Source organism: Eptesicus fuscus, chromosome 2 (assembly GCF_027574615.1).
Source record: "Eptesicus fuscus isolate TK198812 chromosome 2, DD_ASM_mEF_20220401, whole genome shotgun sequence".
Classification (NCBI taxonomy): Eukaryota; Metazoa; Chordata; class Mammalia; order Chiroptera; family Vespertilionidae; genus Eptesicus; species Eptesicus fuscus.
This window is the reverse complement of record NC_072474.1, coordinates 3,551,337-3,623,425: the sequence shown is the minus strand read 5'-3', so window position 1 is coordinate 3,623,425 and position 72,089 is coordinate 3,551,337. Positions and strand designations below refer to the sequence as shown.

Here is a 72,089-nt window from a genome sequence, read left to right as displayed (position 1 = left end):
CAGACCATGTGAAAACAAGCCATGGACTAGAGGGGGTCTACATTGCTGTTAAGATGGATGGCTTAAAAGCAGATCTGATCTTGTCACTCTCCTGCTGGGAAATCTTCAATGGCTCCCCATTACCTATAGGATAAAGAACTAATTCTTGGCTCTCATTCATGATCCTCCACATTCTGGCCCCAACTTTTCTTGCTAGCCTCATGTCCTTCCATTCCTCTTCATGCTGTAACCACAGAGATGAGTATTCAAAGCCACTGACACTTTATACACAAATAAACTTTGATTTAGTTTCTGTTATACCCTCCATCTTCAATATTTTAGAAGGTTCTTACCCATGTCTCAAATTTTCACTCACGTGTCCCTTTCCTCCATAGGACCTTCCCAAATCTCTCTAGGAGAATCAATTGAGACTATGATATGTGTTGTCTTGTATTATATTTATTTGATTAAGTCTATATTTCCTTTTAGAAGACTGTGAACTCCTTGGCTACTGCAAAATGGGAACCATATTTTCTCTTCTTGGTTCAACCAATGCTCAGTGCAAGTGCCTAGTACGCAACCGACATTGAGTAACTGCTTTCTTGAATTGAATTGAAGTCCAGTGAGAAGCAGACTAGCTAAACTATATCATAGAAATTCAGCCAAATTATACTGTGGAAAAGGCTTTTAAAGGCTCTCGAGTAACATAAGCCCCTCTGTTTCTATGATAAAAAACAAGGCCCAGAGAAGGGAAGTTATTTGCCTGGAGTCACCCAGCAATTCAGCGATAAGGCATATTTAGAGTCTGAGTCTCCAGCCCCCTACCCAGAGGCTCTTATGTGCACACCTCAATGTCTTTCTACAATCTCTTCCAATATAAACACTATACGATTTCAGGCCATTTTGCCACAGCCAGATTTCTTAGCCATCTCTTTGCCTAAGCTGAGCCAAACATCCCAATGACCAGCAGCCTGGTTCTCTTCTCTCCCTCCCGCTCTTGAGCTCCCTAGAATGGGTCAATCACCTCGGGAGCAGCGGGGGGAATTCGCTAGAACCACTGGGCACCGCTGGCTGCAGGAATGGAGTGTAAGATTCAGATGGACACCACTGGAGCTGGAGGTTGGACCCCGGCTCAGGTTTGAATCCCACAGTTTGATTTATTGCACCAGGTACTTGTTCCACATGTTTTTCCTATGCCTGGGGACACCCCAGGCTGACTGCGCTTCTCTCTTTCGTGTGTGTGTGTGTGTGTGTGTGTTGTGAGAGAGAGAGAGAGAGAGAGAGAGAGAGAGAGAGAGAGAGAGAGAGAGAGAGAGAGAGAGAGAGAGAGAGATTTCTGAGTCAGTTGCAGGATCAAGGTCCTTACAGAAGGCTAAATAATTGAAGAAGATTGTGAGGTTTCACTAAGGCTTACTGATTATTTTTATGCAGGTGCACACATATGGCCAGCATCAACCTTTGTGGCTTTCAGCTGAGTCCTTATTATGTTCCAGGCACCTAATTCCTTTAAGCCTCACAACAATGCCATGGGGGAGGTGGGATTGCTCTGTGTCAAGGATGAGAGAACCAAGGCTTGGAGAGGTTACATAATGTGCCTAAGGCTCCTGATTAGTGGTGGTAGAGCCTAGACCCAAAGTCTAGCCCTTGTTTCTGCCACACCAGCCCTTGCATGCTCCCCTCTTTGGGAAATACATCCTTTGGACAGGCATCAGGCTTTAGCGATGACAGACATGTGGCCTCCACCTTCTTGAGCTTCATTCATGTTTGTCGGTGCCATTTGCCCACCAGCCTCATGGATAGCTTTACTAAAACTAATCAAACTCCAAGCTATTTTCTTGGCCCACTTTTTGTTTTCTATTGATTCTCTGACTTCTCAAGCTTAGGAATTAGCTTTACAATGTCTCTCGTTTAGCAGCAGAAGAAATTAAGGTCCTCAGAGGTCAAGCAACGTGCCCAAGATCAGCTAGCTAGTGGATGACTGAGCTGAGGCTCCCTTCTCAGCACAAGCTCTTTCTGTCCTGGGTTGCCTTCATATGACAAGCTCTCTTTCTCCATGAAAATGCTGAAATATATCTCGTTACTTCCACTTCAGCTGTAGGGAGTGGGTCTCCTCATCTCAGGTTGTGTTTACATCTTTGTAATGCTCTCTGCTCTCCATGAGTGGAAATAGTGCAGTAGATTAGGAATAGGAAATGCAGCTTCTTTCCATGGTGTCTATGATGCTGGCTTTCAGGGTCTGGAGTCTTTACCCAAGCCATCTCGGGCATAAGCACAAGCACGAATCTGGAAGGGGAGTTAGCTCTCTCTTAATGCAGCCTTCCTCATCTTATAGATGAGACATTGAGACCAAGAAGATAGACGTGACTAACCCAAGCATACTTAGAGAATACAGTTAATGTAAGCTTAGAAATTGCTATCTTTGCTGCAAGGTGTGACTGCAGTCGTAAAGAGCAATTTGCCTTTTTCTGTATGTCCCAAGTGGAAGAATGAGAACCGTGGGACCTCATGAACAGGGAAGCAGATACCAATTCATTTGAGGAAGTGCATCTTAATGCTCAGTGTTGTCTGAATTGTGAGAAGATTATCTTAGAGGTAGTGAGCTCCCCATGGCAGGAGATGGCCAAGTGGAGGCTGCATAAATTCCCCAATGGAGTGTGGAGAAGGCATCAGAGTGAAGGGGGTTCAATGACTTAAATGCCTAACCCAAACAGCCCATGACTCCTGCCTTTCCATCTAGGAGCGTGGGAGCAGGAGAGAGGAGGGACAGGGACTTCAATGATAAAAAGCCTTTGCCCAAAGAGATTTCATTGTTGGCCATCAACCAAAGATTTTGCAGGATATTCTCCAAAATGTAGGCCTGAGCCTTATAATTTAACCTTCACCCCCAAGAGGGTGTCTAACTAGATGAAAGGCCACAGCACTTGGAAGATGTTATGGAACCTCCTTCTGGGGAAATGAGCCCAGGAAATGGGGGTGCATTGTCCCAGACACTCAGCTGGAATTGATGGGGCAGATGAAAGCCCAGGAAATGGCCCACACTCAATTCTGGGCAGTACCCTGTACATCAAGTTGGACCAGGAGCTTTGGACCTCAGCATCCAGTGGCCCTTGAAGGGTGGGGTCCAGGGAGGTCTCTTCTAGTAGGTGAAGATCTGGACACCTACACTGGCCCTGCCTCCCACTTGCTGTATCTGTGGGTAAGTCACTTGCATCTCTGAGTGGGTTTTGCATTCCTGCAATGGTCATAGTGAGGCCTCCTTCTGGGGTGTGGGCACTCCCCGAGAGCAGGTATATGATGTTCCTAACACAGAGCTGGGGGAGGAAGTGGTTTGAATCCCACATCTTGATTCACTGAGTGGGGTAGTCAGTTTTCGAAGTTTATTCCTCAGCTTGGGGACAGCCCAGACTGAATGCGGTTTCCTTTCTTCGAGTGTGTGTGCAAGCAGGCGTGCATGTGAGTTAACTGTCTTGCACTGGCCCCGAGGAGGCCAGGGGTCCCTCTCAGACCTGGCCAACATGCTGTGCTCTGGGGCCCAGACCGACATTGGATACCACAGTGAGTGCTAACAGGGTACATCTCTCATATGGTGAGGGTATTGCCCCTGGAAAACTATATAAAGATGAAAATCACAGAAAATAAAACAAAATGAAGTAAGCAATAGTCTTCTCTTAATTTTAGTTTTGTCTCCCACAGATTTCCTTAAATCATTTTTTTAAATCCTCACTGGAGGATATTTTTTCCATTGATTATTTTTAAAGAGAGTGGAGGGGAGGAAGGAGAGAGAGAGAAACATCCATGTAAGAGAGACACATCGATTGGTTGCCTTCTGCACATGGTCAGGATTCAACCTACAACTGAGGTACATGCCTTTGACTGGGAACCAAACCCATGACCCTTTGGTCTGTTGGCTGGTGCTCTAACCACTGAGCAACCAGCAAGGGCAGATTTTTCTTAAATCTTTGATGCCTGATGTTACCTCTATGTCTGGTGTACATCCTGATCTAATTTAATATCAAACCAGCTAGTTGGTTATTTTCTTTAATTATCCTAGGTCTTCTCAGAGAGCCTCCTCACCTCTATATTGTCAGCCCCCAGAAAGATTTGCGAATGACTGAGAGCCACTGCTCGAAAGGGAGGATTGTTCTTCAGGAGGTGAAAGACTTGGCATCTAGACGGGGCTCTCCATCAACCCACCTTCACAAGTGGCCTCACCTCTCTGGGCCTCAGTTTCCCGGTTCTACTTGGACAACAACAGTGCCTGCCCCATCCTACCTCACAGGTTGAGGGGGTGAAACGCCAACTCAATGTTCCCGTTGACTCTTACATGAGTGAATTACACAATGAGCGGGTACAGACTCTGTGAGTGTTATGCTATAGGCTATGGCCCCCAGAGATGGCAGGATGAACCCGCTGTCCCATGAGCTCACAGTCTGCTCTTGTTTCTGGAAGTGGACTTCAATTCTGTGTGCCTTCCATGCACAGTTGGCATAAAACTGGCTTGTCTGTAATTTTTTGCTGGTGGAGTTCTTGCCGTGCTCGCCTCTCCTCCTCACAGTGCTCTTAGCCTCCCCCCCCCCCCACATGCTCATCTGCAGGACTGTAAAGCGGGAGGGCCCTCCACACACCCTCTTATCCACACGGCAGCTAAGGCCCATGGTGCTCAGAGCGTGAGTCACTCACCAATTCTACACAGCAAGATGGTGGCCAATGGGAGAGCAGGTCTCCCGCTGGCATTCTTTTTAACCTCTTACCAAGGTTTGAATGTACACTTATTTTTAACACATGGGGCATATGGTATAAAGATTTCATACTGAAAAATGATATTCATTAAACAAAGGACAAGGAAGAATTTGCATTGTTTTGGCTACATTATTTGAAATAAAACATGCAGGTTTTGTCACTGAAAAAATTTAAATTGTGTTTCTTCGTCAGAAACTTCACATGAACCTAGGACTTTTTCTCACCTTGATTAGAAATAAAACACAACAACAACCAAATAAACCCAGAAAAAATAGACTGGAAGTTCCTTGGCTGCTGACACAGTAAGGACTGTTCCACGTGTTGCTGTGAGGTGACATCTAGTGAGAGATTAACTGTCTTACTTTATGCAGGCCACCAACTTGTTGACTTGTGATGCTATAAGTGGGTAGCTAGGAGGGGACCAACTGCAGAGACCAGAGAGTATGTGCAACAGGGGGGCCATGTGTGCACACAGTGGAGTTCGCTTCTTTCCCAGCAATGCATTGCAAAGCAGGGAGAGTGGGGACACTCAGGGCTTGAGATGCTCCGAGCTGTCACCGTGTCACTAAGGGCCAGGAGGAATGCCTGGCCTGGCACTGGAATTTCACTACCTGCCAGGGCTCAGCAATAGTGAGGTAGGGCATTTTAGGGTGGGCCCTTCCCAGTCTCTGTGGCCACACCCAGAGGAGCCAGTGTTCAGAGAGTAACTCCATGTCATCCACGGTGGGTGCAGGTGAGAGCAGGACCAACATGACAGGACTGGCCTTCCTGCCCTTCATCCCAAGGAGATATGGTTCTGGCACCTGCTTTCTCCCCAAGACCCATCTCCTTGCATTCTCACACAGCGATCACCAACTGGAAACCTGTGGGCCTTATGTGGGCTGCAGGCAGGTTTTCTCTGACCAGAAGTTTTTCAATAATTGCAATAGGTGCCAGCATCAAAGAAGCCTGGCCTTTCCTGAGAACTCGGGAACTCTGGCCACACTGGGCGCGGTTTCTGCATGGCCACCATGGCTGGCGCTAGTTGAGTCCCTGCCACCCTTTAGCCAGAAGCATGTTTGCCTTAGGCCCCATGCAGCTGGCCTCACTCACTTTCATCACACGCCTGGCCCCATGGCATTTGCGTTAGTGATCCCTGCCCACATCTGTGTATATGTTATAGATGAGGAAGCTGAAGGCCTGGTTTAAAAGTCATGGAAAAACAAACAAAAGGAGTCATGGAAACTGCCCTGGCCAGGGTGGCTCAGTTGGTTGGAGTGTTGTTCTGTACAATGGGGTGTGTAGGGGAGGCAACAGCTGAATGTGTTTTTGTTTCTCTCTCTCTCTCTCTCTCTCTCTCTCTCTCTCTCTCTCTCTCTCTCTTCCTCCCTCCCTCTCTCTAAAATCAATTTTAAAAAAAGTCATGGAAACTGAATCTGTGAGCGTGCTTCCCCTTCCCCCACCCCCTTTTCAAGCAGCTCTGAGCTCCTTTGGCGAAAAAGAGCTGGGCCAACAGGCGAGGTGATGCTGAGATGTGGGCCCTCACCACACCCCATGGTGGACTTACCTCCCACCCTCAACAGCCACGGCCTTTTCCAGATTAAAGATTTCAGGCAGGCTGGGGCATATTGCCCACCCAGGGTCTGGGATGTATTTCCTCCTTCAAGTCATTACAAGCTTGACATCCCCAGCAACTTGGATCTTGGAAGGTGGAGCTGCCTTTCCTGACAGCCCGGGGGCTCAGACACCAGCTTTCCTCTGTTCCCTTTCCATACGCCCCACTGTAGCCTTTGGTCTGGGTGCAGCTTGTCAACATTAAATAAGCACTTCTCGCAATTCACTCATAACAATTCTTTAGATCTTGGAAGCCAGGCTGTGGAGCTCTGCACATGTATAGATCTCATTTTCACACAACAGGCTGCGGAGCAGATGGGGCCGCACACCAACCTCCAGCGTTTAGCTATGAGTTAAGACGTGGGAAACTAGGTGGCTTTTAACCAGCCCATACTGCTGCCAGCATTCAACCTTAGAGAATTTTCACAGGAGGGAAAAAAACCCCTAAAAACCCAACAACAACAACACACACACACACACAAAACCACAGTTTTTTTTGCTCCCCCCAAACCAGATGGCAGATGGTATGGAACCAATAAAACACAGATTCAAACATTTGTTTATTTAACTTTGAATGTAATATGGCTTTGTGGTCCCCTGCAAGGAAACACCAACCTTCCAACCAAAGAAATGACAGATTAGAGTCAAACCTCAGGGCAGCAGTTGGGAGGGATGTTCCTGGGAAAGCTCTGTAGAGAGGGGCCAGGGACTATTCTGGCTGGACCCCGCGCCTCCTGGCTTGTTTGCCTCTCTGGGTGCGAGCCTAGGAGGTCTCCGTGAGCGCTGACTGACGCTTGGTTTCTGTGGCTGTCTTTGGTCGAGGTTCAGTCCAAAAGGCAGCCAGCCACACAAGGAATGTTTCTGCGTCATTTCTGAAACAGCTGCGGAAGATGTTGCTCTGGGCCACCAGTGTGAAAGACCATGAGAAAAAGGCTGACCTCTCTCTCTTTGGCTGGTGTCGGCTGCTTTGGGTGTGTGATATCAGAGAACGAGAGCTCTGTGATGCAATGTGGCTCCTTTTCTGCTTTGACTGCCGAGAGACCCAGAGCTAAATTATATGCTCAGTTGAAATAACTATCTACATTAGTTAAGATTCTTTTGGTTACAAGTGGCAGAAATCCAACTCAAACTACTTTAAATAAAAAGATAATTGATCAGGTCAAGTAAGTGCAGAAGGCTTCAGAGACAGCTGGATTCAGGAGTTCCATGTTACCAGGGCTCCTTCCTAGATCTCATATAGGCTTTCTCCACAAGCAGCCACTGCACCCCAAACTGCTCCAAACTCACAGTAGAAAGAGAATCTTCCACCAGATCTGTCAGCAAAGTTCTATTGGAGGTCCTCACTGATCCTTCTTGCTATATACACTCATTTCTGAACTGATCATAGTTGCCAGAAACTTGGGGTACTCTAATTGACCATGATGGGGCCATGTGACTATCCCACAGGTGGGAAGAGGGGCAAGATTAGCCCTATCCTAAGCAGATGGAATATATTATTTATAGGAAATGTATTGGGAGCAGGAAAGTTAACTATGAGAGTAGATGCCTACCTTAGCCTGGGATTCTGTCATAGCTTTCTTCCTCACTCCCCTAACTCATTTTATGTCTCTTTCATTGTGTTAGTAGATACATGTTTTTCATAGTAAATGGTCTAAAAATTATTGAAAGCAGAAGTGAAGCCCAGTTCTCCACTGAATGAATGAATGGAAGAACAACTGAAAGACTGAGTTTACTCTAAAAGATAGAGTTCCTTAGCAAAATAGCCCATCACCGCCTCAGAGCGCCAGAACCGGAGGAAGCTGCAGTGCTCTGACTATTCATGACATGGGCTGTAGATGAGCTCATGGAGGCCCAGAGGGGAGCTGCCCAAAATCTGACAGCAAGTTATCTGCAGAGCCTGTGACCCGGACCCTAATGTTAGGCCCAGGGCACTGTCTGTTTTCTGTCTAAATGTGGCTCCTCATCTTCCTTTGTGTCTCTCTTGCAGGCCTGACCCCACTTTCACTCTTCAGACCCTTATTCTGGAGTCTTGCTATGAGTTAGTTGGCAAAAATTTCTGCCAATGTTTCAACTGATAAGAGCAAAACTGAATTTCTCCAGGATTATTAGGGTCTTTCAGAACCCAAAGAATGCATCTTTAAGAATGATCTCTGTGTCAGTTTGTTAATTGCTAAGTAACAAATTAGCACAAATGTAGCAACTTAACACACACATTTATTATCTTAACAGCTTTCGTGGTCAGGAGACCAGGCAAGACCTAGATGCATCCTATGCATAAGATCTCACAAAACAATAGTCGAGGTCTTGGCTGGGCTACATTCTCATCAGGAAACTCAAGTAGGGAAAGATCTACTTCCAAGGTCACTCAGGTTGCGGCCAAATTAATTTTCTTGTGACTGAATTACTGAGGACCTGTGCTTTGCTAGATGTGAGATGCATATGCCCTGAGGTCCTAAAAGCTGCTGCCCACAGTTTCTTGGCAGGTGAGCTTCCGCAACATGGCTTCTACCTTCATCAAGCTGGCGAGGAGACTCACTCCAATCTGCACATGGAGTTTTATATAAAGTGACGTAATCATGAAACTGATAGGCTACGACCCTTGCCATGTCATGTCACTTAATCATGGGAGTGACAGTCTATCACGTGTACTATAGTCTGTGGGTTAGAAGAAAGTCACAGGTTCTGCCAGGAGTGGGAATTATTAGGGCGACCTCAGGGTCTTCCTCCACAGTCTCTCGCACCTCCGTGAATATACAACAGGAGGCTGCCACTCCATGCCAGGTAGACAACCAAGAGGGGATGATGAGCCTGGGGGCAGATAATGGCCCTCTAGTAAGGTACCTGCTGAAGGCTGCATGTTTGAAGGGCCTGGGCTTCACGGAGAGTAGAGTCTTCCCTTGGGCTGGGAACGCAGGGCAGGGGTCAGAGCAGATTTCCCAAAGGAGCTGACCCCGGCACAGCCTTGATGAATGAGTAGGAAGTTGACAAGAAGACAAACAAGGTGTTAGAGAAGGCCAAGACCTAGAGGCAGGGGTGAGGCAGGTTTGGGGAGGCACAAATAACCCTGTGCAATTGATACAAATACATTGGGGTGCCGGGGGTGAGTCCACAGCTCTGAGGGACTTAGAAGCCAGGCTTAGAAGTGTGTCTTCCTTCTGTGATCCACAGGGGCCACCATGAGGCCATAATAGGGGAACTGGGGCAGTGGCATGATGAGCTTGGAGATCCAGGGATGAGGGACCCAGAGCTGGAATCTGAGCAAAGCTGTGGGCAGGAGACAGGCCTGGCTTGTCTGTGCTAGGGAAAGCCCCACTCCCCCACAGAAGGGCCCGGGAAGGCAGACTTCTTAGAGCCTTTCAGGCAGTCAGTCTGTCAGAATGATGAGTTCTTCAGCCTAGCAGCTGAACGAAAGAAGAAAAAGTCCCAACAAGCCCCGTTTCACTGCCCTTGACCTTGCAGTAGAGCTCTAAGTGCAAAATCTGTCATCTATTAATCTGCTAGAAGTTGACAAAAGGGACTTTGATCAGAGGTTGTTTCCCCCCCTCCTTAAGTTTCCTGATGACACATAATAGCCCATTTCAGCCAGAGGGCCGGAAGCACGGCCATCATTCTTGTGCTCACTTCAACCCCAGTGGCCTCCCCGACCCGGGGCTTTCTCCCGCCCCGATATTAATTGGGCTGTAAGTGGTTACATGTGTTCCTTTTTATGTGTCAGTTGGAGTCTGTTATTTGAACTTCACAGCTATTTGGAACACAGGAGTGCTCTGGCCCATGTTGGGAAATGGGGCCGTGCGGAACATGTCATACTCACTCCTACCCCTGACTTCTTTCTTCCTCTCTCCCTTGAGGTTTTGATGCCTTTCACCCTTACCCCACTCCCACCCCATCTCCCTCCTCCTTGGTGGACTCCCCTAACTTTGAAGCCCAGCTCTTTGAACCTTGGAAGTTCACAGCCAGGAAAACCATAGAGACCCCTCAAACTGTAGCTTCTTGTTTAAATAAATTGAAGCCCAGAGTGGGATATGTTTTTTTTTTTTTTTTTAAATGAAAATAACATTTGTTGAGGATCTATTATATTCATGTGTTCTCCCATTTCACCCTCAAAGTAACTCTGTGAGTTAGGAATCACTGCCATTTTTCGGATGGGGAACTGAGACTCTGGGAGGCAAAGTGGAGAGAGCTCTAGGGCCAAATTGCCTGGATGCTATCCTGCCTCTGACACACTCCAGCTGTGTGATCTTGGGCAAGTAGCTTAGCTTCTCTGTGCCTCATATTGCTTGTCAATAAACAGGTTTAGTAATCTTACCTACTTCGAAGGGTTGTTCTAAGGATTAAATTACAACAATTAATTTAACATTTTATGGAAAGCACTTGGTAAATGTCAGCTGCTATCCTACAAGGCAATGTAGCACAGTGCAGTTAGAACACTGACTAATCTGGCATGGGACATACTTGGTTTGAATCTGAATTACATCAGTTAACTGTGTGAACTTGGCAAAGTCACTTATCTTCTCAGTGACTGTTCCCCTATCTACAAAATGGGGATATCCTTGATGGTTGGGGAGTCCTTCGGTGAAATGGTTTGTTCTCCACATGACTATCTTGTAGTGAATTTCAGCAACTGCAAGCCTCATTCAGCCCCACAGAGATTTTCAACTGATCTTATTGACCCATTTTAAATATAAATGGGCTTCAAAAATTGTAAGTAATACTATTAGAGATATGAGAAGATATTGCATGCATAAAACAAAAACAATGTCATAAAAGTGGGCAACCAAACTCAGAATAAAATAGAGCTATTGAAAACTGAAATTAACAGAGCAAAAGTTTCTTTTAAATAACACAACATTTGGAACATGAGGATACCTCTCAGAAAGTAAAATAAAAGAATAAGAAGATTGAAAATTGTAAAAAAAAAAAAAAAAAGGAAAGAAAATTGAAAATTGTAAAAAAAAAAAAAAAAAAAAAAGAAAAGAAAATTGAACATCCAAAGTGGAAGAACTCCAAAAGAAAAAAACACAGGGTAGGCAACAATATTTAAGGAAATAACACAAAAATAAAATTCTCAGAACTGAGATCATGAGTTTCCTTATCTGAATCCACCACATGCTCACACAGAAAATGAGAAAAAGACACACATCAAGGCAAATGATTGTGAAATTTCAGAATATTATGAATAAAAGAAGATACTAAAAGCTTCCAGATAGGAAAAATCAAAATCAAAAACCAAACAAAAGTGTGCCAGGTGTAATGGAATAAGGTATGGTATGGCATTGGATTTCTCAACAACACTTCTAGAAGCAGATTTATACCATAGAATTCTATACCCAGCCAAACTATTCATTAAGTGTGGGCTTCTTAGCAGCAACATTGAAAACTAGAAGCAAAGTAGCATCGTCTTCTAATTCTGAGGAAAAATGATTTGCAATGTAGAATTTATGCCCAGCCAAACAACAATTTATCAGGGGCTCTGAAGACATTTTAAAAATCAAATTTCTCCCAAATTTGTCTTTTGCCCTCCCTGTCTTGGGATGCTACTGGCAGGAATGTTATGCTGAAATGATGGAGTCAACCAAGAAAGGGGCAGATGTGTGATCCAAGAAGCAGTTGATTCAGCGGAGGAGAAAATGAAGGAATCCCTAAGATTGTGCAGAGAGATGCCAGGATTGCAACCATGACCCCACATAATGCTTCATCTCTTCCTGTCCATCGAGGATCCACCTTCCTGTGGCTGGCACTGTAGATCCCCTGACAGCTGAGTGACTTTTATTCAAGCCCCATCTGGCTTCCTGGGCTAAGTCACCCCCTCTGCGGCTCCTGTGCCAGCCTCCTCCCACTCCCTCCACAGGACAATGGAGATTTCTGGAGCCCTCCAGGCCCCGCAGGAACTTAGGAAGACTCTGGTACTGACAACTGTTGTCTGGGTTTGAATACCCCACCCCAGTTACTTCATCTTTTCAACAGGATAATAATAGCACCAATGTCACAACGTCATAAGGTCATTGTAAGGATTAAATGAGTGTGTGTTTACAAAGCACTTAGAATGGCATCTGGCACATAGTAGTGCAATATTGGTATGCGTGAAATCAAATACATTATTTAACAATGTGAAAGTAAACTTGCAGTAGCTTGGAAATACATTGGTTTAAAATTCAGCCACAGTTGAAGTGAATTTGCCAGTTCCTATTGTCCTATATACCTAGACACTCCCAAATGTTGTACTAGAGGCTTTTCAACTTGCAATGCTATACAAGTCTGACCACATCCGTTCCTGCTGAGTGCACTTCAGCAACTCCCCATGGCTCCGAGCAAGGAGCTAGAGGCCTGTCCTCAGCCCACTAGGCTTGCTCTACTGTTCTGTCCCTTCACACCCATCCTCCAGCTCCTCATGAACTCTGCTCTCTTCTGCCTCAGGACCTTCAGCCATGCTGTTCCCTCTGCCTGGACTACTCTTCCTGCCACCAAGCCTCCTTCCTTTAGCTGGTTCCCACTCACCCCTTGATTCTCAGCTAGGTCATCTTTTATATATTTTTTTTCTTTTCATCATTTCTTCAAAGAAGCCTTTCCTGGACCCAAAGGACACATTCTCATGGCCCTGGGTTAGTATGACATCTTTGTGTCATCCATTCATTCAACATAAACTTATTGAGTGCCTGTTACATGTCAGGCACAGTTTCTGGCCTTGATACAGCGATGAACCCAACAGAACCTTCCACCCTGGGCAGGTGTACATCTAAAAGTTATTTGATGTCTTTAGCTTCCTAATTATCAGCCCTACAAGGGCAGGAATCCTGTGTGATTTGCTCACCACTAGATTCCCAGTGTCTAGTGTGAACCTGGCAGAAAACAGGCTTTATTGCGCATTTGCTGAAGAGTAAGCCACAGGAACCATGTTGTCTTCTCTGCGAGAGTGACGCGGGGGCTGGGCATCACCCCTTCTAAGCTCCGAAGGATCTCCTCGTAACTGGCAGGAAATGGAGGTGCTGACAGCAGTTTAGCAAGAGGTTTGCAAAAAGAGAAGCCCCACCCAGGCGGAAGGTGGCTGTGGTCTCCTGTGAACATTGCTGCCTGGCTCCTCCTCTAGGCCCCTGTTCATCTGGCCTGTTTGTAACCAGGCCAGCACCCAGAGGACCAGGGGCTGAAGGGAGAGGGGGTGGGACAGCCACCCAGAGGAACAGGGGCTGACAGGGAGAGAGGGAGGGGCACTTGTGAGGGGGGAACCCCGTGACTAATCTGGAGAAATCGTTCTGGCCCTGGCGGTTTACCCCGGGCTTGTTTGTGTCTAATTTCCTCAGGCAAATCGACCCCTTCATTTCACTCTGAGGTTTCGGGTTTCCCCCAGAGCTCCTGGGGAGACGTGCCGGGATGTTTTGTATAACTGTGGGAAGTCTTGGAGTTGGAAGTTGGGGAGTGAAGGTGAGACTGGGTGGGGGACACTCAGCTGAGTCTTCCTCTGAAGGGCTTTGGCATAGTCCTCATGACTTACCTGTTTCTCCCCACCTAACAGTCACACCACAGGAGACAGAGGACTTAGCATTTCACTTCCCCAGGGTGGGGAGCGGAACAAGACTTGAGAAGAACACAAGTGATCAAACAGATGAGGAGTAGTGGGCACCATCTTCTGGACTGAAGCCGGGCACAGCGCCTGTCGCGGTGTGTGCATGCCCAGATGCTAAGTGAGCTGGAGGAACTTGGGATCTTGAAGCAGATTTTCTGGGTTTGGGCCCAGCTCTATCACTCTGTCCCATAAACAATGCCCCCCCCCCTTTTTTTTTCATGTGTCCACTCTGTGCTGGGCTCCAGCAGGACAGACACAAAGGAGTTTATTACTGCACATTTGTCCTTGAAAAAGGTGCTTACTGTCCTTAATTGACATTTCCCTATCTGACAGTCATCCCTACCTGCCTCAGAGGGTCATGAGGCTCACACAGGACAGTGCTCTGCACATGACAAATGGCTGTGGCACATGTAGTGAAATAACTAGTCTCCTAAACCATCTTTAATTAACCAACTTGCCAGCATGCTGGAGGATCTCCAGGTCCAGGACACACCAAACCCTCGAAGCTAGCAGGTACTCTTCAATTTTCCCAGGCACATCTGTTCCCATCAACTGAGCAGTGTGTGCTTACCAAGTGTTGTTTGTGTTTTTTCTCAACTTGTACCTATTCCTCTTATTAAATAATGCAATTATTATTGCATAATGCAATGAAATATGAGTTTGAAAAATAGAGTTGTTTCTTTGAGAGCTAAGTTTAGTGTTTGCTAAACAACTTTTGGGGGAATTTAATGTACATGACATAACTATAAAGGTTAGAGAAAAAAGAAACTGTGAAAACTGGGCCTTTGGCATCCAGTTCTGTGTTCTCACCCTGCTTTAAAAACAACGACAACAAAACACCAGAGGCTAGAAATTGTCAATGACACTTTGTGGGTGTGGTTATTTGGGGAAGATAACAAAAAATGCTAACCCAAATGATTCTGCACTTTCTACGATGCTTTGGCCAAGTGAACCTGATAAAGCTGGATCTCATCAGATTCTAGAGGGCTTGCCATGTTCCTTTACTGCCTCTCAGTGAACTGAAAAGGGAGAGGGACAGTGCTTATTCAAGCCACACAATTAAGGAAAGAGCCTCAAAGTTTGGAGAAGCTTGCTGGTCATTGGGCCAAGGTTTTCCCTGGAGTGGACATGTCCACCACAGCCCCATTGCCTAGTGGCCACCCAGGGTCTCGATAAATGTCCCCAGTGACTCCACACCACTGAGACAAGAGCCTGGCTCGTTTTGAGTTGGATTCTGGTAAGCATGCTTGACTCACTTCCATCTCCCCTTTCTGTGTTCCTGGAAGTGTCCTCCTTCACTTCCAAGTGAAAAGGCTCTATTACTCACCTTTAGTTAAGAAGAAAGCAGGTTCAGAAAGATGCTAACGTTGTGGCATGAATTAGCTCAATATAGTCTCAAGGTATCAATTTTTCCAGCAGGATGGGGTCTTCTTATCCCTTCAGATGGTCCTTCATTCTTTCCTAGGTTCTTCCTACCTCTCCGAACCCCAGGATTCAGCCCCCTTTTCCAAAAGATCTACCCTAGGCCCCCTAGGTCCCATTTCTGCAGATCTATGGCAGAATTCCATCTGACTCCTGCTTCAGGTTTACGGGGGCGGGGGGCCGGGGGCGGTGTGTGTGTGTAATACTGTACCTTGGATCAAGACAAATTCTAATTCTTGTACTTTATAACTCTTAGACATTGGACTATAACTTACCTTTCCTAAAAGCTGTAATTTTCTTATTTGTATAATGGAATTAAGGTATCTCACTGATGGTTCATTCATTCCACAGTCTTTTTAGCACCTACAATGTGCCAAGCATGGTGCTGCAAGGTGCTGGGGATACAGGAATGGAAAGACCAAAGACCTTCTGGAATAACCACAGAAATGCAGCTTTGCTGCTTGATTGATGGGCTAGCACAGGGGTTGACAAACTTGTCCTGTAAAGGGCCAGATAATAAATATTTTAGGCTTTGCTCTGCCATAGTAGCACAAAAGCAGCCATAAACAATAAAACTTCACAGAAATAGGCAGTGGGCCAGATTTGACCTGTGGGCAGTAGTCTGCCTACTTCTGCACTAAAGTGTAAATACTTTTGGACAGGAGGCCAGTTCTAGATCACTCCAAGAAGGTCTTCCAAATTGTCTACTTGTGGACTCATCCTTGATTGTCTGTGCTGGGCTCCAGCACAGAGTTCTTCTGGAGGGTCTGCCCACATCTTTCTCACTCTCCATGAAGTTATCATACTTTTTGCTTTTGTGGAGCTGGATACATCATATCCCAAGCTAGCTGAATGAGCCTTCCCAGCTTGCTTCCCTAATGGCAGAGTGTCATTTCAACAGCATCCTATGGTTCTTTGTAACAGATGCCACAGACATATCAGAGGCAGCAGATCAGGCACGACTAGGGAGGTGAAGGGGAGCAAAGTCTCGCCTCCTCTCTGAGCTTCAGTTTGCCTCTCTTAAAATGAAAGGGTTGGATTAGTGGTTTCCCAAACTTGAACACTTATTGAATCAATCAGGTGCTTGTTAAAATGTAGATTCCTAGGCCACTACTTTGGAGACATCATGTCAAACTCTAGGGGTGAGTGGATCCTGGACTTGTTAACTAGTGGCCCAGATGATTCTGAAGGAGAAACTCCAAGGAGCACAGCGTTAGACCTCGTCAGCTCTGACTCTCAGCGGTGTCCACAGAGTAAAGGAAGCCTGTCTGCCTGCGTTGGGTTGAGCTGGGCTGTGGTGGGACAGAGAATGGTAGCGGTGGGATCACTATCTCGTCTGCAGGGACGTGGCAGGATGTGGTTGACCTGAACTTCCTGTGAATGGGGCAACCAGAGACCAGGGGGAGAGATTCACCCCCAGTAGCAGGCTCGGCCCACATGACTAGAATGTGCTCAGTGGGTACTGGGAAATGAGAGTATGGCCCCACCTCCTCTCTCTGATCTTAGGCAGGTCATCTTGCCTCTTGCTGACCCTCATTTTCCTCATATATAAAATGAGGATGATGAAGGGTCACTTGCAAGGACACATGAGGAACAAAAAATGTAACATTTATAAAATATATGTCTCAATCAATGGTAGGAAATTCTCTTTCAATGGCCTGAGTTTTCCCTGAAAAGATCCAGGGGCTGGGTTTACCAATGACTGTAGAATGGGGTGCTAATGTACCTGTGCTTCCCTACCCCCTTTCTCAGGACTCTCTTGAAGGCTGATACGGACCAAGGCAAAAAATGTCCAAAACCATCCTTGTTAATCAGGGAGGTTGCTGACTTTTATAATGTCCTAGCTTTTCATTTTTTTTTTTTAATCTGAGGAAGTAAGAAAACAGGATCTCTGAAAGACATTATTGTTCAACACAACCTTCTCCCTTTGCTTTCTTTTCCTCTGAGCTGATTAAGACATAGTCATGTAGCTAACTGGGTGCCCTAGTCCTGTGCTAGGTGCAGGACAGGGGCTTCAGAACTATGCCACTGGGGCCCTGACTATGAGCGCCTCACAGTCCAGCTTGGAAGACAACACATGTATGTGTGCATGGGAAGTTAACTAGCAATGTGATGATGATGGTGATGGCAATGGTGATGGTGCTGGAAACTATGGAGAGAATGAAGATGATGATAGTACTGATTGTTTTTAACATGCAGACAATTGTACAACTTACATATCATGTTTCTGATCATTATCTAATTTGATATATAAATTTATCAAAACTCAAACCCCCTGTTTTAGCAATGAAGAGACTGAGAGTAATAACTTCTTTGAGATCAAGTAGGAAGAAAGTAGCTGAGTTAGACTCCACTTCTTTCTTTTGGCTCCAAGAGTATGATTGTCCCCCAAACACTATAACTTTCTTCCTTTAAATTGCAACAGAACATTGCCAAATGCACATTATTATTAGACTAGAGGCCCGGTGCATGAATTCGTGCATGGGTGGGGTCCAGCCAGCCCCCAGATCGGGCCGATCGGGCTGGGCTGGCCAGGGGGAGGGGCTGCGGGCAGTTGGTGGGCCAGCCCTGCCCTTGATCAGGGTGTGTATAGTGGTCAAACTCCTGGTCCAACTTCGGTCGAGGGGACAATTTGCATATTAGCCTTTTATTATATAGGATAGTAACGTGAGTAATTACCACATGGGAAGTGAATGTTAAAAGGGCTCAAAGAGCAGCAGGTCAGGAGACTGGTGGCTGCAGGGATCAGAAGGGGCTTAGTGCAGAAGAAGTAAATGAGTTGAGCCCAGTAGGCTGCACAGTATTGGATATGTGGGTAGTGGAGATAGGAGAAGAAGTGGCATTCTTGGAGAGAGGAAATGGGTAGGCAAGAGAGGAAGTGAGAGAGTTTAAGATGGGTCAGGAAACTGCTAGCCCCTATTCTGCTCCAAATGGGGCTACATACAGTGGATCTGCTGGAGAAAAGGAGTTGGGGATAGTTTCTTTCAAAGCCCTAGAGCATTTCTCTTCATTTTGTTGTAGGTGGGAGGGTCCCCACCATTTTCTCTTTGACATCCTTGTCCCCTTTAACCCCAAGTCTGTTGACAAGCAAATCAAGGAGTAATCTAATCAAAAGGCTCTCTGCAGTCCTAGCCCAGAGTCTGTTACTTCCGACTTTTTTCTTTTAAAAATGTCAGGGTGCTTCTGAAACAGGAACAGCATTGAGGCAACAGCAGCTCTGACTCACAAAGGGCACATCAAAGAACAGCAGCGATAAGAAGCTGGCAGTAGTTGTGCGTGTGAACAGAGTGTTCCTGACACTCTTTGAGGCTTGGGGGCCCCTTTGGGCAGCCTCATTGTGGAAGAAAGCATGTGGTTTTCAGAAATTGGGTGACTCACCACATAGGCAGGGTTTCGGAACAGAGACAGAGTCCTGGTCTGCTGTGACTCTCCACCAAGAGCCCAGACCTAGGTCTCTGGGTCATGGCACACCTCAGGTCTCCAGTGAGCTCAGAGTCATATGTCATCTATCCAAGCATCTCCATTTATTCATCCATCCATCATCCATCCATCCATCCCCCCATCCAGCAATTCACCTATTTGCTCAACAAATATTATGAGCACTTACTTTGTGCAGGTCCTGTGCTGGTGCAAATAATATAGTGGTGACCAAGACAGACATGGTCCCTGTCCTCATGAGTCTTATACTCATGAGGCATAGTTACATGGTAAAGGCATAATTACATGGGTAACTGGACTGCTATGTGATAAGTGCTTAAAGGAAAATACAGGGTACTCTGAGGGCAGGCATGTAATAGGAGAGTCTGCCCTGGTCTGGGAAGATGGTCAATGAAAGCAGGGGCTAATGCTAAAAGATGGGTGAGACTAATTACTTTTAGCACCATCTGCCCCATCTCAATGAGGGATGGTAAGAGGGTAAAACTCACCCTTGTTCTTCCAATCTCTCTTACTTTCTCTCTGTACACACACACACACACACACACACACACACACACACACACACTCCATGATGAGTTAATGGAACAATTATAAACTTTGGGGTCTCATAGACATGAGTTCAAATCCAATATTCTCAACTTACTATCTCGGTGGCTTTGAATAAATTACTTATCTTTTCTGATCCTCAGTGTCTTCCACCATAAAGTGGGGACAACAATAACGGCCTTTAAGAGATAGTTTAGAATGTAGACTGAAATAATTTATATCAACTTTCTGGCCTATAGTAAACCCTCAACAACCCTGGTCATATTTTTAATCTTTTATCTCCTGTTTGAAACTGTGTACAGATCTCACAGTAGTTTTGTTTTCTAGAGATGGCCCGAGCACCCAGCCTCTAATCTGGACTTTCTGCTCCCAGCACATGGATAGCTGCCTGCCATGGGGAGAGATAGCTGCTATCCAGCTAAGAGCCGAAACTGACCCAAATCAACCAAAGTTAACTGCAGTTTACCATCTAAATCTTCTTTGGGTGTTGCAAGCCTTCAATAGCCTTCAGCGTTCCTGAATAGTTACAGGATACAGATTCTGCTGGTGCATTTGCTGTCTCAGTGTGGGTGACAGATTCCTGGTTCTTTCTACTCCACCATCTTCCCAAAATCCTTCTTCTGTAATACACTTAAACAATAGGATCGTATGTGCTGTTTTTCATTTAATTATTCAATAGTGATTTGTGTCTTCTACTTTTGATGGCTGAGTGATTTTTTTCACTGTTATGACTGTACTGTAACTTATTTAACTAGTTCCCTATTGCTGTACATTTGACCCTATTTCCACTTTTTCATCACTATAAACCACATTGCAATAATATATATATTTCACTACACACACATACGTAATAGGTTTATATGTATCTCTGCTTCCTTGTCTGATCATTAGGAAAGAATTTGAGGTGCACTTTGAAGAGAAGGGGACAGTGAGTACACAAAAGAGAGAGGGCTTTCTAGGCAGAGAGAGCAGCTGAAAGTGCATCTCATGTTCAGGAAATGTTGAGAACTATGACACTCTCCAGACTTAGCTTTCTTTCCAATCTTCCCGACCACTCCAGCACATGTGCAATATGGGTCATGCCTCCCAGGCTCCTCCTCATGGGCCAGCCAGTTCCCCCAGCATCCTGGGCTACACCCTATGCAACTAGCAACACAGACCAATTTCTCTAAAGACCTAGGCAGCCATAAAACCCAGGGCATGTTTTAAGAACAATCTCCTTATGTCTTAAAACAGTGCCCAGTCAAAGGAAACATAGTCCATATGTGTCTAATTCACTTGTGTAACAAAATACAAAGCTTGGAGATCTTCCTTTCCCCTTTCTTTGTTTTAATTTAAAAGGAGCTATTTGATGCCCCGAAACCCTTTGAGGTTTTTTATTTCCCTCAAAGACCTAACAATAAAAGATTCTGAGAGGCAGAGCTATTGGTAGTTCTGGGTGAAAAACCCAAGAACTAAACAGAATCAGTTCGATAGAAGTTGAGGCTCTAAGAATTTTGGAAGTGGTTCAGGCCTGGGCTCCAGTTTAGTGGTCTGAGAGGGGACAAGTGGCAAGTAGAGGCTGTCTCTGTGCTGTGATTTATAGGGCGCCAAGCCAGCAGTCGCCTCCTTTCCTACAATGCTGGAAACTCCCTATTACAACTTTAGGTGAAGACCAATAAAGGGTACCTCTACCCTCCCCCCTCACTGACCCATCATGTTGTGCTCGGGAACACAAGGAACTATAGCACTATTTCTCAAGCAGGAATAATTTTGACCTTCAGGGGATATTTAGCAAAGTCTGGAGGCATTTTTTTTTATATGTATTTTATTGATTTTTTACAGAGAGGAAGGGAGAGGGATAGATAGCCAGAAACATCGATGAGAGAGAAACATCGATCAGCTGCCTCTTGCACACCCCCTGCTGGGGATGTGCCCGCAACCCAGGTACATGCCCTTGACCGGAATCGAACCTGGGACCCTTGAGTCCGCAGGCCGACGCTCTATCCACTGAGCCACACCGGCCAGGGCTGGAGGCATTTTTAGTTGTCACGCCTGGAGTGGGTGTTGTTACTGGCATCTGCAGGGTGGAGTCTAGGATGCTGCTAAACATCCTACAGTGCATAGAACAGCCAGCCTCCTAACAAATAATTATCCAGCCATAAATATCAATTGTGCCAAGGTTCAGAAACTCTGGTTCCATTTGGAACATCTCCAGAAATAGCTATGTTACTCCATGGTAAATAATTTAAAACAGATTTAATATTAGAACAAGTACACCTATTAAGGTATAGTGAGATAGGACAGGTGTGCCCCCCTCCCCAACCCTACTCTTCCTCCCATATCCCCAACACATACCCTCTTTCTGGGACTTAAGACACACTAAAACCTTATTGGAAGCCAAGCTGAGCAGGAATAAGGAAGAGGCCATTTGCAATCTATCTCACAGCAAGCCTAAGGGCACATTGGAGGTAGACCAGCAGGTTGCTCCTGGAGAAGCCAGAGAAATGGAATGGCTGAGCCAGGGAAGAGGGACAGCACTGTGTGTGTGAAGGAAAGGAGCCATGTGGGCTGAGAGGTGAGAATTAGGTGAAAGGCATGGAGAGGCTGTGTGTGGGGTGAGAATAAGCTCTGTCACTGACTGGAGCAGAGGGCTTGTAAGAGATAGGGCGAACAAAGGGATCTAACTGGGGCGATGGGTAATGGATAGACCATGGTTTAAAAGTAAATATCTGTTCTCCTGAAAGGCTGAGAATTACTCCATAAACAATCTGGAGAACTTGTGGGATGCTATGGGGGATGGGAGCAGAGAGAACCATCCACACTGAGTAGGATGAAAGATTACTCAGGGAGTAACCCTTTCTCTGTCTTCAACCCCAGATCTCCTGGGTGCAGCCTGCCTGCCTGCCTGGCCACTTTGATGCCTTGGGCTGGTCCAGCTTGTCAGGCTCCTTTCCCTGCTCTCAGCCCCCAGCCAGTCTTCAGGGTCCTCATTGTTAAACACCACTCTTATGCTGCACTCCCCTCCTCAAGAACCACCAGTGGCTCCCTATGGCTTATGCCATTACATCCAAATGCCTTTCTGTGGCTTCCTATTCCCATTGTTATTTCAATGAGTGTTTCTGCATTTTTAATTACATGTTGAGATTGAAAACATAACACATGAGCATGAACATGACCAAATAACCCAACAGTACAAAAATATATACAATGACTATTAACTCGAACTCAGACCCTCAAATACCCCAGTCTACCTCCCCAGGGACACCAGAAATGTGCTATATACACAGGATGTACATATTTTTTTTATTATAAAAATAAGACATTATATACTTTGCTCTTCATTGCTTTATTGCTTATAACATACCTTGAGATCTCTCCTGTTTACCATAGTATTGCATCATGTGATGGGCCCTGATTGATTGAATCAGACCTCAACTGAAGACTTAGCTTCTAATCTTTTGCTAAGGTAAGCAACACCAAAATAAACACCCTATACACCTCCTTTTGTTCCTGAGCAATGCACAAGTATATGTGAGAACAAATTCCTAGAGGCAGAATGGCCATATCAAAGGGCATGTGCATGTTCCATTCTAATAGATATGACAAACCACTCTGCAGGGTGGGGTAAAGCTGCTTCCCTCCTGTCTAGTCACCCTCTGTTCTCATGAAACATTGTGATCTTTGTCAATCTGGTAAGTGAAAATAGCTCTTGTTTTATTTTGCATTTCTTTGATTATGATTGAGGCTGGGTAACTTTTCATCTTTCCTCTGTTTCAAAGTCATCTGTATTCCCTTTCTTTCGAACTGGTTGCTTTCAAGCCCTTCGAGAATTTCTCTATAAGGGTATGGAATAAATATTTATTGACATCCAGTTATGTACCAGATAAGTCAGTGATGGCCTCTGCCCACCCTCCCTTATCCACTCACACACCCCAGCTCCAATCCTTGTGCATGCATGTGCTCGGGGAATGAGTATATCTCATTTTGTTTATATCAACCTTTAATTTCTAAAACAACTAATTATAAAAATAACACATAATCTTAGTAGAACACACAGAAAAAAGTAAACAAGAAAAAGTCAAAATCTCATGTGATTCCAGTCACACTCAGATAAACAGTTTGGGGTACTTCCTTTAATATTGTACTCTGCATGTAAGTGCCCTGCTATAAAACTGAGATCATACTGTACATATAGTTTGTTTTTTGTCACTTCCCTTTAATACTATGTTATCACAAATTCTAAAATTATTCAAAAACCTCATTTTTGTTGGCCAAAAATTCTTTCATATGAATGTTCCAAAAATTTTTAACCCACCCCTTGTTCATGGATTTTGTTCCTCCCTCCTTCTTTTCAACTTTATACACAAATGCTTATTTTTATCTCTTAACATTTCTTCCAAGTGGATTCCTAGAAGGACAATTGCTAAGTCGAAGGTTGAATGTTTTTATGGTTCTTGATTTGGTGGCTTGGCTAGTTTGGAACATATTCCACCTCCTTCTTGTATGTGTAGATATTGGACAGTTAATAACTCAGCCTCCCTGACAGCATGGGTTCTAGATGTAATTTTGGCTCTGCTGATGCGATGACATCCGTGATGTGACTCAAGCTGAGTGGTGTGGGGGGCGGGCAGGGGGCAGAGAGTGCCCATTCTACCAGCACGGATCAGGGCAGAGATGGCCTGGGCCCAGAGCCATGAGCTAGGGTGGTCACTCCTGTTCTGGAGCCTTCTGATCAAGCTGAAGCAGCAGTGTCATTGGCAGCCAGTACTGGAAGCCCAGCCTAGGTTGTGTTACTTTCACTTCCTGATGATTCTGCAAACTTCCTTTTCTCCTCAATGAATCCCTTTCTACTTAAACTAGTTAAGTGGATTCTGTTGTCTACAACTGAAAACATTGACCAACAAAATCCCTGTTTGTCAAAATGTTCTCTAGGAAGGTCGTAGCAATTTATGGCCCCAGTAAGTCTTTGGAGAATGTGATGCTAGAGCATTTCAGGGAAGCCCGATTCTCTCTTTGAGGGAATAATGCTCTGGGAAGGTACCCCTAAGGAGGAACATTAGAACTGAGATTCTGGCCTGGGCTAGGGCTGCTGCTAGTGCTTGGTTTCAGAACACTTAACATGTGCCAGAAATTGGGTCATGTTCTTTTTTATATATTACTCTTCCCATTCTTACAATAATTTTATGAGATGTGGTATGATACCCATTTCACAGAGGAAGAAACTGAGGCCCAGGGAGGTTATTTAACTTGCCCAATGCCACACAACTAATTCACAGAGAAGATGGGAACAAACCCAGATTGGCTAAACCTCAAAATTCACATTTGGCTCATGGCCATGAGTCTCCCTTGCTAGTCCATTTCTGTTCCCAGGGTTCTCTGTCTTTCAGTAGAAACTCACTTCTGCCTCTGGCTACCTCTCTGAGCTCATTGACAGTGGGCACTTTGCTGCTGTTTCCTTCCATCAGGATCTCCAGGTCCCCTCCACGTCTCCTAAGTCTTAGATGCCCTGTGAATATTCACTGAACGGACTGAGAATGAGTCAACCAGCTACCTGTATGTACTCAAGTCAGCCTCAGACTTTCTGGCTTGAGGATTGTTACAGGGGTGGTATGAATAATTGATGCCGGCCCGGCACCTCCTCCAGTGTGCCCAGGCATGGTGCTGAACACTTCACATGTGAGAGCTCAACTACTTCAAACTGCCCCAGGAGGGAGGATTACAATCTTTCACAAGTTCAGAGAATTAGGTACTTTGGCCAAATTGATAAAATGCTGAAGTCCAGACTTCAGGTAAATGCTGAAACCCAGCTCTGTTTGATTCAAGAGCCCACAGCTCCAATGGGACCACATTCCACACAGAATAGGGAAAAATAGGTGCCACAGAGACAGCTCATGGACACCCCCTTGCCCCAAAGGCAATCAATATGGACAACCCCAGCGACAGGTGCATCAAATCACATGTCCTGATGAGCTACCCAAAGTGCATGACCTGAGTCTAATCATGAGGAAACGCCATCAGACAAGGTCGAAGGGAGGAACATTCTACACAATAACTGCATGTACTCATCACAGATGTCACGGTCATGAAGGATAGAAAAGTGCAGGAGCTATTCCAGACTAAAGAGACCTGACAACCAAATGCAAGGCCTGATCCCCGATTGGATCTTGAACCAGAGAAAAAAATTTGCTCTAAAGGGACAATTGGAAAAGTTTTAATGTAGACTGTACACTAGATAATAGTATTACATCCTTGTTATGTTTCCTAAGTTGGTTGATGCAGCTGAATAAGAAAATATCCTTGTGTTTAGAAAATACATGCTGCCATAGCTAAAGGGAAAGGGAATAGTTACAACAATAGAAACAGTGATATCTATAAATAGAGAAAAAGCATAGTGGCAAAATGTTAAATGATGAATCTAGGTGAAAAGTATATAGGAGTTTGCTATCCTGGTCTTACGATATGTACTTAGGTTTGAAAAACTACACAATGAAATTTGGAAACAAATACTGATCTTTCCTGGAACCAACGCTTTAAGCTACAGAGAAGAGGAGAAGAAAGGCGATTTCCACATTCTGAGGACCTGTGACATGTCAGACACTCACTGACATGTTTGATGTCCACAGGGCTCCTGAGAGTAGTTCTGCTTATGCCCGTTTGACAGATGAAGAAACCGATGCTCAGAAACCTGAAGTAACCAGAGTAGGGCATAGCAGTTAGTGGCCGGGAAAGCTTTTAAGTCCACAGCTGTCTGATGCCTAAGTCCACAAACTACACCACTTCTGGGTAGAGAGCAGTGGAGGAAGGGCGGGGGTGAGGATGACAACCTAGACTCCTGGTCCCACGCTGGACCCCAAAGTTGCTGAGGGGCAGAGATCCCAGCCAGTGGAGGCCATTTTGAGAGGATGACCAGTGAGGGGGAGAATGCTGGGAGAAGGTTCCAGGCTTCCCATGCCCACAGCTCCAGGGCACAGGTCCCATTGTAACCCAGGCTTCTTCTAATGGTACTGCCTGAAGGAAGGCAGAAGGCCTATGTCTGAGCAGGCACAGCTCAGAGTAACTTACTCTGGCTCTCTTGGGGAGATGACAAAGTTGGGCAGCTAGGTCTGAATCCCACTGCCACCTGCCTTTCATGGGCAAAGCCTGCTTTTGCTCACTGAAGCAGTAACTAGTAAAATGACATGATAAATAATGTGTGGTTTAGCACCCACCCTGTCACTGTGAAAGTTATATTTCAATATCTTAATCTTTTGAAACAAGTATCACTGTCCCCATTTTATAGAAGTGGAAACCAAGGTTCAAGAAGCTTAAGCAAATTGCTCAAGGTCACACTTCTCAGGAAAGGCAGAGTTGACCTTCATAAGCAGGTCTGAGAGACACCAAAGCCTGCCCTGACCCCAGACCCCATCACAGGGCAAGGGCCCTTGGAGATCAGCATATGCCTCTTGTTTGGCAGTGTAGGGAGCTGAGCTCTGCAGGGCAGTATAGCAACACACAAAATGCTCACTGCCTGGGAGTGGACCAGTTGGGGCCAGTGGACAGATCTCTGGACTCTAGTTCAGTGTTCCCCTTGAGAAGTAGAAGGTGCTGTGCAGATCCTGGACTTTGGGACCAGGTGGGGCCACCCTAGGCCACTGTATGATTTAGATGACAGTGTTTTTTATAGTGATCTCATGCCACTTCACCTACATTCTCAGAGTCTCCTGCATCCTCAGCTCTGTCACTATCCCCCACCCAAGTGTACTCTACCTTCATATTGCCTTCTGGATACTCAGAGATGTCTGCAGTGGTGACCAGTTTCACAGTAACCCCTGCCCCGCAGCTATCTGGGAGAAGGGTCTGCTAAATGAATTGACAAAGAGTCAACAACTATACCCTTATGTAGCATCCCGTTACTTAATAAGCATCTTCAGGAGATCATGACACCTTACTTCCAGTGAATAAAGCTTTAATGGTAGAAGTGGGCTTCTATGGAGAAATGTTGAGATGGAACCAATAGACAGGAGACTCATTATATAGTCTCAAAAATCACAGTATCATAAACCTCAAGTGACCTAGTGTAATCTCATTTCTCAACCTGAAAGTGTCCCCACCAGTGGTCATCTGGCTTGATTACTTCTAGTGTCAGGGAGCTCATACCTAATGAGGCAATCTATTTTATCTTGGGCAGCTGCTCAAGAGCTTTGTTGTGTAAAGCTAGCATGATACATTTTTCCCCAGGACTCCAGCTGGTCTATCCGAGGGCGGCTGGTTAGGGTTGACTATGTTCCAGCTAGAACAGGTGTGCATTTCTTCCTGTGACAGCAAAGAATCTGTCACTCACCCTCACACCCGAGGTCAAACATTTATCACCTCTACATGGCAGTGGCAGTTAGCCTGCCTTACTTTTCCACCTCGGAAGAATCTGATTATAGCAGGCCCTTTCTGGGGTTACATGTCACAGAGTTCTCTGAGATCAGGCTGTATTTAAAGGCTCTGTGCCGGGACTGTCCCCAACCACACTCCACTAGCCTTGGTTGGCCTTATTGCTCTATCTTTTGGAAGCATGTAAGTTAAGCCTCTGAGTCTCAGTTGAATGTTAAATGCCATGAATGGTGGTGACAAAGGTGTGTGACATGGCCCCACCCTACAGTGGCATATAACACTGTCTGGAATGTACTATGCCTGTGAAAAAACACACCGAACCAACCATGAATAAGGTAAAGTCATATAACCCAACTCAGTAACTGCCTTTCTCTGGTTCCAGATGTGTGTCATGCTCTATATTGGAGTAAATGGCATTATATAAAATAGAATTTGCTACATCAAGATTTGGTTTAGGCAAGGCATTCTGGAATAGGTGATGTATATGAGGGAAGATGTCATTGGTATAATCAAAGAATATTTTCTGGAGGAGGTAGCCTTCAGGTTGGTGTTAAAGAATAATTAAAAGTAGATCTGCAGAGTGAAGTGGTTCAATGCTGTAACTAAAGGCCAAAATGACAATAGCTCAAATATAGTAAAAGTTTATTTTTCCCTCATCTACAATAATAAAAAGCATAATATGCTAATTAGATTGGACAGCTGAACAACCTTCCAGACAAAGCCGTGGCAGTGGGGCAAGGCAGAGGAGGCTGCCATGGTGGGTGGGGGCTGAGGCAAAGGTGGTTAGGAGTGATCAGGCAGGCAGGCAGAGGGGTTAGGGACAATCAGGCAGGCAGGCAGAGTGGTTAAGGGAATCAGGCAGGCAGGCCAGCAGTTAGGGGCAATCAGGCAGGTAGGGAGAGGGGTTAGGGGTGATGAGGCAGGAAGGCAGAGGTGGTTAGGGGCAATCAGGCAGTCAGGCAAGCTGTTAGGGGTGATCAGGCAGGCAGGCAAGCAGTTAGGGGTGATCAGGCAGGCAGGCAGATGAGCGGTTAGGAGCCAGTGGTCTGGATTGCGAGAGGGATGTCCAACTGCCGGTTTAGGCTCGATCCCACAGCGGGATTGGGCCTAAATGGGCAGTTGGACATCCCCCGAGGGGTCCCGGATTGCGAGAGGTTGCAGCCAGGCTGAGGGACCCACCTCCACATGCACAAATTTTATGCACCGGGCTTCTAGTATAACAATAATAACTTAAGAACAATGGAACTACAGCCTCCCCAACCATGAGCACCTAAATAGTTTGTCCAGGGGGAGACAAAGTGGCGCGAATACATGGACAAGCCCTGTGCCTTCTCACAGAGCAGATAGAAGGAACAGCTGAATCGAATAATGTCCACCAGAATTGGTGAATTAAACACAGCTGGTGAGGCAATCCATGGATGGAAAGGTCAGATATTGCCTAGAGAAAGGAGAGAGAGAGAGAGAGAGAGAGAGAGAGAGAGAGAGAGAGAGAGCTACATAACCAGGCACCCAGAGAGGAGAGATCATGGGGAGACAAAGAAACAGCCCGCATACGAAAGAAGAAGAATCACCAGAAAAGGAAGTAAATGAAATGGAGGCAAGCAATATGTCAAAGAAAGAATTCACATAAATGGTCATAAGGTTGCTGTAAAGGATGGAAGACAAATTCAACAATATGTGTAAGAACCAAGAGGAAATGTAGAAAAATCAAGAAGAAATGAAAAATGGCATTGCTGCAATAAAGAACTCAATAGAAAGCATCAACAGTAGACTAGAAGAAGAAGAGGACCACATCAGTGAGCTAGAAGACAAGGTAGGAAAAAATACCCAAGCAGAGCAGCATCAAGAAAAAAAAAAAACTTCAAAAACAGGAGGAGAGCCAAAGAGAGCTTTGGGACAACATGAAACGAAGCAACACTTGCATAATAGGGGTGCCAGAAGGAGAGGAAACTGAGCAAGGACTAAAAAACCTGTCTGAAGGAATAATGACAGAAAACTTCCCTAATATAGGGAAGAAAAAACTCACACAAGTCCCACAAGCTCACAGAGTCCAAAACAAGTTGAACCCCCAAAGACCAATACTTTATAATTAAATTGTCAAACACCAATGACAAAGTAGGAATCTTAAAGGCTGCCAGAGAGAGACAGAAAGTTACCTACAAAGAATCCCCCATCAGACTAGCAACTGATTTATCAACAGAAACACATCAGGCCAGAAAGGAATGGAATGAACTATACAAAGTCATGAAAAGCAAGGGACTGAATCCAAGAATACTATACCCAGCAAGGCTATCAATCAAAATTGAGGGTGAAATCATGAGCTTCACAGACAAAGAAGGACTAGGGAGTTATTTCCACCAAACCAGCAATGCAAAAAATGCTTAAAGGATCTGCTGTAAAAAGAAGAAATAAGAAGGGAAGAAGGAATAACAGGCATAAAGAATAAAAATGGAAACAAACAAATACCTATCAATAATAACTTTAAATGTAAATGGAATAATGCCCCAATCAAAAGGCATAGGGTAGCTGAGTGGATAAGAAAACATAACCCATATATCTGCTGTCTACAGGAAACCCACCTCAGAACAAAGGACTCACACAAACTGATGATGAAGGGATGGAAAAAGGTTTTTCAGGCGAAAGGAAATGAAAAAAAAGCTGGGGTAGCAATACTTATATCTGACAAATTAGACCTCAAAGTGAAGGCCATAACAAGAGATAAGGAAGGTCACTTCATAATACTAAAGGGAGCAATCTAACAAGAAGGTATAACTCTGGTAAACATATATGCACCCAATACAGGAGCACCCAAATATATAAAAAAACTTCTAAAGGATATCAAGGAAGAGATTGACAGCAATACAGTCATAGTAGGGGACTTTAATACCCCACTAACACCACTGGACAAATCCTCTAAACAAAATATCAGCAAAGAAACATCAATCCTAAATGACATACTAGATCAGATGGAATTAATTGACATCTTCAGAACATTTCACCCCAAAGCCACAGAATATATATTCTTCTCAAGTGCATATGGGTCATTTTCAAAGATAGACCACATATTGGGACACAGGCACAGGCTCTTCAAATTCAAGAAGATAGAAATCATATCAAGCATCTTCTCAGATCACAATGGCATAAAACAAGAAATCAACTACAATAAAAGCAATAAAAACAATAAAACACCTGCAGGCTAAATAGCATGCTATTAAACAATGATTGGGTTACCAAAGAGATCAAAGAAGAAATAAAATGCATCATGGCAATACATGACAATGAAAACACAACAATCCAAAATCTATGGGACACAGTGAAAGCAGTCTTGTGAGAGAAGTTCATAGCTCTACAGGTTTATCACAAAAAGAAAAAGAAAAAATGGTAATAAATTATCTAACCTCACAAATCAAAGAGTTAGAAAGAGAGCAATAAGAAAAGCCCAGCGTAAGCAGAAGGAAGGAAATAATAAAGATCAGAGTAGAGATAAACGACATAGAGACCAAAAAACAATACAAATGATCAACAAAACCAAGAGCTGGTTCTTTGAAAGCATAAACAAGATTGATGAACCTCTAGCCAGGCTCACCAAGAAGCAAGAGAGAGGACCCAAATAAACAAAATCAGAAATGAAAGAGGTAGAGTAACACCTGATCCCACAAAATACAAATGATTATGAAAAAATACTATGAACAACTCTATTCCAACAAAATGGACAACCTAGATGAAATGGACATAGTCTTAGAAAAATATAAGCTCCCAAAACTCAATCAAGAATAAAAAAACCTGAATACGCCAATAACTACTGAAGAAATTGAAGCAGTGATCAAAAATCTTCCAGCAAACAAAAGCCCTGGTCTGGATGGCTTTACAGGGAAGTTCTACCAAGCATCCAAAGAAGAACTAAAAACCTATCCTCCTCAGACTATTCCAAAAAATTCAAGAGGAAGGCACACTTCCAAGCTCTTTCTATGAAGTCAGCGTTACCCTAATCCCAAAACCAGATAAAGACACCACAGAAAAAGAGAACTACAGGCCAATATCCTTGATGAACATTGATGCTAAAATCCTCAACAAAATTCTATCAAATCGGATTCAGCATTACATTAGAAAGATCATACACCATGACCAACTGGGATTTATTCCGGGGATGCAAGGATGGTACAATATTCGAAAATCAGTAAATGTGATACATCACATAAACAAACTGAGAGACAAAAATCACATAATCATATCAATCGATGCAGAAAAAGCATTTGACAAAATCCAACACCCTTTCTTGATAAAAACTCTCAGCAAAGTGGGAATAGAGGGATCATACATCAACATAATAAAAGTCTTATATCACAGACCTACAGCCAACATCATACTCAATGGACAAAAACTAAAACCATTTCCCCTAAGAACAGGAAAAAGACAGGGATGCCCACTTTCACCACTTCTGTTCGATATAGTATTGGAAGTGCTAGCCATAGCAATCAGACAAGAAGAGGAAATAGAAAGCATCCAAATTGGAAAAGAAGAAGTAAAACTGTCTTTATTCACAGATGAAATCATAGTATACATAGAAAACCCAAAGACTCCATCAAGAAACTACTAGACCTAATAAATGAATTTGGCAATGTAGCAGGATACAAAATTAACATGCAGAAATCTATGGCCTTTTTATACACCAATACAACAATTCCATTTACCACTGCACCCAAAAAATTAAGATACCTAGGAATAAACTTAACTAAGGACATAAAATACCTGTACTCAGAAAACTACAGGACATTGAAAAAAGAGATAGAGGAAGACATAAACGAATGGAAGAACATACCATGTTTATGGATTGGTAGAATCAACATCATTAAAATGTCCATACTACCCAAAGCAATCTACAGATTCAATGCAATCCCCATTAAAATACCAATGGCATATTTCAAAGATCTAGAAGAAACTCTCCAAAAATTCATCTGGAATAAAAAAGACCTTGAATAGCCACAGCTATCCTGAGAAAGAAGAACAAAGTTGGAGGGATCACATTACCAAGTACCAAGCTATATTACCAAGCCACGGTTCTCAAAACTGCCTGGTCCTGGCACAAGAACAGACATATAGACTAATGGAACAGAACAGAGAACCCAGAAATCGACCCAAGCCATTATGCTCAATTAATATTTGACAAAGGAGGCAAGAGAATACAATGGAGTCAAAACAGTCTTTTTAATAAATGGAGCTGGGAAATTTGGTCAGATACATGCAAAAAAAAGAAACTAGATCACCAACTTACACCATACATAAAAACAAACTCAAAATGGCTACAGGACTTGAATATAAGACAGGAAACCATAAAAATCCTACAAGACTCCATAGGCAGCAAATTATCAGACATATGTTGTAGCAGACACAGACACAGCTCCTAGGGCAATGGGGATTAAGGAGAAAATAAACAAATGGGACTACATCAAAATAAAAAGCTTCTGCACAGCAAGAGAAACCATCAACAAAACAACAAGGAAGCCCACTGCATGGAAGAACATATTTACCAATGATATTTCAGATAAGGGTTTAATCTCCAAAATTTATAGAGAACTCATACAACTTAACAAAAGGAAGATAAACAATCCAATCAAAAAATGGGCAAAGGATATAAATAGACACTTTTTGAAAGTGGACATACAGAAGGCCCAGAGACCTATGAAAACATGCTCAAAGTCACTAATCATCTGAGAGATGCAAATCAAAGTGACAATGAGGCACCATATCACACCTCTCAGAATGGCTATCATCAACAAATCAACAAATGACAAGTGCTGGCGAGGATGTGGAGAAAAAGGAACCCTCGTGCACTGCTGGTGGGAATGCAGACTGGTGCAGCCACTGTGGAGAACAGTATGGCATTTCCTCAACAAGTTAAAAATGGAACTCCCATTCGACCCTATAATCCCACTTCTAGGACTATATTCCAAGAAACCAGAAACACCAATCAGAAAGGATATATGCACCCCTATGTTCATAGCAGCACAATTTACAATAGGTAAGATTTGGAAACAGCCTAAGTGCACATCAGCAGATGAGTGGATTAAAAAACTGTGGTACATCTACACAATGGAATACTATGCTGCTTTTTTAAAAAAAGGAACTTTTACCATTTGCAACAGCATGGATGGAACTGGAGAGCATTATGCTAAGCAAAATAAGTCAGTCAGAGAAAGATAAATATCACATGATCTCATTCATATGTGGCATATAGTGATCAACATAATTTGATGAACAAAGAATAGACCCAGAGACAAATGGCAGAGGAGGTGGGAGGGTTAGAGAGCAACCAAAGGACTTGTATGCATGCATATTAGCATAACCAATGGACACAGATAATGGGGCGGTGGGGGCTTGCCTGGGGTGGAAATGGCTGGGGGGGGCTGGTTAATTGGGGAAAAAGGAGACATATGTAAAACTTTAGACAATGAAAAAATGATAATAACTTAAGTAGTTCTGGGCTAACAGTAACAGTTTCATCAGCAACTTTTATCATGTGGTACAAGATAGCTGCTCCAGCAACTGCCATTATATTGTGAGTTCAGGCTACAGAAAGAGGAAATGTGGAAGCTGAGAAAATGCCATTTCTGTTAAGGACCCAGAACTTGCATGCACACACCACTTCCCCTAATGCCTCACTGGTAGAACTTTGTCCCATGGTCACATCCACTGCCAGCGACAAGCCTGGGAAATATAGTCCTTAGTTCTAGTCCTAAAGGCCAAAGGGAGAACACATCCTTGAGGGGGATCAGCAGTTTTTGCCACAAGAAGAAGCCAATCCTAAGCAATGGAGGTGGGCATGACTTGGCCTGGGCATATGGGGATGAGGGAGGACTGAGTTCTGAGGAGCTCTTACTAGTATATGGCAACAGTGAGAAGGAGAAGTCTAATGGAGAAGTTGAAGGCACTGAGCCTTAATCACCAGATACGGCTCATCAGGCATCTTGTCATGAGGGCCCAGTGATGGTAAAGGGATCTTGGTGAGCACAGGACTGAATTCAAAGAATTCCACACCTGAGCTTTGTTTTACACAGACACGTTTTTGATAACTCAAAATATTTAAAATTGTACCTTATTTTATTTTTACTTTTTATTATATATATTTCATTAAATTTATTGGTTAATAACATAAATTTCAGGTGTACATTATAATTTGACATCTGTATACTCTATTGAGGGTTCCCTACCAGAGGTCTAGTTTCCTTCTGTTACCATATATTTACCCCCTTTGCCCTTCCCCCACCCCTCTTGAATGAAAGAAGATGTGGTATATAATGGAATATTACTCAGCCATAAAAAATGAAATATTGCCATTTGTGACAACATGAATGGATCTTGAAAATATCATGCTAAGTAATTTAAGTCAGATGAAAAAAGAGAACTGTATGATTTAACTCATGTGGGATTTGAAACAAAAAATAAAATTTCACCCTATTTAAAAAATTAAGAATAGAGTTACCATATGACCCAGCAACCCCTCTTCTGGGTATCTACCCAAAAATTTTGGGAAAACATTTATTCACAAAGACATATGTATCCCTATGTTCATTGCAGTGTTATTCAGGTGGCCAAGACATGGAAACAACCAAAGTGCCCTTCAATAAATGATTTGATAAAGAAGATGTGGTACTTGTACACAATGGAATACTATTCAGCCACAAGAAAAGGTGAAATTCTGCTATTTGCAACCACATGAATGGACCTTGAGAATATCATGCTAAGTGAAAAAAAGTCAGACAGAAAAATGTAAGAACCACATGATTTCACTCATATATGGGATATAAAACAAAAACTCATGAGGGAAGGGGAGTGGGAGGGTAATAAATGGTAATGGTAAAGGGGGCCAAATATATGCTGATGGAAGATGATTTGACTTTGGATGATGGGCACACAATGCAATATGAAGATCATGAATCATAGAAGTATGTACTTGAAACCTATATAATCTTGTTAACCAATGTCACCCCAATAAATTAAATTAAAAAAAAAGAAACTTGCACCCTATTTTAAATCAACCTGGATGAGAGAAGCCAGCAGGGGTTTTCAACTTAAAAATACCTTGTAGGTCATTTTGCAACTCAGAGAAGTTACTTTTCTATTCATGTTTTTGTGCAAATCCCACATCACGTACACCATTTTTGGTATAAGTTTATATAGCTGTGTAATGACTGACTTGACTAGAAGGATCTGCTGTGGGCATCTGTTAACATATTCCATCCTCATATCAACATAATGTGATCAGTATACTATCCCTGTTTGAAAGATGCAGAATTTGACAAAGATCACCCTACCCCTTACATGGTGAAGCTAAGTAAGCCTTCTGTCTCTGCACCATGCCACCTTCCAAGAAACACGTGGTTGTCTGCAGCAGTTTTCCCAAAAACATAGAACAATGGAACACCAGACCCTATGAAAGAAAGATCTCGGATCAGTTAATTTGGAAAATGATGCATCTCTCTCCACTTGGAGATCCCCAGAGCATAGAGCATGTTGATGATTCTGATAAATCCTGTAGAATAGAACCTAATGGGACTTTAAATCAATGTTGTTTCCCAAACTTATTCGTCAGAGAACAGTCTCATGCATTTGACCCATGAGGCCCCTCTCTACTCCTTCATTGTTCTCTGACAGGACTCCTCTAGCTGGAAAAAGTAGGAGGCTGTTTGCTAGGGGACCCCAGGTAAAGTGTCAAGTTATCTGAGCAAGTTGTTTAACATTTCTGTTGGGGTTTTGAAGAAACAATAAACAACACTCTTTCTCTTCCCCCACTTGAGTTCAAAACACATTGAGTGATCAGATGGAGGTAAAAATGTTAGCTTTATTGTGATAACTGCTACACATGCAGGTGGCTCAGGTCTGTGGGCAGATGGGCTGCTCCCATGTCTTCTGAATCAGCCAGACTTTCCCACCCAGAAACAGACCCAGTGAGCTGACCCATTGTCCAGTGGGCAGTAGCAGGCCTGAGGGCACCCTCACTGTAGGCAGGCAGATCCCCAAAAGGGGGAATCCAGAAGGACAGAGCCCTCAGGCTCAGTGCCTTCACCCAAATTCACCATTCAAGTAAGTTGCAGCTCCCTCCCAAAGATCTATACCTCGGTTTCCTGATTTGTCAAACAGAATTAATGAAACCCAGAGTTGTTATAAGGATGACACAAATGGTGGAGAAATACCCTGAAAAATTTAAAAGACTAAATTATTTTATTTGGGTAGCGGTTCTCGTTGGATTGATGTTTATGTTAAATCATTTGATCATTCATTCATTCATTCATTCACTCATTCAAAGAGTGGATATGTTAGGTATAAACCAGCTGCTGGGAGAATAAAGCACAGATTTTCATCTAGGGACACTGAGCCACCATTCTCTCCCAACATATCATGCCCAGTCCCACCTCTGTGCCTGCCGAACACCGTGAATGTCCTCTCTCTCCTCTCTATCCCTACAAGTTCCACCTAATCTGTGAGATAGCTCCAGACCCCCTTCCTCTCTCTCCTCTCTATCCCTACAAGTTCCACCTAATCTGTGAGATAGCTCCAGACCCCCTTCCTCTCTCTCCTCTCTATCCCTACAAGTTCCACCTAATCTGTGAGATAGCTCCAGACCCCCTTCCTCTCTCTCCTCTCTATCCCTACAAGTTCCACCTAATCTGTGAGATAGCTCCAGACCCCCTTTCTCTGGTAAACCACTGTTTACTTCAGCCTCCCACCCCTTTCTTGGAGCTCATCACACCCTTAGTATCTGCGATGCTCTTCTTCACACTTGCCTTTCTCCTCTGGTTTTACAAGGCCAGGAGTCATCTCCCTTTAGTGCCCCACGACCCTGTCTCTGATGCAGGACTGGACATGCAGGAGGGGTCAGAGATGGCATGGTGACTGGCAGACTGCTGATGGATTTAGCCAGCTGGGGAAGGTGGCAGGGTAGCCATGATCTCATTTTCCCCATTCACTGATATGTTCCAAATTCAGCTTTATGAGATTTTTCTGGAGTGTCAGCTGTGCTCTTTTGAGCTGGGCCGCCAAGGGCAGAATGTCCAGAGGCGCAAGAGGAATGGCATGAGGGAAGGGCTTGGCAGAGAGCAAGGGTGTCTGCACTTTCCCAGCCTCCAGCAGGGTCTCAGAATGTTCTGTCCCATTTTAGGGTCTTAAAAGGGAAATGTCAGGGAAAAGATACTCGAGGAGATTCTGGGACTGTGGACCACAGGAAGAACATAATAGAGGCCAAGAGTAAGCTCCTCCCAGGCAAATCACAGAGGACCTGGGGAGGAGGGGCAGGGTCCCAGTGCTCAAAAGGCCATCTCATCATTAGTGCTGACCGGACAGGTGACCTGGATGTGGGTTTCTCCAGAAATGATTCAACCACAATGAACTTGGGTCTGTGTGGTCAGTGATGGGCCACTACTCTGTGCCTCAGTTTCCTCATTGATAAAAAGGGGTGGAGATGGACTTTATTACCGGTCTCAAGTTTGTTTCCAATTTTTATTTTTAAACTTGAATTGTTTTTATATTTAAAAGTGGACTGTACTCTGGTTTCTTTTCAGACCGCAAAATCCTTTGCCTTTTATTAGAAGTTGGACTATTTTACACTGAAGATTGTATTTTGTAAATATGATTTAAAAAATCAGACTGTCCCTAAATCCTGGGCCTGCAGGACAACAGTTTGTGTGGCAATCACCCCTCGCTCCCTGAACCCGAGTCATGCAGGCACACCTTTCCCCCACGTGCTGGCCCTCCCCTTCCTGTGACACTACCTATGTCCCCATAGTATTCAGGTTTGTCCTCAGCCCTCACCCGACCACATAGTTCCTGCGGCTCCTTCCAGCGAGGGCGCTATGTGATCACAGTGGCCCCGGGACGGGACCACACGCAGAGCCCTGTCTCCGAGGCCCCAGCCCCAGGTTCCAGCCCAGGCCCTGCACTGACTGCCAGTGGACCAGGGTGAGCTGCCTCCCTTCTCCACCTTCATCTTCCAGATTTATTACAAGAGGGACTTGATCAAAGCCATCAATAACATCTTTTCAAGTTCTCACATTCTGTGACTATGAAAATGCCATTTAGCAGAGTCAAATGGAACTATGATTTAAATGTTGTGGAATGTAGCTGCCCCGGCCACTCGCCAAACTTCATGAAGGGGTGTGGGAGGCGGAGAGGGAGGACAAGGAAGCAGGGAGGGAATGGCTGGGGGAACCATCACTGGTGATAGCTGAACAAGTCTGGCTCAGGCTGACCTCGAGTCCGATGGAGTTGAAAGAGGCAGCCTCGCCCTCTGGAATTCCTTCCAGGTCAATATCTTGGAATTGCCCTGACCCTGCCCTTTGCAGAAGCCCGAGGCTCTGGCGTAAAGCTGAGGGGTACAGCCCAAGCAGTCGCAAGGGAGGACACACAGCCAGATTCTCTGGAACTTCTGTGCAGTGAAGACTTCTCCATAAGGCCCTGGGGGTGGGTGGGGGTGGGGATGGGTGCCGGGTCATGGTGCTCAGCAGGAGGAAACTCCCCTAACTCGCCCCAACTCTAGGGTCACAAGACTGCTGTGCTCACTCCAGCTCTTTCCTAACTGGCTATTACTTTATTTATCTGGGTCTCAGTTTCTTCATTTGTCAAATGGGGTTGAAACAAACAGCAACAAAAATAAGCCTGTTCTCTCCGTCCCCTAGTGGGAAGCGTTAGTGAGCCAGCAGGCTTGCGGGGTTTCCTGACAGAGTCAGTAGTTTTCCTATGAGGCCTTCTCCGGGACACTCTCACTTGCCCAGTACCATTAGCAGGCTGCCTGGTGCAGCCCGGAAGACAGGTGCCCCCCTCCTGAACCCCCAATTAGAGAGGCCCTCCAGAGCAGTCAGAGCCCTGAAAAAGGACTCACCATCCAGGAGCCCACACACCCACACCTGCTACCAACTCCATGTCCTTCTTCACAGCATCTTCACGACTGGGCAAGATGGTCCTTGCTGTGGGGAGGACCCCAGAGGGGCCCACAGAATGCTGACAGGATGTGGCACTGGAGCCCTGATGCAGGAGTCCTAGGTGAGCAGGCCACCGAGAGCTATAGACGCTTAAAGATCTGTGGAGGACTTACAGGTCTGAGTTCACAGGCAGTGCTGCCAAGTGTCACACAGAAGGACACTGGATTTAGAGGCCTGGGTCTGCCCCGCCCCACCTCCCGTCCTGGGTGGCAGGGTGTTGGTGGCCAACCATTTCATTTCCCTGAGCCTCGTGTTTTTGTTTTTGTTAAAAAATATGTTATTGATTTTTTACAGAGAGGAAGGGAGAGGGAGAGAGAGTTAGAAACATCGATGAGAGAGAAACATCCATCAGCTGCCTCCTGCACACCCCCTACTGGGGATGTGCCCGCAACCAAGGTACATGCCCTTGACCGGAACCGAACTGGAACCCTTGAGTCCGCAGGCCAATGCTCCATCCACTGAACCAAACCAGTTAGGGTGCTCGTGTTTTTATATATAGAATGGAAGAACATGCCTTCCCGGCTCCCTCACAGTATGGTTGTGAGGAGCAGATGAAAAAAGATACCATTCAGGCCCAGAGGATGGCTGCTGCCGAAAGGACATGGGGCTGAGCAGGCAGGCTTTCGAACATGAGCAAGAGTCTGATGGAAACACCTTGGCGGAAAGTGATGCGTGTGGGGTGGGAAGAGGGCCCGCCTGAGGAAATGTGCGCACCCCAAAATGGCCGTCTGCTGAACGTGAGAGCTTGGGCTCTGGAGCCAGGGTCACCAGAGTGTGAACCCTGACCCTGCTGCTGGAAGCTGTGTGGCCCTGGGCAAGCCACTGTATCACTTCCAACTCTCGTCGCCTCTGTAGAATTGGGTCGGTATTCAGCCCTCACAGAGTCCTTTGGAAGATTAAAATGAAAAGTGTTAACATATGTAAAATGTCTAGTGCGAAGCTTGGCACACAGTAGGTGCCCAAAGAATGTAGCTGCTAGTATTTTCTATAACTTTTGCTGCAGCTCACTTCCTCCAACCAGGCAGCTCTGAGTAGGCCCTGATCGGAGACCAGCCCCTGGCCCAGCAAGGGGGATGTAAGACACCCTGGCTGAGGCGGGCATGACTTCAGTGGCATGTTCCTCTGCACCTGGTGCTTTGTGCTGCTGCCCTGACTGCTCACTGGGTGTTGGGGTCTGTCTGGTTTTGACACCAGCACCAGGCATCCCCCATTCCTGCACCTGGTCTCAACTGGTCCCTTTTCTTGATCCAGGGTGACAGGGAATTAGAATCCAAGAGCCTAAATAATCCAGCCTTGAAGGAATCAGAGGAGGCTTATGGAGCTGACAAAGGCCAGTTTAGGGCTCTCCGAGGTGGCTCCTGTCCCCTACCTCCGGCCCCATGAAAATGAACTCACAGCTGCCTGGGAGGCTGATTTCTAGCCATCCGGAATTTCTTCCACAGGCAGCCCCAACAGGACCACTTTGAATTCCTGTGAGCGTCTCCTATAGCATCATGACCGAGGGCACAGATAAGCTCTGGAGCCCAACTGCCTGGGTTCAAGGTTCCAAGACCGCAATTATGTCGCTCTGTGACCTTACATAAGTTACTTGACCTTTTTGCATTGCATTTCACCAAGCATAAAAATTCTGCCTCACAGAGCTTCATGCAAATTTTTTGGCTACTTGTTTTTCTTCTGTAAATTGCTTTTTTATCTAGACTGACCTTGCTGTGTTTGTTTATGAGTTCTTTCACCTGAAAGAAGTAGTTCCTGGCTGAACTATGCCTAAAACTTGAGCTAGAATGTGGGCATCCTGGCTTCCAGAGGTTTCCAAGGTCGACAGAAATGAGCCAGTTGGCCTGAAAAATCTGGTAATGCACCAACCTCCACTCCCTGCTGGATGATGCGTGCGACAGCTTTCCATGGATAGTTATATATCAAGAATGGACAACTGTTTGCCTTGACAGAGAGGACTAGACCAAATAATTCTGCTGGCTTCTCTGATCTGCAGATTATGAAAGATTGGGAGTTTGGAGGCCAAACTTAGATATGGCCTGGCTTCCAGATTGAGTTCTGACTTGCTCTGGAATTAGAGTGATTGTCAGAGTTAGGGAGAAGGAAGGAAAGGCAAACTCATGATGTTGCTTGGAGGGAGCAAGGACCACCTCACATGGAGCCTGGCTTACCATCTTAGCACCAGGCATAGCAGTGGCCCCATGGTACTGTTCGGTCTTTCTTTCACCTTTCCCTGGAATTTTTCTGGCCCCTGAAATATGGACCACCAGAGCTGGAAAGGTCCTAAAAGGTCATCCAGTGTAAGGAGAAGAGCCAAGTAAAAGTAAAAACAAAGATAAGCACAAATGCATGTGCTCACATTTATGTACTTACAAAAACTTAAATATGTTTGTAAAGTATATTTAAAAAGAAAATAAATAAAACATTTTAACCAAAGATTTCCTTTCCCAGAATTGATCTACTAAAGCTCTGTTTGTGAAAGAAGGTGGAGGATGGCAATCTTCTTATCCGCCCCCTATTGCACAATGGTGGCCACAAACTGCAGGCGGTGTTTGCCCTGCTTCTGGGGCTGGGCTCCTTTTCTGTGATGTTTGGATCTAGTAATTGTCCATGGAAGGGTTGATTTTTGCTTATAGGAAATATTCACTGGGATTGAAAAAATAAGTCAGAGAACAGGCTGTATTAGCAGATGCACAACCAAAGGAGAAGTAATTCCCTTTTTACTCTGACCTCCTTCAACAAGCCACCAGTTCCAACTTGCAGGAAAATTGCCCTTTGTTCCTTCATTTTATATGTATATAGACGCCTGGTGCATGAAATTCGTGCACAAGTAGGGTCCCTAGGCCTGGCCAGCAATCAGGGCCGATCAGTGGGGTGACCGGTGGGGCGATCGGAGGGCCCCCACTGGCACCCGCCTTGGCCGGCCTGGGGTCTGCAGGCTAGGGGCAGCTTCTGTGTTGAGCATCTGCCCCCTGGTGGTCAGTGTGCATCATAGCCACTGGTCATTCCCCCGTTCGGTTGATTTGCATATTAGGCTTTTATACAAGATGAGCCAGTTATATATATAACTTCAGGATTTTTTTGTGCCTCATCTATAATTACTTCAAAGCTGATGACACATCACACAGACTAGACTCAGAGGGACAGAGCAGGACTGGGGTGGTTCCAGAGCCAGTGTCAGAGTGAAGTTCTTCTCACCAAGAAACCTAATAGACATTTTTTCTTCTTTTCTTATAAGTAGAATGTTGGCTTTCTGGCATTACAACCCCCAACCCCAATTCTAGAATATTCTTTCTTAGGTTTCCTCTTTTTTTAAAAAAATATTTTTATTGATTTCAGAGAGGAAGGGAGAAGGAGAGAGAGATAGAAACATCAATGATGAGAGAGAATCATTGATCGGCTGCCTCCTGCTGGGCATCGAACCCACAACCCAGGCATAGGCCCTGACCGGGAATCAAACTGTGACCTCCTGGTTCATAGGTCGACTCTCAACCACTGAACCACGCTAGCCAGGCAGGTTCCCGCTTTTCATTCTCGATGTCCTTAGAATCCTTCTAACCTCATCACCGAATCACTTTCTCCTTTTCAGAGCACCTTCCCACAGAGGCAGCACAGTGCTCTCTGAGGGAGAGGAGCCAGGCCCAGGTGTTCTCCTCCATAGAGACCATGCCTCGAGATGTTAAGGGACAGTCTCTGAGCTCATCAAGGTCAAAACTTCAAGACTTCTGACTCTAAAAGCAGTGCTCTCTTCCCCTCTCCAGCAGGTCTGTGGGGGGTATGGGTGCCTGTTTCAGAGAGCTTTCTTGAAGAGACCATGCTGGGGCTGAGCTCTGAGTGCAGAACTGCTGCCCACCAGTCCGATGGCCGCTCTGGTGCCAGCCACTTTCCACCCCTCTCAAACTCTGTGATTCATTTCCTTGCTGAATCCAGCCTCATCAGAACTGCTGGGGTTTCCAGGCTGATGGGTCTTTATTTTCCAGAGTTGCCCTGAATGCATTACTCCCCTGAGCAAATCATCTCTTCACTGGCCGCTGGTGCTCCTCCCCTTGGCTGTCCTTGCTGTCTGCTCACCTCCTTTTTGATTCCATAGCCCGCTCAGGGTCCTTGCAGCACCCCAGTTTGCCTCCCACTCCTGGTACCCCATAGTGTAGCCACTCCCTACACCTCACTGCATGTCCCTGGTATTGCAGATAAAGACAGAATTCACAACCACACTGAACACTGGGTCTGCAGGCAAGTGCAGCTGGACTGAGAAAAACTCAGGCACAATTTAGCTCATGGAATTCTCAGCTCCCTTCATAAATGGAGAAGCACTGTGCCAACGTGAGATGCCCTGTTCCTTTCTCAATGGTGTGCCTCTGCCTGACTTGTTTCCTGATTAGCCTTGCCCATCAGACTGGTGGGCAGCAGCTCTTATCGGTTTGGTTGGTCTGTTTAAGAAATCAGGTCCAGCCCTAGTTGGACTGGGTTTGACTCAGTGGATAAAGCGTCAGTCTGAGGACTGAAAGGTGCTGGGTTTGATTCCAATCAAGGATACGTACCTGGTCACAGACTCCATCCCTGGCCAGTTGGGGCATGTGCGGGAGACAACCAGTCGATGTGTCTCTCTCACATCAATGTTCCTCTCTCTCTGTCTCTCCCCCTCCCTTTCATTCTCTCTAAAAATCAATGGAAAAATAGCCTCAGGTGAGGATTAACAAACAAACAAACAAACAAACCAGATCTAGCATTTCTATCTCATTTCCCATAACTGTCACCTCTTAATCCTGCTTGTTTGTTTTCATCCCAGGAAAGCTGGCCAAGTTCTTTTCTGCTTTGCTGATTTGTTTTTCTGGGTCATCAGGTCTATTTTTTATTACCTTTCTCCAGAGTGGTTTTTAATTCAGCTATAATGATTTTAGTTACTCTGTAATTCTTCCACTTCCTGTCCATCTTCCTTTTTCTATCACCTCATTATTTCATCTTAAAATGATATATAGTCATCCTCCCTTATCCACGGGGCTTATATTCCAAGACCCTCAGTGGATGCCTGAAATTTTAGATAGTACCAAACTGTATGTGTACTGTTTTTCCCATATATACACTACTATAATAAAGTTTATTTGATAAATTAGACACAGTAAGAGATTAACAACAATAACTAATAATAAAATAGAACAATTATAATATACTGTCATAAAAGTTATGTGAATATAATATCTCTTGGAGCAAGATTTCATGATACTACTCAGAACCGCATGCAATTTACAACTTACTAATTTCTTAATTCTGGAATTTTCTATTTAATATTTTCAGACCATGGTTGACCAGAGATAATTAAAACCATGGAAACCAAAATCGGGGATAAGGGATACTACTCTACATATCCCCTCCCTAAGACTGTCTGCTCCTCTTCTATTGAGCTCACTGGGAAGGCGGACAAATGTTCTATCAACAGCTGGCGCCGTTGGTCCCTAATTCTGTTGTATCTGTGCTGTGCTGGATCGGGACTCACCCGGCCTGGATCTCTGGCCCTCCACACTGCTGTTGGGTGAAGGAGTTTCCTCAGCATGCTCTGACTGCTAAGGCCTCTCCCCTCTGGCCCAAGCCCAGCTGTCTGGAAAGAAGGGCACTTCCCAGAAAGCGCTTTCCCGCCTGCCCCGCCCTACTTTCTGTTTCCTATAACTTGCTGTTTCTTGCCTGTTTGTAGACAGAGGTGACAAAGGAAGAGGGAGTGCTGCAATGAGGAGAGGTAACAAGACTCTGCTTCAAAGAACAGCTCTCAAGAGATGGAGAGGAGTGGCCGGCCCGTTCCTGGTGGGTGTGACCCCGAGTCCCTGAGACAGGACAGTGGAGAGAAGAGGTGTAAAATATCTTTCCACTTTCCCAGTGCGCCTCTGCTTGGTGAGGGGCGCCTGGGTAGGTTAGGTGAGATTGGTCTGTATTCCTAGACAATTTAGTTAGAAGTTTTAAAGGCTAGTGAGCCACTCACTATTTTGATATAGATGGCTCATTTCCAATTTTAAGTGCACACTTACTGTTTAATTCCTCTCCTGTAATGATTTTTTCATCTTCCCAAAATAGCACTTGATTTTTCACTTAAGCACCAGCTCTCTCTTAGTCTAGGTGGCCTGGATCGGGGCTGGAGGTAAAGCACAGGACCTTCACCTTAGCCAATCAGCACTTTGCATTCCCCAAGGACAGTGATTGGTTCAGGGATGGGCTGGTACAATCAAAATGAGCTTCATGAATTTTGTGGAAACTCCTGAAAAGGATGCTCTTTTTTCCCCTCTAGATGTGAGCCTGAAGGTTTGTGAGCTGAGCCCCAGATTGAGCCTGAGAATGAAGGCGGGGGTGGGGATACAAGCAGCTCCTGACCCAGCCTTGCCTGAAGCTGGCCCTACTCTTGGATCTTTTAGTAACGAGTTTCAATAAATTCTCTTTTGTGTTTAAGCCACATTTGAGTCAGATTATCAGTCACTTAAAGTAAAATTGAGTCCTTATTTATATAAGGGTGATCATGGGATTAAATATAAGGAAGATAAAACTCCAAATGTTTACAGTAGTATCTTTAGATGGCAGGATTGTGGGTTATTTTTCTCTTTATATATTTTATTTCATTTTCCCACATGTTGAGAGAAGGAGAAAACCCTGTTTCCACTGAAATGGAGGTTCTACCAAAAGCAGCAGGAGGGATCAAGGGAGAAATCAGCTTTTTCTTCCTATTTGAATTTGTGGCCTATGACATTCATTCTGATACACAGCCATTCTGAGATACCCCAGCTTAAGGGTGAGGATCTCTGAGAAAGTGCGTTGGGCAATTTCATCGTGTGTGAACATCAGGATTCACTTACACAGCCTAGGTGGAATAGTCTACTACTGCAGTTGTGTGTGTTGTACTTTTATGTGACTGGCAGTGCAGTAGGTTTGTTTACACCACATCACCACAAAACTGTGAGTAATGTATTGTGCTGCAACATTTGTTGGCTATGATGTCATTAGGTGATAAGAATTTTTCAGCTCTGTTATAATCTTATGGGACCACCACTGTATATGCAGTTTGTCATTGACCAAAATGTCATTATGCGGTGCCAGATTGCAATAATAATCCACAAAAAATTTTAAAAGGCTTCAAGCACCCATCTCCTTGAATTATTGTCAACCTGACTGAGGTTTTGCTTACCCATATCCTGGGTCAAAGCTAAATGATGGCCGGCACATTGGCAGTTATTTCCTATAAAATAGGGCTGGCACTGGTGGTCACCTTCTGGGTTCTGCTGGTGGGTTCCACCCCTGCCCACCAGGCTGTGTCCCTCATAGAGCCCTGGCTGCCTGTACACTCGGTGAGTCACTCTTGTTCCCGGTTGGATGGTCTTAAACACTGCTGAGAGGATGTTGATAAGAGTCCTTTGAAAACCCCAAATCTCTGTGATCATGTGACTCAGGCCTCCCCTGGGGACTCAGCTACCTCATCTATAAAATGAAGTCATCTTTGCTTTGCTACTCACAGTAGGCCAGCTCTCAGGCACCCAGCGTCTGCCACATGCAGGCACCTTTCCCATGGCCCCTTGTTCATCTTACATGGCCCCGCCAGGGAGGGCTGTTAGCCCAGGTTACAGATGTTGGAATCAAGTTCACAGAGGAGGAGGGACTTTCCAAAGGCCAGTCACTTAATTCATCAAATCTAAGACTCCATAGATTGTGGGGCAAAGTGATTATTTTATAAACAATAAAGAAAGAAAAAGAGCTGCCAATTAGAACTGCAAGGAGTCACAGATTGTAAGACATTCTAATTTCAGAGATGTTAAAATTTGCGAGAAGTGGTCCTTAGAACTGATGGGCTACCGAGCTAAGCAGTCGGTGGACTAGGGTGCCACCCAGGTCTGAGGGACGCCAGAGCCCATACCGTTCTGCTCAGCAAGCTGCCACACGTGACACCTGCTGCTGGGAGGCTTGAAAGGGCCCCAGGAAGAAATGACATCTACACATACAAAGTGCTGTGCAGACACAGGAGTGATGATGAGGAGAGTTGTGCCAACAGCTGGAATGGAATAAATCCCTTGCTGACTTTCATAGAAGCAACCTCAGTTAGACAAACTTTCAGAGAATTTGAATTTGGGTGGAATTCTGTCGCATGCAGAAAACTGACTCCTCCTCTGTGGCATCTGATGTAGTCTCATAAGCCAACTCATCTAAGAACTGCTTGGCTTAACCCAGACAGTTCACTTCCAGAGCGTAAACTCCAAAACCAGGGTTGTAGATTTTTGGAGGTTGAGGAAACTTCCAGTTGATGAAACAGACCAGAACCAAGTCTAGAGGAGTGCCTGGTCCCCCAGGGCTCTGCCCTGCCCTGAGTCTGGTGCTGTGGGAGGTTCTGGGGCCTGCCTCTCCTTGGGTGGGTCAGGACCCGCTTCCCTGGGGCCCCACTCTTAACTGAGGATGTGTTCTGGTCAAATGGAGCACGGAGTGTCCACAGACCCTGAAACTGCCTTTTTGTGACCTTCCCCCAAGTCAGATCTGCCCCTCAGATAGAGCGTGTCCTCACAGCTTCGGACACTGGAATTTATTTATTTATTTATTTATTTATTTATAGAATATTTCTTTATTGATTTCAGAGAGGAAGGGAGAAGGAGAGACAGAAACATCAATGATGAGAGAGAATCATTGATGGGCTGCCTCCTGCACGCCCCCTACTGGGAATCGAGCCCACAACCCAGGCCTGTGCCCTTGGCCTGAATTGAACCCAGGACCCTCCAGTCCGCAGGCTGACACTTTATCCACTGAGCCAAGCTGGCTAGGGCTGCGATCTGGACCTTTAATCACTACTCATAGGGTGTCCACAACTGGCGTACCCCTCTGGAGCTGGCCTTTCCTGGCTCCCATCTCCTCAGCCATCCTCCAGATGGCCAACTGACACCAGTCACATTACCATTGCTGGCCAGCGCTCACCCAGCACAATTGGTTCTTCACTTTAGGGACCTTATTTCATCAAGTCTTCTCAAATGCTCTCTGAAGTAGGAATTATTATCCCCATTTTAAAGATGGCAAACCTGAGGCTAAGAGAGGTCAAGAAATAATGTGTCCAAGGCTACACAGCCCATAAATAAGAGAGATCTTAACCAAGTCTCCACGCTGTGCCTAGAACAGTGAGCCCAGCCAGTGTGAGCACTTAATACTTGTTAGATGACAGAATAAAATGTGCCTTTATGATGATAATGCTTTAAAAGTTTGCTGGGAACCAATTGTTATTTAATGTTATTCATCTGAGCACCTGCTTCTGTGCCCAATGGACCTACGGAGGAAGTGGGTTCCAAGCAATGGAGGCTATAACACACACACACACACACACACACACACACACACACACACACACACCTCCTTTAATGACCCGCCTGCAATTGATATACTGCTAAGTAGCATTTCTTGTACTGGGGAGATTCTATTTCCACACTAGCAGCAAATTTGACCTTTGTGTCAGCTACCAGCTGCTTATAATTCTGACAGATGCAAGCACATTTCTGGGAAGCTGTAGCCACTCAGGACCTTGTAGATCAACAGGCAACGCTGGCGGCTTTGGTAAGATTGATCGGCCTGCGAGAATCCCATTTACGGCCTGGGCAGAGCCTCGGCTTCCCATGGCCTGGGCACTAATGACTTCGACAGCTCCCATCTAAACCTGTCAGCCAGGCTGGTGGCGATATTAAAGAACACTCTATTTATACGAAGCAGCAATTAGGGGAATGCTCGCCAATGGGGCACCGCTTCCAAGTAAATCCCTGGCCTTCCAAATGGTGTCATGCTCATGGTTATTTTAATCCACTTGGAATTTCAGGGATATTAATGTGACAGGCCATCGTGGAGGATTAGCCGGGTTTATTTCTGCTGACATTTCAGAGAGCACACTCAGGTTCCCAAGACGTGCCCGCGCCTCCTGGCACAGGGCTGGGGGAGGCAGCGGGCGGAAGAAGCAGCTGCTGGGAGGGTGAAGCTCTGCCCCTTCAGCTGGCCTGCCCACCTCTCTCTTCCTCCCCTGCCTCCCTCCCGCCTTGCCTGTGGCACCTCCATTTTCTGCCGACCTCCTTCTGGGCCCCTCCACTCTCATTTCCTGTCCTGCTCTGCCCTTCCCTTGCTCTCTCCGGGAAACAAACCTGTATCTGAGATGGTCTTTCCGACAGAAGAGTAAGGGTTCCCTGTGGCAGTTAGAGGGGTTACAGTGGACACTGGATGGGGCTGCCAGATAAAATGCAGCATGCTCACTTAAATGTGAATTTCAGATAAATAACAAATAATTTTTTTCGTGTATTATATTAACTGAGTGCCCTGAAATTTTATCTGCTAAATCTGGCAATAGTACATAGGGAGGGTGAATATAAAGTAGAGAGACACTGCTGGACAAAAAGTGTCGCACCTTAATCCAGGGGGCGCATTTGTCCTTTGTCTCAATCACTTTGTTTCTTGCTGTGTCCTCAACAGCAGGGAGAGACAGAAAGAGAGAGAGAAAGAGGGGGAGAGAGAGAGGATTTCTTGTGTCTCTTCTTGTAAGGGCACTAATCCACCACAGGGCTGCACTCACAGGAGCTCATCTAAAACTAATTATCCCCTAGAGACCCCACCTCCAGATGCCACCACATCGGGGCTTCAACAGATGAATCTGGGAGAACACAAACATTCAGTCCATAACAGCCCTCACAGCAGCTCTATGAAATAGGTACTCTTGTTAGTCCCACCTTACAGGGAAGAAATTGAGCCAACGTGAGGTTGTTACTTGCTCAAGTCATTCAACCAGCAGCAAGAGGAGTTAGGACTGAACCCATCAATGTGGAGTTTGTGCCTTATCCTCACTGCTCTGAGGCCTTTGAATGGGGATCATGACCCTCTTTCTCAGTTTCCACAGAATTTCTATTTCGGGATTACAGTACCCAATCCTTGGGTGCTTAGAAAGCACTTGTGAGTTGCAGGCACTGACCATTGTAGACACCACAAGGGACAGAAAGATTTATGGACCACAGTTCCTGCCCTTAAGTAACTGAAGAGTGGAGATGAGACCTGTACCCCAGCTCCTGCCAAGCACCAGCTTTTCATTCTGTCTCTGGAGTTCCCCTCCACCTCTTCACTTCTTTGCAGCCCCCCCGCCCCCACCTTAGTCTGGTTGGGAATTGGGTTGGCTCACACGTGTTCTATAAAATAGACTGCTAAGAGTGGCCTGCAATCTCTAATCCATCCTACACCCTGTCCCCCAAACCAGCTCACAGCAGCTACTTCACCTGCTCAGAATCCTTCAAGGGTTCTGTCTTTCATAGCTTTCAAAGATGTCTTTTACTCGCTTGATTTCTCCAGGTGCCCTGCCCCTCACTGCCTCCAGCACGGAACACAGATGGAGTCCCAGTGGGATGGGGCCCAGAACGCTGCAGCCAGGCCCTGCCCATGTCTCAGACCTGGGAACTCTGCAGAAGCCCAGTCTCCACGAAGCAGGTCATAGCCAATGGCCTGGACATGCAAGATAGCACTCCAAAGGCTGGTACCAAGGCCCTCCCGTCATGGTAGGACTCTAGATGGTGGGTTCCCTGGATTCACCCTGTAAAGTCCTATGTTCCATCCCAGATTAGCTGTGTGTCCCCTGGACTAGGCTGAGAGTTTCCAGCTGTGGGCCTGGGCTTGTACTTCTCAAAAAGCCCAGCTCTTCACTTAGACTGTCGGCATGACCTTGGTTTCACCATGGAGGACGCTTTCAAGGTTGGACAAAGGCCTGAGGAGGCAAGAGTCCAGAGAGAAAGGTGGAAGCCAGAGATGAGAGCAGTGGCTTTGGGGTGGCAGGAAGGGCCAACATCAGAGGCAGGTAAACTGAAATGATAGATGTGAGCAGTGATAAAGAAGTAAGTCCCAAAATGTGGAGATAGGTGGGGGTGGGAAGTGCTATAAACTGAGCTAAAAACCCCTCAGAAACCTTTAGAAGAGGAACAAGCTGAATTCTGTCAGCAAAATCTCAATTTACCAGATAGTGGGTAACTTTGGGAGTAAGGAGACTTTGCTTTCAACTTTCCCAAATCACTTTGGTCACAACCCAGGGGACACAGCCACCCCATGTAAAGCCAGGCCTTCCAGGGTGAGAATCGCTGGGTTATCTGTGACTTGGCCCGAGGCTGAGATGCTGGGAGCCCCATGACCGCTTGTCTGGGCATGTGGGAACGTAAAAGTCAGGGGCTTTTATTGCTGTTTTAGGAGTCTTTGGACAATTCTTTCTGGAAATAATTTTAGACTTCAGCAAGAGCCCAGGGATGTCCAAAATTCGGCAGGGGACCAAGAATGATGCAGTCTCGGCCTCTGTGACTAGTTGCTTCAACCAGGCATCAGGCCAGGAGGAGGTTTATTGGGGCTTTGGCTCCCCATCCTGGAGACCTGAGCATATCGGCTTCCTCCTTTGCTCCTTTGGAAAGAGCCCTCATTCCTCCAGGGAGGGTGGGGGAGGAAGTGGTGAATGCTGTGCACTCATGTGAGCTAGCCAGGCTGGGTGCGTGGCGGGGGTGGAGAAAACACTGATGCTAGCAAGCAGAGGGTCTGAGCCCACATCTGCCGCTTCCTCGTCTGGCACTCTTGAGCAAGTCTCAACTCTCTGAGTCTTTGTTTCCTCATCTATAAAATGGGAAACTCACCTCCCATTTATAAAACAGTAATTTTGGAAATATCTGGAGAATGCAAACATACTGCCAAAAGACTGTATTTGGGGTTTAAATAAACCCAGTTTCCCTCAATTGATGGAGCCCTGACCTAGGCTTCAAGAGCATTAAAAAATATGGACTTCAGCCCTGCCTTCAGGAGTCGCAGTCTTCTGAGGGAGCCATGCTGACATGCTTCCTAGTCGGGAGAGCATTTGCTAAGCTGCTTCCGGTGTGGTGTGCTAAGCTGAGAGTGTGCAGCGAAGGGAGGCTGGGGCCAGAGCAGTCACAGGGCTTCCTGATGGAGGACAGTGGGGCTGAGAGCTGATTCTTGAGGGAGGGGCAAGATGGGGGAAGCAGAGGCCAGCACTGATTCTGGGAGGTAGGACAGCAGAGAGGCTCCTGGTTGTCAGTAGGAAACTATTTTCCATTTCCTAGAATTCTGTAGAGCGTGGGTGATGGGGAATTGAGAAGCAAAGCCATGGTCCTTGTTCTAGACAGGCCCTGGGAAGTGGCCCCTCAGACGGAAGCACCTTCAGGCAGTGCTGAGGCCATGTTCTCCATGTCTGTCAATCCCTGACTTCTTGCTCAGAAACCTCCCCTGCTTGGTGTGATTACAATGAGCCTAAGAGCCATCCTGCTTGTCTCTCAACACTCCCTTATTTTCTGTCCACTAGAACAAAGAAATGTTTTGGAGGGCAGAGAACACAACTCCTCTCCAAGACCGTCTCATCATCTGGCTTGACTTCCTGATATTTATATTTATATTTATATTATAATATATATATAATATATATATTTGATATATTAGACATATATTTAAACTTCTCATGAGAGAGAATATGCTGACTCTTATACTTTCAAAGTTGATGCTTCCATTAAGAAAAAGTTGGGGTTGATCTCCCCTTCCCCCACCCTCGACCTTTGCTATAGGCTACACGGCAGGGTCCTTGTGGAGACAGAACGCCGTGCCCAGGGCAGAGCTGACATGCTGGCGCAGTGCGCACGTGGGCCACAGCCCTGGCTCTGGAGTGCAACTTCTAGGCCTGGGAGATCTGACACCTCATGCAGATCAGTAGGCTTCTGTGGAGAAGGGTGTGTGTTGGCCTTTCTCCCTCAACCTCCCACTGTTACTGTCTCCCTCACCTCCCACTGCCACTGTCTCCCTCACCTCCCACTGCCACTGTCTCCCTCACCTCCCCAAACCTCACAGGGAGTGTTCACTGCAGGGGGCAGCTTTGCTCTGAGGGCTGGCTGCAGGGAAGGCACCAATCTATAGGTCCAAGGGGTCTCTGGCTGCATAACTGGCTCCCCTTTGAAACTCTTCAGCTGGAGAATGTCCTCCGTAAAACCAGACTAGGTAGGATCAGAGTGCAAACCTCAAGTGCGGTAACACTTAGCTCATGAGTGGAACTAGACAGAGCATGACACTACTGGTTCCACATGGGGAATCTGGTTTTTAAATCAATTTGAAATTCTGTTTGGAGAATTTCTTCTGGGTGGAAAGTTGGGCACCAGCTTTGAGAGCGTGAGGTCGGGTTTGGCCAGCAAAGGCTGGAAATGCCAATTATGACAGAGATGGAAAGCTACTGTAAGAATGGAAAAAGCTCAAAGGAGCTCATAGCAAGAGGGTAAAGTAGATCAAGAATGGAATCCAGCTTGGGAGATGGCATTATAGAATAGGGCCAAACCAACCTGGATTCAACCCCGAGCACAAACACTGCAAAGCAAGTTATTTACCGTCTCTGAGCTCAGCTGGGGCGGGTGGGGGCGGGGGTGTAAGAAAAAAATAACAAATACATCGTTTTCAGACACCACATGTTCTATTTGAAGTTCCACTGTCAATTCCTGGAGGAGTTTTTAAGTGTGTGCGTGTGTAATGTGTGTGTGAGAGCAAGAGAGGGAGAGCATGATTATACTGATGGTCAATCACTGTTTATTTGTACTGCACCCACTTACAAAGCTTCACTTTGGTTAAATACCCATTGTCTCAGAACCCTAGGACAGGCCTCTTCACCTGCTGGGCTTCTGCTCCACCATCTGTCAAATGTAGATAATAAAAATAGTTGCTTTCCCTCCAGAGTCCACATGGTGGAAGGGAATGAGCAGGGAGGGATGTTGGAATCTATAGCCACAAATCAAGTCTACTGCTAACATAGACCAGCTGTGTAAACTGTGTCCTCTTTGGACAAATCTTATTTTCCCTTTCAGGTCTCAGTGTGCCCACACATAGAACAGGTCAGAGCCACGAGCCTGCCCTGAGGCTGAGAGGAGTGCGTGTGGTGCTGTCAGGGGAGGTGCAGAGCAGCCCCCACGTGCCCAGAGCCCAGCTAACCAGGGAGGTCTGGGCAGGATGCATTCATGAGAAGACAGAGCAGCCTACTTCACCCTCTCTAGGGATCTGCTACTGTGCTGGTGCACGAAGAGGATGGTCTGTGGAGTCAAGAATAAGGTTTAGAGCCCCACTCTGCTTCTCTGACTGTTTTGGGCAAGTCTCCTAACCTCTCTGGGCCTCAGTTTCTCCTTTACTAGCGCTAAGCATCGCCTCTACATCCTCAGAGTGTTAAAATGGGGCCAGGCATGTAAGTTGCCACCTTTACTATTTGTTCAGGACCCACCTCCTTGAATCACATGTTACCTGAAATTCAGTCTCCAAATAAGTGAAGAAAAGGCAGGGTCTCCTGCTTGTTTTACATTTGGTGACAAGTGATTCACTGAAACACATGACACATCCCCTTGGCGCTGTTTAGAGAACACGGCGAAATTCTAAGTGAAGTCTGGCTAAAGACAGAGTGATTAACTGCTCAGGTGGGTCCTTCTTGCTCTCCTCAAAAGCCACACAAATATGGCCAAATAGATGAAGTTAGCATTATGTTGCATTGGCATCCAGTGCTGTTCCCATTAAATACATTCATTAGCAAGTAAAGGGGTTCAGGAAAACCCCTTTTGGTAGCTGCTCATTTCTTGTCCCCTCCCTGTGTTCCCATCAAAAGACACCCTCAAGTTTCCATGCAGTCGTTAAAGACCTCCACAAGATCTCCCCAAAACCATTACTTATAAGGCTAGAGTTTCAGTAGGATGGAGAAGCTGCCTCTAGAAAGATATCAATAGGGCCCATTTAGATATCTTCATTGCCATGGCTCCATTGAGGGACCAGGGACAAAATAAAGAGATTCCTGAGACTTTCTTTAAATGTTACTTCAACTCTTAGCTATCTCCTCTTTGAGAGCAAATGGATTTCAATTATGCCAAGGCTGTGAGCAGGAAACATGGAATTTATGCCTGAAATTTCCCCTCATTCAGCAGTGATTCAGGTTTGTTTGTGCCACCAACGAATCTTTGTGTTGGCGACGCTGACGTGCAGTGAACCGTGGTTTGATTTCACATAGAAAAGCTCCCCATTCAGCGTGACTTTCCAGGTGTGCTATAGCACAAAGGCCCTGATGCTCCAGTGATTTCTAATTGAAGCCTGCAGTCAATCACACAGCTTTTGAGGTCCCTTCCGCCTGCGGTGTTGGACCCCGATCCTCTACGTCGCTGTGGGGAAGTGCTTAGAGGCCCACACCAAAACGCCCCCCCAGGCTAGGGAGGGGCCCTGAGGGAAGTGCCTCACCGCCCAGAGGGTTGCCCCGGGGGTGAAATGGAAGGTGCGCCTGTCCTAGGAACTGTGTCGCTCTGCACAGATGAAAGCGTCACTCTCTTATCTGCTGTCTGTCTGTTCCGGTCTGCTTGCTTCTCTGATGTTTTAGTCTGGATCACAGCTAATGTCCATACCAAGCAAGAGCTGAGGAACTTCTAGAATGTTCCTTCTATCTAAAGGACTACATGTTTTCCCACTGGGTGTGTTCATGTTTCATTTGCACTATGGGCTTCAGGGTTCCATGGGAGTGAACTAAAGAAGTGTCTGGCTAGGCCGGCAGCCCCAGAGGACCAGGGCCCAGGAAGAAAGCCCCTCAATCTTCTGAAGAAAGTGGCTGGCAGGATATCACCCTGATTAAGAATTGGGTCAGTATTTTAAAGCTCAGAATTCTGCTGGTCAGGGAAAAGGGACCAATAAAACCCTGGGTTCTGTCACAGAAGCAGTGGCATATCTGTGGAGACGTTGGTAACGAGCGCCCCATGTCTCCTCGCACGGCGAGGGAGGCAGGTCATGCGTGACTGGAATGTGGAGAGAGCTCTGCCTCGGCAGGTGCTAACCCGCAGGCGCACGCTGATTGGCAGGTGTACCCACAACCTTACTAGAACCTTTCTGGGGTGAGAATGAGGGTTGTGGGGAAAAAGATTACCGAGGTTAAAAATAGCTAATCATTTAGGCATTTGAAATACATGTGTCATTTAATCTTCATGAAAGCCCTGTGAAATAATCACTTTCATCCTCATTGTGCCCGAACTTGCAGCTCAGGGCAGTGAAATGACTTTCCCAACGCCACATAACCCAGGACAGACAGGATCCAAGGCTGGACCTTGGCCAGGAGTCTATGCAGGCCATCTGATACAGCTGGTTGTCTCTGTGGCCAGATTCGCTGCAATTCGGGCATCGAGGGACAGCCAGAAGGCAGGGCTGGCCCAGGGAGAGCCCCGCAAACCGCCCCCCCCCCCCCCAGGAGGAGGCCTACCTTGCACAGAGACAGAGACAGATGGACTTCTGGCACGGTGTGCGGACACAGCCTGGCTCCCAGCCTCAAGTAAAGGACTGAGCCTCGAGAAATACACTTTAATCAAAGGGCTGAGGAGGAGGGTCAGGCTGGGAGGACAGAAAACAAGTGAGCTCTGTTAAGTGCATCACAGGGGAATGACGAGATTGCCCTCCCACCAAGGTGGGGGTGAAGAAATACCTCCTCCGCTTGTAAACCTTCACAGGTGGTAGGAAGACTGCACATCTTAACAGCTTTTGAGCTAGCTCCGATTCCTATCTTAGTCTACCTTTCTGTTTGCAGACGTGGAAACTGAGGTCTGGAAAGTGATATCCCAACAGATAAAGGCAAAGAAGGCACCAGACTGGCCTCCTGCCTGCCTCCAATGCAGGGCATTTCCTGTGCTGCTCTATTCACTCCTGGCATTGGCCTTTTAGACCTCACCAACCAAGTCAAGGCCCCTGGACTGTGGGCTGCCTCAGGGGCTGTGTCCTTGAGTTCCCCAGAGTCTGCCTAGCAGAGTGGACCGCCAGAGAACTGAGCTGTTTTCCTGCTTAGATTAGAGGCTCCTTGAGGACAGGGCCTGAGATGCTTCACAACGACCTGGTCATGGAGTTGAGTGAGGCGAGACTTTTAGGACACCCTCTATCAGGGAGCCTGGGATCACTCCATGGTTGCCACAGAGGGAAGCATTGGTGTTTCCTTTGAATCAGATGGACCCAGATTCAAATCCTGCTTCTGCTGCTTTCTAGGTTTCTGGCCCAGAACAATCACTTGGCCTCCTGGGCCTCAGTTTCCCAATCTGTCCAATGAGGCTGACAGGGTCACCCTGCAGGCCCCTGTGTGTTCTAGCATAGACCCTGGCATGACCAAGTGTCTTGTGGGAGCAGAGCCTGGCCTCCTGCTTGCTCCTCCAGCCTGGGCTTTGCTGGATTCTGGACCTGAGTGAGGAGAGGGGTCAGGAACCCTGGCTCCTCATGCTCTTGCCTTTAAGTGAGAAAAACGCTAAATTGATCAATGAAGGCTCTCCTAGGAATTGCCCCTTCCAGGCACTTAAGGAGTTGCTCCGAATCCCTGCCCGTCGGGGTGCACTGTGGGCATGAGGGGCAACCTGAGGTCCTGCCCTGGGCAAGCAGGAGCTAAGGAAGGTGGACTCTGCTCCACCTGTTCTCATGCATCCTGTGAAGGGTGGCAAGTAGGAGAGTGTGTCTGAGTGGGGCCAGAGTGGGACCACACTCGGATGTTTGGGAACGCGTAACGATGCAGCAGAAACCAAACAGGAAATGGTGTCCGTGTCTAAGACCTGGTTCCCGTGCTTCTGCATCGCTTCAACTCGTAGCTTAAAATTCCTCTGCACTCAGTTTTCCTGTCTGTAAATGACAGGGTTCAATTATAACAGTGGTTTCCAAAGGTGTGGTGAGTTCAGCAATAGAACACTTTGAACTTACCCGAAGCAGCGGTGTCTACCAGCTGATGCCATCTGAATGGAGCAGGGCTGCCGAGTTCTCAGGAAAGCTGCTTTGGGGAGCTCAGTCTGCAAACCCATGGGTAGAGGTTCTTTGAGGACCTGGTCAGCTCCAAATACCCCCAATTCCCGATTCCTCTATCGGAAATGATATAAGCAGCCACACCTGAAGTGCCAACCAGCCTTCCACTCTGCCTTGTGTGGCTACGTTTCCCTTGCCTTGGGTATCAGTTAAGGAACTTTGGGTGTAATTCATCAAAACTGATTGTGGGTGACTTAGGATAAAAGGAGGATTTGGGGGAAGGATCCCGGGGTAGCCACAGAACTGAAGGATGTGCAGAATATCTGGCCCTGGCAGCTTTGGAGACCTCAAAAGAGAGAGCTGGTGGGACATTTATCCAGAGTGCTGTCCCCAGTGCACCTGGACTCCAAATGCCACCAATCCTTGTGGCTCTCATTCTGTTTCAGATCCCCAGAAGAGAGAATGTGATTGGCCCAGCTGGCGTCAGGTGTCCATTTCTGGCCCAGTCACCGTTAGTCGGGGCTGAGGGGCCCACTTGTGTATCTTGGGAGGATCCAGAGAAAGGGGAGCCATGGCAGCATAATTAATGTCTAGGACACCCTGCCTGCCAGTGATAGTGTCCATTCTGGAAGATAAAAACCTTGGCTGACATTTTTCTGTATTTAAATGCTCTTCCAGAGCAAAGCAAATTGTTCCAACCCCAAGACACAGGCACAGGGACTCTAGAGATTTGGTTGTGGGATGTGAGAGCATTTCTTTCTCTGTTTCCACAACTGCAAAAGCCCCAAATTTAAAGTGTGACGTGGGCAGAGAAATTGCATTCATTTCATAGACAGACTAGTCAAAATACACAGCTCTCTGGTCATGGCAGTGAGTGTAAAACACCCGAGTTTGTCTTTGAGGAAAAAAATGGTGTATATGTCTGATGTCTACCCATAAGCACATCCAGACAGCACCGATACAGGGATTCATACTTGTTATTTGAATGTATGCCACTTTAAATGTTCTTTATTAATAATAATTAATAAATAAGTGGTTCAGAGAGTTCTAATTTTCTCTTGCTATCAAAAATTAGCATATTTTCCCCATTTTCCTAAATTGCTACCTTTTTGATAATGTGTATATAATTACTGATCACTCCCTGATTCCACCAAACTCACTCTTTGTTAGGCTGGCTGACTTTGCCCAAATGCTGTCAGATGCTGGTGAGATTTTTAAAAAAACTGTTATGATTGATGTAATTAAATGGAGACAGGACTTACATTTTGCCTTTTCTCCTCTTTTCTCTTCTTCCTCTCTCCCCATCACAGAAGAGTTGAGAGAGCACATTACTTATCTTTGATTTGTCGGACACGCTTTACTAGAATGTGCAGTATCTACACTTTGCTCAAAGAACTTAAAACACCCAGAACAAACTGGGGGCTGAATTGTTCTCGTCAATTACTGGTGCGGCCTGGGTTTCTCCTGGTTAATTGCTGCGAGCAGGGAAGCTTTACTCAGTGAGCAGTGTACCCAGGCATGTATGGAGTTTAATGAATCATACCAACTCTGCACTCCAAGCAATTAGGGAAATCTAGCTGTTAGTTAGTGAGGCATAAAATAAATTTAATCTCTCTTCTAAAAAATCAATTATAGTGCTGTAATGTATAATTCAATTTGGGTCATGCTACATAAATTTTCTGTTTTTAGTATGTTTTTAAACTGGTTGTTATTAGATTTTGCAAGCTGTGTGTGTGTGTGTGTGTGTGTGTGTGTGTGTGTGTTAGACTGGGAGGATGACAGAATGGAACAACTCAGAAAGAGTCTGGCTTTATTAATGAAGTGGTGTCTTAGAGGGTGTTTGTCCACTTGATCCAGTGCCTTACCTGGGCACTTACCGTGTGCCAAGATTCATGGAAGGCAGAGAGAAGGTATGATAAATGTCTGCCCTCAAGGAGCTTACCGTCTAAATGCTAGTACAAGACTAAACCAAACTGAAACTTAGAAAATAGTAAGTGAAACTGGGTGGGACAAACACAGGTAAGGGGTATTGAAGAAAGAATTTGAGAGCAAAATCTGGATATTTGGACTCTTTTACTGACTAGCTGTGTGGCCTAAGGCTAGTGTAGCCTGTCTCTGCCTCAGTTTTATGGGCACGATAGCCCCTTTCTCCCAGGGTTTTTCAGATAGGTTCGTACGGTACTGCCTAGGAGCACAGTGCACCATCTTCAATCTGCCGCCAGGCTGGAGAGGCATGGGTGTACCAGTAAATGTCTGGCCTCCTCAGCTCCCTGGAGGCACCCGGAGGCAGGGACGTGTCTTGCCTTCTCCAGCATTGTCCTTGGCACCCAGCACGGGGCCTTCGTGCAGAGAGAATGCTACAGATGCAACAACTGAAGCACGAGAGGTGATGGTACAGATGTGGGTGGCCCGGAGAGTGACATTTGGAATCTTAACCAATGACAGGCATGCGTTCACTTTGTGTCAGGTGCTGTGCTCATCATCTCCGATCCTCAGAATAGCCCTGCATGGTTATCCCTAGTTACAGGGGAGGAAGCTGACACTCAGAGAGGTTAAGCCACTTACCTAGGGCTACGCAGTGAGAAAGTAAGAGGATGGAGAGGCCAACCCAGTCTCTGTACCCAGCCATGCTTACCCCACATGGATGACAGGCAGGGGTAGGAAAGATGAGAGAAGGCCCCAGGGAACCTGGAATTCACTCCTCAGAGTTGTCACTGAGTTCCTGAGCCTGGAAACTCTTTCCCAATGAAGCTTCCAGAAAGACCCCATTCCCTTCATTCTCCCCTAATCTGCCCATTCAATTTTGTTAATGGAATTCTTGGGAAAAACTGCACACTCTTACATCTCCCTGCTAATCTCCTGGCAACAGCCATGGTTCCCAACATTATTAAAATAGTTCAGACTTCATCCCAGTTGTCTCTTTCCAATTTTCTTGCTTCCAGGGGGTGCTCAGCAAAGCGGTGAGCAAGCTTACCTGCTGAGCGCTCCTTCATGGCGAGGCGAGCACAGCGAAGGAATCCAGGGCTCCCAAGACAGCCAGGAGGCCGTGGGCATGTGCAGTGGGGGCAGCAAGGGTGCAGAGGTTGTCAAATTGGGCCCCGCCCACCTGCTGGGAGGCCCTGGCAGACCCCTTTCCCTCTCTAGGCCGCCATGTGGGGAATGCTGCTCTGAGGATCTCTGCGTGTGCTTTTTGTGACTCTGAGAACACCCACACTGGCTTGCTGGAAAATGGAGGCTCTGCCATGCGTGTGGTGTTACTGTCTAATAAGCTGTGAGCTGCTCAGTGCCATCAGCTGACGCACTTTGCTGAGTCTATGGGTCATTAAAAAAAATCTAAACCAGGGCATGTGAAGTAGCTTCCACAAAATGATTCCCATCACCAAATAAGCCCTTAATTAGCAGAGCATCTCACCCAGCTGAAGCACAACTTTCACAGACGTATACCCAGCAATGTTAATTATAAAATGAATTTGCACATGCATGATTTATATGTCTTTGACTTTAAAGAGAAAAAAATCAGCTGCCTACTTTATTCATGCTTTTTGCCCTCTGAGAGAATTCACATGGACGGTTCCAGTGTTTCTTGAAAGTTTAACGTCCCTTTCAGTGACTTTTATGCTTTGCTTACATCAATCAGCTAAATATTTATTGAATTCTCAATTGCCCAGCACAGAGCCAGAGGCTTGGGGGAGTGAAGGAGGACAGGGATTCAGGGTGAGTCACAGTTCTGCTGCTATGTTCAGATGGATTACATACCCTGGAAGGGCCAGACATCCTGGCGGACCACAAAACAGCGACGTGAGTGGACTGCAGATTGGTACCTGTTGAAGGCACCAGGAGCTCTGAAGAGGGATCCTCAGAGCAAGCAGGAGCACCTGAGGGAGGCAGCTCCTAGCCTGGCCCGGGGGGAGTGAGACCAGGAAGGAGGAGAGGGGTGCCCCTGCCAGAGGCCAGCACGGAGTAGGAGCATCTTGCAGGCAGGCGGAGGGCCGATTCTGCAAAGCTTTGGTCTGTTTGTGTTTCCCACCTTTCCTTTTGCAGGTGCGTCTGCCTTCCACTGACGTGGCTGCGGACTGGTGAGTGACAGGGATAGGCTCTTGGCTTTTGAACTTCAAAAGCTATAAACAGTAAGTTTGGAAGGGATGCTTGCTGAGTTATTTTGATCCCCACCTGAAGGGAGAAGGAGACTCCAGAGGTAGGAGTGGAAGTGGAGCAGAAGATAAGAGGCAGGTGAGTGGGCTACTTGTGTCTGTTCTCAGGAGAAGAGGGGCCCTGGGGCCTGCTCCTCTAACCAGCTCTCCACTAAAGAGCACTAGTAATGATAGTCCCAAGCCCTCGGTAATGGTAGACCCAACCCCTAAGAAGGCTTGGGAACCTGCACCCTTCCCCCAGCTACAGCCAAAGCATTCATGGTGGCCCTGGACAAGGGGAACAGAGGACTGGGCTTTGGGTGTAGTGTTTAAGCTGATGGGACCAGGCATCCCCTGTCCCCCGAGAGTCCCAGCAGAGCCCACATTCCCTGTACCTCGGAGACTTCAGGCTGGTGGCCTGGAGGGGTCCTCATGGTGGGGAGAATGCCCAACAGAGGGTGCCAGGCCTTTGGCTATATACCACCCCCAACAATTACCACCTTCATCAATCTTAGATCATTCCCTTGGGAAGTGGGGGATGGGGAGGGGGCAAGAATAATCCGACATGACTGAGAAAACACTGGAATAATTGAGAAGACTCAGACCTGACCAGCTAAATTTCTGCCAAAGTATATTCTAAATTGATGTAAGGAATTTGATTTAAGAGAGATCGAGTAGATAGTTGAGATACAAGCACCTAAGTCTTTGGGCTGAAAGCTCCATCCCCGGTGTTTGCTTGGAGAGCGGTGAGCTGGAAAAGTGGCCGGGAGGCAGGCGGCAGATGGCTTCGATGCTTGCGTGGAGGGTATCAAGTGGCCCCAAGCCCCTCCTAGTCTGGCCAGGTCTTCTTTCAGGTGGAAGGATGGAAAGATACAGAGCCCTGGACACTCGGGGAACAGAGCACATGGCTTCTTGCTTAGTTCTGCCGTGCCCTGGCTATGTGACCTTGTGCAAATGGCTCAGCCTCTCTGCACCTTGGTTTCTCCATTTTAAAATAAAGAGGGTGAGTTTTATAATCTCGAAACCAGGGTTTCCAGACTTCAGGGTGCCTGACACTCAAGGGGGAATCGGGTTAAAATGTAGGTTCCTGGATTGACACTCAGAGATTGGACGTGAGGATCTGGGAGTTCCTCAGAGAACCTCTGTCCTTGGGACCCACTGCAATGACCTTTGCATCTAAAGTCTGGGTGGGCAGATCCTACACGTCCGCACCTGGGCTTGGTCTCCCCCCATTGTCCCTTGGCCTGGTTTCCTTTTTGTACTCAGGGTGTCTTCCCTTCTCCGTTCTGTGCCCTCTGTGCTGAGAATATCTTCCCAGTTGTAAAACTCTAAGCTTTGAGATATCCCTTCTGGTCCAGATTCTTTCTCTGTGTGGGGACCTTCCCTCCCCTTTTCCTCATGCTGCGAGGCAGCTTCCTCTTGCCCCCGCCCCCTTTCTCCCCTCCCCACTGCAGAGCAGAGCAAACATGCCTGAGGGAGACAGCTTCTTTGAGGCACTGTCCTGCCTAATAACAAAAGTTAGTAGCCTGATATGCTTAAGATCAGGTTTTCAAAATCAGCATGTAAATAAAAAATACATATTTTGAAGCCAAAGTACAGTTAGTCCACACACACTGTTTTCTGACATCTTTCCCCAGTGGGGAATTGTGTGCTCTTACTTATACATGCCCTGTTATATGCCACTGAATGGAGACATACCACATTCTTTTTCATAACTATGTATTACTCCATAGAGTTCATTTAACAAATTCCCCATTAATCAACATTCAGACATTGTCTTAATTTTTCATGGTGACAAACTGCAACTAACGGCACATCATTGACACTAACATCTTTGCACAGATGCCTCAGTGCATTTGAACAGCTGTAGGATACATTCCTAGAAGTAGAACTGCTGGATGAAAGGGTATGAGCATTTTACACTTAGTCCATGTTGTCCATTTGACCCTCAAAATGGACTACTAACTCATTCTCATGCCAATATTTTGTAAGTGGTTATTTCTCCATACCCTGCCCCTGCCAACTCTGAGTATTATCTAGCTTTTAAGTCGTTGCCTACAGATAGTTGAAAGCATATTTTTATTATTTTCTTTTCCTTAATTATTAGTGAGGTTGATCAATTTGAAGTGTCACACCATGACATTTGCCCATTCTTCTTTTATTAAGTAGTTAAAAAACAAAACACATATATAAGGAATTTGCTTAGTACATGGCTTAAAAATGCAGCAATGCAAAGGGTATAAAAAGGATAAGAGCCTGACCCACGCCCACACTGTCCAGCTCTCAGGTCAGAACTGACAGGCACCGAGAGCCTGGCCAGGAGGAGCCCATGCAGGCCCTGAGCGCAGAACTTCCTGCAGGGGCCTGACTTTACCACGGCACGGCGAGCAGCGTTACAGGCTGCAGTTTATGGGCACTGCCTCCCGTGGGCACAGTGCCTCCAGGATGTAACTGGTCAGGGCTGCATTAAGGGATGAGGATGGTGGTGCCAGTGGGGAGTGCCCACCTGCCCCTGACCTGCCCCTGCAGGGAATACAGAGCCAGAGCCCCCAGGCCAACAAGCTGGGTCCACAGGCAGGGCCCTGGACTGCAGGCAGGCGGGGGAGGGTCAAGACCCAAGTTCATGGTTAACTCTCTTTGAGACGCTGTTTAAGTAGCTGTGGCTCTTGACTTCCCTACTTGTAAAATGGAAAGAGTGATGTCAGCTTCAAGAACCTCTTGTGAGGCTCAAACAAAACTGTGTACAAATAATACCGGAACCTTCCATAAGTGAATACTGAATGTTGATGCTCGAATTCCACCAGCAGATCACATTCCTCATAGCTAAGTGTGGACGCCTTCTTTCAGGGGGCGTGCTTTGTCAGTGTTCCATGTACAATGCAGCGGTGATGAGGTAGGCTTTGGGATTGAAAAGAGCTGGGTTCAGAGTGCTTCCTGGCTGTGTGACTGGGCAGACTGACTCCCTCTGAGACACAATGTCCTTCTGCATAAAGTAGACAGCACTATTTCTTGGCATATTGTGAGTAGTTAATGAGCTGTGTTGAAAGACTGGTGCAGAGTGAGAGTTCAATCAATGTTGACTATGTTATTTTCATCCTTAATAATTATAAATTATTAATAACACTGATCTTGACCACATTATTGTTAACTAGAGACCCAGTGCATGAAATTTGTGCACAGGGGTTGTGTCCCTCAGCCCAGCCTGCACCCTCTCCAATCTGGGACATCCCTCTCACAATCCAGGACTGCTGGCTCCCAACTGCTCGCTTGTCTGCCTTCCTGATTGCCCCTAACCTCTTTTGCCTGCCAGCCTGATCACCCCCTAACCACTCCCCTGCCAGCCTGATTGATGCCTAACTGCTCCCCTGCCAGCCTGATTGCCCCTAAGTGCCCTCCCCTGCAGGCCCGGTCGCCCCCCAACTTCCCTCCTCTGCCAGCATGGTCACCCCTAACTGCCTTCCCCTGCAGGCTTGATCACCCCCAACTGCCCTCCCTTGCAGGCCTGGTCCCTCTCAACTGCCCTCCCCTGCTGGCCATCTTTTGGCAGCCATCTTGTGTCCACATAGGGGCAGCCATCTTTGACCACATGGGGCAGGCAGCCATCTTGTGTGTTGGAGTGACAGTCAATTTGCATATTACTCTTTTATTAGATAGGAGCATAACAATGATCTCTCTCCCATTCTGAGCTTGTAGAGAGTGACCCACAGAGGACTGATTCTTGCTGGCCCCTCCCCACCTTCCCATTCTGTTTGGGTGAATGGAGCTGGTGCCCCCTGCACTGTCAACCCCACAGTCCTGCAACTGTTTCTCCTGCTTCCTTGTTTTTCACTCCAGACACTGGGCTCCCTGTGGGCGGATCCAGACCTGGCTGTGAAGGAGGAGGCTCCTTTCAGGGGATAAGTTCTGAGAGAGTCTTCTGCTGCCTCTTCATCTGCTGTCTGCAGTGGTGAAGTAATCCCACCATTGCAGAGGCCTTGCACTGGGCTTGACATTTGTGTTTGATATTAGGAAACTGCATCAGGGCTCTCAGCTATGAAATATGGCCCATGGTGCCCACCTCTGCCTTTCTCTGGAAGGCCCTGGGCAAGGTATTTAATCTCTCTGTGTCCCAGTTTCCTCACCTGAGAAATGGGGACAAAATGGCACTGACCTCAGAGGGGTGAGGTTGATGAGGTTAAGGAGCCGGCACAGTGTGGTGCATAGCAAGTGTCCACGAGGTGTGGGCAATGATGACTCCTACAGCCCAGGGGAATGGTCTTCACCCTCCATGGAAAATGATCAGTCTATATGAACTCCTTCTTCCGACTTCTGATGCCTCACAGCCACTCCCACCATGACCTCTTGAGTGAATCAGATGGCCTTAGGGTTCAGAGTGAGAGCAGAGAGGGCTCATGTTGGACCCTTTAGAACCCCCTTAGAAAGTCGGTCTGAATGCAACTCTTCAGCAGTCAGGGCTGCTAGGGAGGCTGAGAAGCAGAGGCAGGGAGCAGGTTTGGATACAGGGTGTTCCAGAGGAAAGGAAAGAGAAGGGAAGGGAAGGGAAGGGAAGGGAAGGGAAGGGAAGGGAAGGGAAGGGAAGGGAAGGAGAGAAGCGACAGTTGGAAAATCCTGGCCATGGAATCATAGCACAGCTTCTCATCGGCTCTCCTACCAAACATGCGGCTTTTGGTCTCATCATTTTCTGGACCTCAGTTTCCCAGTCTGTAAAATGGGAATGCTGATATTAGGGAGGCACAAGTGGAAGCTGCAAGACCTTCTGACGCATCTTCACCGAGGCCAGCCTGTGTTCAAGGGACATAGAGTCCACCTCTCAATGGGAGTCATGTCAAATAACTTGTGACCATCTTAAATCCACCATAACTTTTGTTTGCTGCTATATTCCAAGTGTCTGGCACATAATAGGTGCTCAATAAATGTGTATAGACGGAGTGAGTGAATGAATAAATGTCATCTTTATAGTGCATGCCAAGCCTGCTTCTGCCAGGAAAGTCTCGACAGCTCCCTCTTGCCATGGGATCCTCTCCCACTTTGCCCTCATCTCTCACCTGCCCTGCCTTTCCTCCGGGCCTCAGGCTCCTCCCTCCCCAGTAGATGACCCTGGAAAGTCGGCCTGAGCTCCCTGTGGGAAAGCTTGTGCTCTGTGTCATGCAGGGAGGACTCAAACGGTTAGAAGTTCCTAAATGTACTCATGGTATAGGCACATTTTATATGCAACAGGTCATTAAATAATGTAATTTTCTCACAACATTGATGAGAAAAAAAGAAATTCATTTCTGGCTGGAGCCTGTCTGTGTGGAGTTTGTATGTCCTCCCACTGTCTGCGTGGGTTTCCTCCCACATCTCCAAATGTGGACTGGCGTGCCTCCGTTATCCCGGTCTGGGTGAGTGTGGAGAGAGGTCCTGTCCAGGTGGGGCCCGCCTTGTGCCCTGAGCTGCAGGGACAAGCTTTGGCCACCTGTGACCCTGCACTGAAATCAGCAGGTTGGAAAAGCATTACCTTACTTGTTTCCATTCATTTTTCCTAACTGCATATAGCTCACATTTATTTCAATGTTTTAACATTAAAAGCATTTGGGTTTTTATTCAGAAGGCTGGTGATGTTTTTGTGACCAGAAATATGCCACTGGAACTTAATTCTTGTTGATATCAATTAGCCTGTGGTCAAATTGGTTTCATTATACTTCATTTCACTTAAAGTTGCAGTTTTCAAGAACCTATCAATGACATCAGTGAGGAATTACAGTATATTGATTCATGAATCACAACCACTGATGAAGTGGATGCTATCCCATTTTACAGATGAGAACACTGAGACCCAGAGAAGCTGAAGTATATGCCTCAAGACACACAGCCAGTCTCACCTGAGTCTAGCCAGGGGTTTCCACAGAAGCAGTGTCTCTGTGGACTGATTGTTCCAACCCCATGCTACATATGTGGAAAAACTCCCCTTGAGGTTCCAGGGCCCACTGAAATAAGGGATCTGGAGCCCTCACTTTTCTCTCCCCTCGAGGCCCTGTTTTCCCACCACTGAGGTGCTCTGGCAAGGGAGCTGGCATTATTTATGAACCAGCCAGGCATGAGTGATTAGCTGACTGTGTGAGGAGGAGGAGAAGGAATAATTGAATAAAGTATTTACATAACAAGTTAATGCTGTCGCCTGCAGGCTCCTGGTAGGTCCACCATCTCCACCCGACTCTGCTCTCCTACTGGGTGCGGGCGCTTTCCCTGCCTTGGCCAGGCAGGCGGTGGTGCTGTGGCTCTGCACCCCTGGGCAGTTGGGGCTGACATCCAAATCATACGTGATATTGTGTAAGGAGGAGGGTTAGGGTGGCTGGAAGAGGCCTATAAAGGGCCAGTTGGTGGCCTATACAGGGGACTGGACCCCCAGACAAGCAAACAAAACCCTCTACAGAATCTGAGAGCTGATTCAAGAAAGCTGGGAGGCCCACAGGTGGATGACTGAGTCTTCACTTGGCCTCTGTGGTCTAGGACTCTATTTCAGCATCCCCCCCCCCCCCCCCCCCCCCCCCCCCCCGCAGTGACAGCAGTCAAGGAGAGGAATCAGGGCATGATGCCATTAAAAAGAGAATTCCTCTCTTGTGGCTGCAAAGTCGAGGTAGATCAGCACTCCCACACCTGCCCAAGAGCTGCCTTCTGGGTGAACCCTGTCAGAGCTCACTTGGGGTTCTGGACCCAGAGGTTATTAGCTCATAATCACCTGTTCCCGGCTGGCTGGGAGGTGTGCACCGCGTCTGACCCCGGGCAAGGGGAGCATAGCCAAGTTCTCTGGCTGCAGTTCAAAGGGTTCACCAGCCTCTCCCTGAATGAAGGTGGACTGCAAATCCGGGCTGGGGATCCTAAAGGGGAGAAGGAGGCATTAACTTTTGGGGTACCAGCCCCACGGCCCCACTGCATGCAATAAGCCAACTTTATCCAAGTTCATCCCTGGAATGGAGGATGGAACCCTGTGTAGGCCAGATCTGGTTCTTCTTGCCCCAGAGCGGAGGGGCGGGCATGGGCGAGTTGCGCACGCTATGGGTCGTGTGCACATGGGCAATTTATGTGCCGCTCTGAGGCTCAGGTCCCTATCTGCAGGAAGGAGAGGGCAACGGTGCTCCCCTCACACTGGGGACTGAGGTGCTGCATGAACCATTCCTGGGGGTTCTTCTACAAGGAATGTGGGGTACAATATGAAAGCAAGCTCTAGCCTCTCCTTGATGACTCACTTACTGAAAAACCTGGAGTCAATTTCATGGCTCTGAGCTTTCTTTCATTTTCTCAGCTGTGAAGTGGGGTCCTGGCCCCTACCTGGTGAGCTTGCTGAGAGTGTGAAATAGCAGATGCGCTGTCTGGAAGTTGCTTAGACTCAGTGATTGGCACTTAGTAGGTACTCAGTAAGCATCCAAAGCCACAGGACCTGCAAGCGCTGGAGCCACAGGAGCTAGAGAGGAGAAGACCAGGGGCCCACAAGAGCCAGATGCTAAGGAGCCAGCTTCCCGGAGGGAGAGGGACTGGGATTCTGTGCACTGTGGGCAGGCAGAACTAGGTCCATTGGCTAAACGTTGCAACCAGGATTGTAACCCAAAGTGAAGAGGAACCCAGACTGCCGGCTGGTCAGACAGCATCAGTGAGAGTGAGTGCCCTGAGCGAGACTGGGGGGATGTCAGGGGCAGCTCCGGGAACCACTGGGTGGTTTGTAAGGTTTCTTCTGTGACATATGGTCATGAATTAGGAGGGAGCTTCCTCCTGGGAACCCAGTCTGGAGGATGAGCAGTGGGGGCCTAGCTCCTTTACCTGGGATGTTGGGGGGTGGGCGCAGGGAGCAAGCTGGCTCTGGTCAGGCTCCGGCTTGGCTGTGAGGCAGAGGCAGGATGCACCTGCCGGAGCTCCCCTCAGCCCCACCCCGGACTCAGTCAACAGGAAAGAAAGCCGGAGTCTAGCGTGAGACTGGGATGGGGAACAGACGCCAGGGCCCCTCACTCTCCCATCCCTACCGCTGCTGTTCTCCCGCTGACGTGGGAGCAAGAACTCCAGGCCCCTGGGGGAGCAGGGTGGAGGGGGGGGGGTGAGCACAGGCAGGGCGGAGACCCGGCTCAGTGCAGGCCTGTGCACAGCCTCAGGGACTGACACACAGCACCCCATTTAGCAACTCCCCCAACTTCTGAAGGAACTATGAGTCTTCATTGCCATTGTACAGAGGAGGAAACTGAGGCTCAGAGAGGGCACAGCTGGGATTGAACCCAGACCCTCACTCCTCTCCAAGCCACGTTCTTTCCACTCTCTTACACTGTCTGCTAATTGGAGTCCCCACTGATCCCAAATTGTCACTTCCACCTTTTCCCTCCCCTCTTAACTATCCCAAAATAAATATCATTATTATTATTATTTGCCTAATTAACACATTGGCTGAATGACAGAAAACAGGTTTTGGCAAGGAAGCTGATTAAAACAGCAGCCTGTTTCATTAGACAGAGATTCCTTATTAGTCTCCCCTTTTAAATGAGCCTCCTCCCTGCTCCCACCCCTCCCCTTGCTCCAACCATCTTGAGGAGGCCCTGTGCCCAGGGAGGCCTTCTCCCCTTATGGTTCCGTTGCCACCTCACCCTGCTAACAGCCCTGCCCAGCTGGCACCCTCTTTCCCTCTGAGGCAGCTGATGGCAGGGCTGACTTGTTTTGGGCTGAGACTGGCCAGAAGACAATGGCCTGAGGGTCAGGTGCTGGCCTACATGCAGGCCCCGGAGCTCAGAGGGCTAAGAACTCCTCTGGGGTGGATAGTCGGTTGTCAGGGGTGCCTGAGGTGTGGTTTGAGGCCAGGGCTCCTGGGGGTTCTAAAAGTCTCTTTGAAAAAACTCCTAGTTAACAAACAAAGCAAAACCAGACAAAGTTTCCCTCAATCAGATGCCATGGACAGTGAAATGCACATTTACTAACAGCAATAAGAATAACACTAGACAGCATTGGTTGACTACCTACTATGTGTCTGACACTTGCAAATGTTATCTCACTTTATTTCCATAGCAACCCAATGGAGATTTATTACCACTTCACAGAGGAGAAAATGAATGCTCAGAGGAGGCTGGCAAGAGGCAGAGACTAGACTCAAACGGACACTCTGGTTTGTCCCCTTCCAGGGCTCCCCTGTTTGGTGTCTGTAGAAGTCCTTCACCCTTTTCTCATCTTCTATCCTAGTGGCAGTTCCTTAGAGCCAGGGCAGTCCAAACATGTCTTCTGTTGGGGTCAATCTGAGTCTCGGACTAGCCCAGGACGAGAGGAACCAAGATGGGAAGGGGGCATTGTGCACAGTTACAAGTGAGGTCAATCAGAAATTGGCTGGGGGTTGGTGTCTGAGAGAAGCAGGTGGGTGTTGGATTACCCAAAGGAGCTGGGATGGAGCCATCACCTATTCAGTCTACTCCCTGCCAGGAGGTGGTATGTGCATGTGTTATTTTTTTACAATGAGCTGTTATCGTCTTCTCGCGTTATAGACGAGGCAGCTGAGGCTCAGAAATGTGGTCAAGATCACACAGCTAGGAAGTGACTATGGTGTCTCCCTTGGAAATGGGAGTAGGCAGGCTCTGGGGACTTGGGGCCTAAGGGCCATGGAGGGTGGGGGCTGGAAGG

The 72,089-nt window shown here is 46.6% G+C and overlaps 2 long non-coding RNA genes across 4 annotated transcripts; both read left to right on the top strand.

The window, feature by feature from the left end:
* The first annotated feature begins 14,812 nt into the window (after window positions 1-14,812).
* On the top strand, window positions 14,813-35,436 carry LOC129151221 (uncharacterized). The gene is made up of 3 exons (XR_008557959.1): window positions 14,813-15,107; window positions 22,649-22,724; window positions 35,195-35,436. It is a non-coding gene; the product is annotated as an uncharacterized LOC129151221 (long non-coding RNA).
* Window positions 35,437-38,424: 2,988 nt separating this feature from the next.
* On the top strand, window positions 38,425-46,021 carry LOC129151219 (uncharacterized). 3 transcript variants are annotated; one of them, XR_008557957.1, is made up of 5 exons: window positions 38,425-38,572; window positions 38,917-39,073; window positions 39,547-39,652; window positions 45,275-45,381; window positions 45,860-46,021. It is a non-coding gene; the product is annotated as an uncharacterized LOC129151219 (long non-coding RNA). The 3 variants fall into 3 exon arrangements; XR_008557955.1 differs by lacking the exon at window positions 38,917-39,073; XR_008557958.1 differs by lacking the exons at window positions 38,917-39,073; window positions 39,547-39,652.
* The last annotated feature ends 26,068 nt before the right edge of the window (window positions 46,022-72,089 follow it).